Source organism: Peromyscus californicus, unplaced genomic scaffold (genome assembly GCF_007827085.1).
Source record: "Peromyscus californicus insignis strain IS unplaced genomic scaffold, ASM782708v3 Scaffold_4__1_contigs__length_199733344, whole genome shotgun sequence".
NCBI classification, from domain to species: domain Eukaryota; kingdom Metazoa; phylum Chordata; class Mammalia; order Rodentia; family Cricetidae; genus Peromyscus; species Peromyscus californicus.
In genome coordinates, this window is record NW_026294562.1 from 42,365,970 (window position 1) to 42,438,058 (window position 72,089).

General features: G+C 36.4%; 1 pseudogene; it reads right to left on the reverse strand.

Moving 5' to 3' along the window:
• Nucleotides 1-10,635: 10,635 nt before the first annotated feature.
• On the reverse strand, nucleotides 10,636-53,164 carry LOC128094705 (60S ribosomal protein L28-like; annotated as a pseudogene).
• Nucleotides 53,165-72,089: the final 18,925 nt, after the last annotated feature.

Below are 72,089 nucleotides of genomic sequence, written 5' to 3' on the forward strand. Positions count from 1 at the left end.
ATCATAAAAGAAAGCTAGCAGATCAATCCATGAGGAGCAAACCAGTAAGAAGCATTCCTTCATGGGTTCTGTTTCATTTCTTCACTCCAGGTTCCTGCCTTGGGTTTCTGCCCCAAAGGATTATAAATTGTAAGTTGAAATAAATTCTTTTCTCCCCAAGTTGCTTTGATTATGATGTTTAATCATAGTAATAGAAAGCTGACCAGCATAGATTATATTTAAAGTACTGTAGAAAGTAATTGACAAAGACACCCAATGCTGCTCTCTGTTAATGCAAACAGATACATGCCTACTCCCCCACACACATGTGTATACATACATGGATATGTATACTTACACACACACACACACACACACGGTGGGGGGATCCCTTTCCCTGTGTCTTAATTGAAAGTGTAGAAAATCCACTCTAAAACTTAAAGTTTCAAACATCTTTAGCCAATACAAAGTTGGTCCTAAAAATGTACATTCCAGGGACTATGTATTCTATGCTTGCTCAGTATCACTTATTTATAATTTACAATATTGTGGTCAATAATCTCCATTACTTTTAATAAGCAGTACTCTTAGTATCCTTTAATTGTTCATAACATGTAATTTTGAGAACTTAATACCCTCAAGCTACTGAAAATTATGAGTAAACAATATCCAACTGTTAATCTGAAAAGGGGTAGTAGGCATGCACTTTCTCCTATTCTTTTATTCTGTCATTTTAAATTCCTTAAATGAATGATTAAGGAAATATATATATTAACGATTTTATGTATAGGTATATAAACCATATGTGTATGTTTATTATTATATATACATTCATAATGTGGATCTGGTATTCTATGTTTCTATTGCTCAAAAATGCCATGCTTTAAAATGTTCATTTTTAGTTACATAGTGTTCTGTAAACACATATGAACTTATCACAATTGGATCAAACACATAAATTAAATATTCAGCTGTGCAGGGTATGAATAAAGTGAGTGAACTGGTATAATTTTATATCACCTAACCATACATTTTTAGTATAGAATGGATGTTCTTTTATCAGAATGGTTTCTGTTCTCACATCTTCCTCATCCTGATATGGTTGGTCCAGACATGCTTATTAAAACCAGTTCCCTATGGAACAGCAAGATGTGACTTACTGACTCAAGCCAGTGACTCCAACACCCTATGTAGGATGTCGGGATGTCCATATACACTGTAGTCATAATCTCCTGGTTATAACATGACTCTACATTTGCAAAGACCCTAACAATTAGAAGTCTTTCTGGAAGATTTATTTGGGAAATACCTTGGGTCTGAGTGGCAGCACTGGTACACAGACCATTCAGTGCACATTTCAAGCACAGATATCCCTTTCCCATCAGCCCAACCATACTGATTATGGCCATAGTGATTATGATGTAGATGCTGCCAGGCCTTCGCTCACTCTTACTTTAACATTGGTAATGAATAGTCCCCATGTTGGGCTTGACTTGACTTTTAAGTGTTAATTTCAAAGATAGTCATTACCAGTATTTAGTATCTCAGAACTGATAACACAAATGAAACTAGAATTATTGTTTTTGTTCTTTGCATCTCACTTAGTAACACAGAGTTAATCAATATTACAATAATTCCAATCCAAACTATTGATTTAAAACAGATTTAATCACAAACCGTATATAAACACATAAAATTGTATTAGATACAGAACTCAGATTGCGGGCGCCCATATGTGTGTGTTCAGACAGTCTGCATCTGTATCTATATCAAGATGGCAGCATGTTCATTTAGGTTTAAGTTTCTTTTCTATCCTGCATGGAATACTTAACATTTGTTGTCCTGGGACAATCTTCTCAGATGCCAGGTCCCAAGGGAAGTAAATGCATATTCAAATTCTATCATATGAGTTTGAATATGGAACAAAGACAACAGAACACTTTAAAAATATCCATCTATGTATGGTATAAGTGAAGCAATACTCTAGATTGAATATTCTACATCTCTGAAGAAATCAACCTATTTAAATAGTGAATGAGGAATTTCCCTTTTATGTGCTCAGTTAAGGCCAGACCAGGTTCTGGTTACTTTTCAATTCTTCATTAGGCTTGCCATTTTTTGTTTACATCTATCCTAACTCATTCACAGACATCATTGCATAATTTCTAAATGTGTTATCTTCCAAATTTATGATCATTTTATTGGGTAATATATAATATTCATTTAGATATTTTCAGAAATATATATAGAAGTCCATGTAACTCATAAATTCTGCAAAAATATAATACAGATAAGCTACCTCTGGACTCTGTTGAAAGGCAAATTTGTATTAGAATAAGTCCTCATAATGTTCCTTTCCAGTCAAGATGATTTTATCTTTCCCTGTACTACAGAATCCACTTATATCATGGATTATTTCATCTCCTGTCTACTAGTCACACACTTAAAATGGCATTTTTTTTTACACAGGAGTCAGATATTGTATTAAACAGGTTCTAGCTCATTATTCAAAAGTAGAGAACTTGTATATTAAATTTAGAACATATGAGGAAATCCACCACATTTTTCTTTAGAAGCTAGCATGACATTAGTACCAAAACTAGATAAGAACAATACAAACAAAATCAGATGAACGTCTGTATGGTGTAACATCATAAACATCTAGGACAGAAAGCCTCACTATTGTATGAGAAATGACCACCATAATGCACAATAATACGTATAATAAATGAATCAACAATTAAATTCTCAAGAATACAATGGGACCTCTATATAAGTACACATATTAATAAGTACAATTAATAATTTGACTCACCTGAATCACAAATTAAGAAGAGTATAAGTGTGTAAGTGTAGGATATGTAGAGAAAGATTGAAAAGCAAGAATTTTTTTTTAATTTTATTTTACAATACAATTCAGTTCTATATATCAGCCACGGATTCCCTTGTTCTCCCCCCTCCCGCCCCCCTTACCTTCCCCCCAGCCCACCCCCCATTCCCACCTCCTCCAGGGCAAAGCCTCCCCCGAGGATTGAGATCAACCTGGTAGACTCAGTCCAGGCAGGCCCAGTCCCCTCCTCCCAGGCCGAGCCAAGCGCCCCTGTATAAGCCCCAGGTTTCAAACAGCCAACTCATGCAATGAGCACAGGACCCGGTCCCACTGCCTGGATGCCTCCCAAACAGATCAAGCCAATCAACCGTCTCACCCATTCAGAGGGCCTGATCCAGTTGGGGGCCCCTCAGCCATTGGTTCATAGTTCATGTGTTTCCATTCATTTGGCTATTTGTCCCTGTGCTTTATCCAACCTTGGTCTCAACAATTCTTGCTCATATAAACCCTCCTCTTTCTCGCTAATAGGACTCCGAGAGCTCCACCCGGGGCCTAGCCATGGATCTCTGCATCCAGATCCCTCAGTCATTGGGGTTTCTAGCACGACAATTAGGGTGTTTGGCCATCCCATCACCAGAGTAGGTCAGTTCGGGCTGTCTCTCGACCATTGCCAGCAATCTATTTAATTTTGTAATAGAAGTAGGATGAAACTCCTTTATAAGGGCAAAATCCTTGTGGCATGAAAAGAAAATCCTATACAATGTTAACAATTAAGACTTTATAACCAATCACACACAAAGTGGCTGCCAAAAAGTAATTATTTGGTATTTAGCATGACATTAAAAGTCCTAACAAGGGCAATCTTATATCAAACAAGTACATAGGTATGATAATTGGAAAAGAACAGAGGTTGGGTGTTGTCCATTGAGAAAAATTTCATACACATATCAAAGTCACATATACAAAACTGCATGTACATATGAAACTCAGAGAGATTATGTGGGTACACATGTATGCATGTCAAACTTTATATCTGCACTTGTATTTCTATTTCTATATCCAAATCTAGATACACTGTCCCCCATATATATATGGAAAAATCTAAATTTGAAAATACATTTGGGTCAAAAGTAACAAGAATGGTTAGAAGAAATTTTACGAAGCCAAAATTCTATAGACAAATATTTAAAAGACATATTTAAAAACCTCACTATAAACAGAAATGAAACTATAATGATCCATTTTATATAGAGCTACATCACTTAGTCAATTTCAATAAGTATCCAAAAATATTTTTCATTAGTGTTTACAAAACTTTTATATGAGTGAAAGTTTTAATAAGCAGTAAAATAAAAAAAATTAACTACAAAACATTTTGGATTTAATGTGAGGAAAATTTTGTTGCATTTATTTTAAGTAAAAAATGATTATGAACTGTTGGTAAGAAACAAGTAGTATCAATAGAAGGATGTTAGAAGTGCTTGGAAAGCCTAGACATATACACAAAGAACATTTTCAGATTAAGCTTATTAAAATGTCTGTCAGAGCTGGGCGGTGGTGGCGCATGCCTTTAATCCCAGCACTCGGGAGGCAGAGCCAGGCGGATCTCTGTGAGTTCGAGGCCAGCCTGGGCTACCAAGTGAGTCCCAGGAAAGGCGCAAAGCTTCACAGAGAAACCCTGTCTCGAAAAACCAAAAAAAAAAAAAAAATGTCTTTCATAATAATCACCCAAAAATGATGAAACATTCAATGGTTAATCCAAGCACAGCTAATGTTTATAATTTTTCTACATCAGATTCCACAAATGGAAGCAAATTCTAGGTAAAAGAAATCATAATAACGAATATCACAATTTTCAAATTCATAGAAGAAAATTTAATAAAAGATATGCATACATGTAAATGGATTATTTCAGAATTAACTCTGAGTGAAAATAAAAATATTTAGAATTATGACCTTAGTGTCATGTCATTCTTGCCAGAGTTTGAAACTTGGAAAGTATTACAATATGCTACATATTAAAAGATACAGACTTTTTAGAATTTCACACAGATATACTGCATTGACATCATTTTCAACCTTTTTCTTCGACTTGTAATACCTCTAGTATCTTATCTCTTACATTTCCATCTCAAATTTATGACTTTTTCTTCTATAATTATACACACACACACACACACACACACACACACACACACTTTTGAGTACATTTGGTGCTGCACACAAGCACATATGTTAAGGACTGACCACTGAGGACTGATAATCTATCAGGAACCTTATCACTTCAAAGAGAGAAAATTGATACTCTCTCTCTTTGAAGTCATTGATTCCTTGTAACTCTTCATCTAGAGATTGGACCTTATAAAACTCCCCTTTTATGTTGGCATATCAGTTGATATCCTCATTATTCGGGTCTTCTTTAGGCTATCATATTTTTGAGATTTCATTAGTGCAATTTCCAAGTTATATACAGTGAATACACTTTGGTCCTCTGGCCTCTACAATGTTTTCCCCCTGATTCCTGTGTTCCCTGAGTCTTAGATGTAGGGGTTGTGTTGTACATGTACTAATCAGAACAAAACAACCCACAGTCACTTACTCTCTGCTTTCTGGCTAGTTGTAGATCTCTGTAATAGTTTCTGTTTATTTAAAAGAGAAGTTTCTTTGATGAGAGTTGAGTGCTACACTTATCTATAGGTGTAAGGATAATTATTTAAAATACTGTTAGAAGTTATATTGCTCAATATTGATTTCTCTATGTCCCGCAACCAAAGTGGATGGTGTCCTTAGTTATATGGTCTTACCATCTATTATGATGTATAATAAAGAGCATTGACAAAACCATGTATTCATTGTTTTGGGTACCTCTGGGGGAAAAAAGAAATAACATTGATTTAGGCAAATGGTAGAAGTAGATGCTCCTTTAGGATCTAAAATCTTTCCAGTAACATACAGTTGGCCAGGTTTACAGTACTAGGCACAAATTTCCTCCTACTGAGTAAACCTGATGTCCAAATAGACAGTTGTTGGTTACCCCGCAAATAAGTGCCATTATTGCAAATTGGGATAATTTTGCTAATCCAGTCATTATTGTGATCTGTAGGATTTATAGTTGGATGGGACTGCTGGTTGCATTTCTCCCTTGACTAGAATAGAGTCTTTTAAAGCCATGGGAGCTAGTCTTCAGAGTGGAGGCTCTAACTCAATTCTATCTTGATTCTTGAATCGTGTCTGAATATGTGATAACTTCAGGAATAGAATCCTTCCTACAAGTTCTGAGAGGCAACCAACGGCAAGAGCAAAGGCAAGGGCAATAGTCTGTATTGTTTGGGGCAATAGTCTGCATTGCTTGGGGTGTCTTTTCGGATCCCTGACCAACAACTTAAAGAGAGATTTTTAATGCCTGGGACTAGGGTTTTACTTTCTTAGATAATATATGCCTTATGCCTCTTGCAAGGAGCATTATTATCCTGTGTAGTATAACATCATACACATATACATATATATGCATATATGTGTGTGTGTGCATGTATGTATAGATGTGTGTATGCAAGTGTATACATATATATATATATAATTTTAAAAATAAGCTTATAAAATGATATTATTTCTTGTGGCTTTATCAGACAACTGTGATGTTATTTATCTCTATTTTTCTTTCCTTCTTTTTGTTTTGGTTTTTTGAGACAGGGTTTCTCTGTGTAGCTTTGCGCCTTTCCTGGAACTCACTTGGTAGCCCAGGCTGGCCTCGAACTCACAGAGATCCGCCTGGCTCTGCCTCCCGAGTGCTGGGATTAAAGGCGTGCGCCACCACCGCCCGGCTCTTTCCTTCTTTTATTATCTCTCTTCCCATCTCCTGGTTAACATTCGCTCCCAGTTTGTTTTGTTCCCCCTTTTATAAAACTATTGTTATACTATCCTTTGTCTGGAACTCTTCTAGTATGGTTGGTCCATTAGACTTTACTGACTTCTCAGGGTTTTTTTTTTTGGGGGGGGGGGTTATACTCAAATCTAAAAACTGGAGGTAAGATCCACAGATAAGAAAGAACATGTGGCATTTGTCTTTTTGGATCTGGGTTACCAGTATATTTTCTAGTTCCATCACTTTTTACGCAAGTTTCACTACTTCATCTTTCACTAGAGATCCATAAAATTTCATTGTATATACAGACACATTTTCATTATCCATTAGTCAGTTGAGGAAATCTAGATTGTTTTCATTTCCTAGGTATTGTGACTAGAGTGGAAATAAAAATGGCTGACAGGTGTCTATGGAGGTTGTCAAGCCCATAGGATATGCCAAGAAGTAGAATAGTTGGGTCACATGATAGATCAATTTTTACCTTTTTGAAATTCTTCAGATGTATTGCCATAGTGACTGCAACAATTTACAACCCAAACAGTGAATTTTCCTGATGTCTTTGCCAGTATATTTTGCCAGTTGTTTTTGTTATTGTAGTTACTCTGATAGAGGTAAGATGAAATCTGAAAGTAGTTTTTTGTATATGGTACCTGTTGGTGCCTCTGTCTTGTTCTATAATTCAGATACTATCAGGTTACAGATTTTACTGAACACATCTAGCCTAAGTAGAAGAATTTAGCATGAATTTAAGCTTCTGATTAGGTCTGATTAATACTATTTAACATAATCAGAAATAGCCTTAATTTCATGCATGGAGAAATAAAAGAAAAAAATGAAAGAAAACAACTTAATCACCCTGAAATTTTGAGCACAGGTCTGTCATCAGCCACCATAATAGCCAGGGAGACCCAGGCAGATTAGGGCCTGGAACTGAGAAATAGTTACAAATTCAAAATGGGACATAGCCACAGCTTAATTGTAAAAATTTGTTAAAATGAACAACATATACTTAGATGCATTTATTTCCCACATGTGAAATGTATACAACAGAGTCCTATCAATACCACAATTCAGCTAAAACTATTAATTTTGGAGAATATTTTAATAAGTTAGTGGAAAATTCAGATTGCAAAATCATACTATATCTATAGTATAAAAGCATATAATGCTATACTGAAAAGAATGATTCTTTGAGTGGTGAGCTAAAATTATTTCTATTTTTTCTTTCATCATTATTTGAATAGTTGAATCTTTCTGTAGTAATAAACTCTATAGTATCAATAATTGCAAATTTGTTGATATTCAGAAAATTTGTTAACTGTTGGTTATTTCCTCATAGATGATCTGAGAAGTAAATGTGTGTGTGTTTTTATATAGATTGTTTATTCTTTTCTTCACCATCCTATCCACTAGTCCTTTCTTCTCCATTCACAGATTTAAACTCTTAGAAAACTGGTCAGAAAATTAATGGTAGTAATTATACATGAAGTAAGATACTCATTAAAATAAAGCAAATATCCTGTGAAGGCAAAAAGAAAGAAAAATGCTCTTATATATTTAAAGTCAGATGTATACATGCTGCTGAGACTCTTTTCATAAACCATTAGCTCAGAATGTTGAATTAGTTAATATAGATGCCACCAAAGCCCATTTATTAGAACATGCTTGCATTGGGTAGCTGTTCCAGCTTTGACCTGGAAGTACTACCTACCCCCAGTGAGGCTTCTAGTAACTGTCACGCCTACCTATGGCCTGCCCCTGAGGCAAGCCAAGACGGGAGCCCTTAAGACCCGAGATCCAGATGTGCCGAATCTCTTGGTTCCTGGTGATCCTGGATGCTAGATGGCAGACTGAGCAAAGTTCTCCAGAGAACCCAGCTGGACTGCACCTCACCTCTTCCTGATCCTGTAACCTACTCCTTTCCTAGCTGTAAGTTACTCCCCAAAATAAACCTCCTTTTAGCTACGTGAAGTTGCCTTAATAAATCTACCAATACATGTTACATGCTTTATCTTGATCTAACAAATAGATTTGAATCTGAAACTAGATTTGAGAATTGCCAATCCATAAGAGAGAAGTATACAGTAGATTTAGCCAAGGTCAATCCACATTTAATTTTTTTATCATCTTTAAAATTTTACATAATTTATTATTTTCTTTTTGGGGGATTATAATATAATTATATTTCTCCTTTCCTTTCTTTCCTCTTATTCCTCCCATAAAACCCTCCTCACTCTTCATCAAGTTTGTGCCCTCTTTTTTCATTGTTATTGTATGCCTATATCTATATCTATATCTATATCTATATCTATCTATCTATCTATCTATCTATCTATATATGTATGTATTTCTAAATATAGCATGTTCTGTTGTAGAATATTATTTTAAGGTGTGTTACTTTTGTTTATTCTCTGGAACATTTGTTTAATGATGCAAAGATATGTTTAATTAAATATAATTCACCTGCAGTCAGGAGGCTGAGTAAGCAACTAGCTGACAGGAAGTGGTAGGGAGAAGCCAGGTGAAGAAGTGTTTTTAAGAAGGGGTGAGAAGAAGCAGGAGAGTTTTTTGGAGGATGTGAGCAAGGAGAGGAGGTGAGCTACTTGCTATTTAGCCTCTCTGAAGAGCAGAATTCCACCTTAACCTTTGACTCTTGAGTTCTTTGGACAGAGATTTAGTTCATTCCCTCTGGCTGTGGCCCTTGCGGCCTAACAGCTGCTGGTAGTGGCGGAGTTGCAGTTGCTGATCCGAACAGCTGTGGCTAAAAAGGCAGCAACAGTTTTAAAAAAGGACAACACTGTTCAGTATTTATAATATTGTGATATATTTGTTTTCAATTGGCACTGGACAACAAATTAGTATTCTTCTTCCTGAAGAACAATTCTGCTTCCAGCTTTCCTTAGTTGCCTATAGTTCTTTGTGAGGGTGGTGGGCCTCATGGCCTTTTTTTGTCCACTTTGTCATGTCCACTGGCATCATCCTTGTTCAGGTCGCATTTGGGCAGTCATATTGATGGGACTTTATAGGTGTAACTTCTGTTATTACCATGAGACAATCTCACAGCATAGTCCCTAATCTCCTGTCTCATACAGTCTTCCCCTGCTCCTCTCCCACAACAGTCCCTGACCTTAGGTACAGGAATATTCTATAGATGTATCCTTTGGGACTAGACTCCAGAACTCTGAATTTTGATTGGTTGTGGTTTTCTGTCATAATTTCCATCTGTTGCAAAGAGAACTTTCTTTTCATTTTTATCTATAATCTATCTATCTATCTATCTATCTATCTACCTATCTATCTACCATCTATCTATAATCTATTATCTATCTATCTATCTATCTATCTATCTATCTATCTATCTATCTATAATTTATTATCTATCTACCTATCTATCTATAATCTATTATCTATCTATCTATCATCTATCATCTATCATCTATCATCTATCAATCTATCATCTATCTATCTACCATCTATCTATCTATCTATCTATCTATCTATCTATCTATCATCTATTTATTTTAGTGGTGGTGGTTAAAATACTCAGTGGATTCTGTATTGCTTCTGGGCCTAGAGCTCAAGAGCTGCTGGTGGGGCATTCCATTTCCTCTTTACCACTACAGGCTTCTGGCCTTTTACAAATGCACTGACTATGATGATGGCCGCCATGATGAGATTTGCTGAGGATGGCCCTGGCACTCTTTTTTTTTTTTTTTAAAGATTTTTATTTATTATTTATACAATGTTCTGCCTGCATGTATGCCTGCAAGCCAGAAGAGGGCACCAGATCTCATTACAGATGGTTGTGAGTCACCATGTGGTTGCTGGGAATTGAACTCAGGACCTCTGGAAGAGCAACCAGTGCTCTTAACCTCTGAGCCATCTCTCCAGCCCTTTTTTTTTTTTAAAAAAAAAAAAAAAGATTTATTTATTATGCATACAGTATGTTTGCCTGCAGGTCAGAAGAGGGCACCAGATCTCATTACAGATGGTTGTGAGCCACCATGTGGTTGCTGGGAATTGAACTCAAGATCTCTGGAAGAGCAGTCAGTGCTCTTAACCGCTGAGCCATCTCTCCAGCCCGGCCCTAGCACTCTTGTGGATGGTTATCCTCACAAAAAGTGGCATGTTTTCAGTGACTGGATCCCAATTTCATGACCACCAAAATGATTTCACCACTGGCCACAGCTTTCACTCCCATAGTCTTGAGATGAATCAGTTACAGCAAAATGAGTAACAAGCCTTCAGATTATTGGACTCTGTGTATTATGTTTGCTTATTCCTCTTGATCAGGAAATTGGAACAGTTCAGCAGGTAGAGATGCATAGACATGACAGTGACTCCTCTCATTATGACAACTAGCAACAGAAAGAGGAGTAGTTTCCTTGACAAGAGAGACTATACTTATATGTAGGTATAAGGATTTGTTGTTATGGATTATGCTGCTTTGGTAAATTAGTGTTTGTAAGTTTTCTTCCAATAACCATATTGCATAACTATTATATGATAATATATAGAGAGATAGATTGAAATAGATGGAAGGATTGATTGATAGATAGATAGATAGATAGATAGATAGATAGATAGATAGATACCAGCATAGCTGAATATGTCCAGAAAGACAATGCTTTCTTGATACTGTAACAAATTTTTATAAGCAGACTATTTGGAAAACCACAAAAAAAAAATGTATTTGAGAGAGCTAAAAGTCAGAGGTCCAGAGCATCTCGAAGTAGTATTGAAGTATCATCTATGTTGTATTTATATAGAGAGACTCAAGGGGAGTGTGCTGGATAATTTAATCTCAAATTGACACAAGCTAAAGACATCTGAGAAGAGGGAACCTTAATGAAGAAAATGTCTCCATAAGATCTGGCTGTATGCAAGTCTGGAACATTTTTTTAATTAGTGATTGATGGGAGAAGGCCGAGCCCATTGTGGGTGGTTCCATCCCTTGGCTGGTGGCCCTGGGTTCTATTAGAAAGCAGACTGAGCAAGCCATAAGAAACAAGCCAGTAATCAAGACTCCTCCTCTTGCTTCCAAATTCCTGCCCCATTTGAGTTTCTGTTGCAACTTCCTTTGACAATGAACAGTGATATGGAAGTGTAAGCCAAATAAATCCTTTCCTCCCCAGTTTGCTTTTTGTTCATTGTGTTTCATCACAACAATAGAAACACTAACTAGGGGAGGGGAAAATCCATTTTATTTTTTCTCACATCTAAAACATGCCTACAGTCAATGGGTAGTGACCACATTCTGTCTCTAACTTTACAGTCAGTAAAGGAATATCTCTTTCTTCATCACATATAAATTTATTTCATCTGGGAAAGATTTTATCATTTTAAGGATTCATGTAATCATCTTGGAGCTAACTGGAAAATCAAGAATAATCTGACATTCTCAACATACCCAATGAGAACTATGAAGCCCCTTTGGCTATGCAAAGCAGATTACTTAGGGAGCTAGGAAAGAGAAAGAGGTCATTATTCTTCCAATAACTATTTGGAAACTCATTTTCATTTGAAAGAAAAAAATTGTCCTGAGTACTATGGAATGACAATAAAGCAAAACTGAAGTAGAGGAGAAATTCACAAAGATCACTAAATGCAGACAAAAATCATAGAGAAAGTAACAGTGATGTCATGGCAACACACCCAGGAAAAGCAAACAAAATTATGAGTTAAGTGCAGTACATTATACCTGGATAAAAGAGTTACACATAAACAAGATATCACCAATAAACAGCAGTATGTCACATGTAGTTTGTGAAAATCTCTTTTTCCTGCTATGGCTTTATGGGATGAGAACTGAAAGGTAAATATGTCCTAGACAATTGTATCTCAAAGAAAAAGACAACTGTATTAACATAAACATATTTTAATTCTATTCTATCTCACTAAATACTTGAACAATTGTTCACAAAATTTTCTTGTACTATGAAATATTTTAATGAAAAAGACTTCCCCAGTCATATTTTAATGCTATTGACAGTAAAATTCAATGATGATGAAATATAAATCAAAGCATCTATTTTATAATTTTCAAAAGGCATCATTGTTAACTTTATCATATTATCTATCAAATGGAAAATCATAAAAAAGGAAAACCAGTTAGTAACTCACACAGGGAAAAGAGCCCAAATGAATAGTGTCCTATTCAGAAGTCCTTACCTGTATCTATAGCTTGTATTTCCCATCTTCCTTTCGAAGTTTCAACATGGCAGGTTTTATATTGATATGTTTTATCCACTTTGGAGTTGACTTTGTACAGAACGTGTGATGAAGGATGACAAGTTGACTACATCTGGAATTTATTAAATCCAAACAGCTGGGCACCCTGTGAGAGATTTTGTTTTCTTAATGAAATCATTTGAAGTGGGAAGAACAATGTCCAATTTGAATATTTGAGATGCTTCTCCAATCCAAGATTTTTTTGGTGGGAAGATCCACCTTTATCTAGGCCATATCTTCTACTGGTAGCCTATGATAAAGTACATGGAAGAAGGAAGCTTGCTCTCTCTTTGCCTGCTTGCTCTCACTCTTGCTAGTAAAACCACTCCTTCACTGGTATTAGAGTATATTTCTCTGGGATTCCTGTATATAATGAAGACCAACTGAGACATCCAGCCTTGTGGACTGAAAAACTACTGGATTCTTAGACCTTCCATTGGTAGACAGCCATTGTTGAACAAACTGGACCACAGCCTGTAAACCACTCTAATAAATGCAAAATCTATATTCATGTAATATATATAGTATATATTATATATATTATACATGTAATATATATGTATATATATATATATTTATACTTTATGTTCTGTTCCTCTAGAGTAGCAGTTTCATCCTGTGGGTTGAGACTACTTCTGAGGTCAAACTACCCTTTCAGAGGGGTCGCATATCAGATATTTACATTATGATTCATAACAGTAGCAAAGTTACAGTTATGAAGTAGCAAAGGAATAATTTTATGGTTGTTGGTCACTACAACATCAGGAACTATATTAAAACTTCTCAGCATTAGGAAGGTTGAGAACCACTGCTCTAGACAATGCTAATTAATAAATGAGTGATAAGGTATATGTTCATTCTTCCCCATGTAGATATTTGGTTTCCCCAGCAACAATAGTTGAGGATGTTTTCTTTTTTCCAATGTGTGTTTTTGACAACCTTGCCAATATTGAGTGGCTGAAGTTGCAAGACTAGTATCTGGATTCTCTGCTGTATTTCATTGATTTACCTTTATATTTCTGTGACAGTAGTATGCTAATTTTGTTACTATGGATTTGCAGTGTAGTTTTAAATCAGTAATCGCAATACCTTCAAGCATACTCTTTTTGCTTTAAATTGCTTTTAATATCTAGGCTCTTTATACTCTGTATGACTTTAGATATTTAATTTCTAGTTGAACAAAATACTGTGCTAGGATTTTGATTGGGCATGCATTGAATCAATAGATTGCTTTTTATAGGATGTATGACCATTTTCAGAATATTAATTCTACAAACCCATGAGATTGAAAAGTTTGCCATTGTCTAATATCTTCTTTAATTTCTTTTAAAAAGTTTTTATTAATTTATATTTTTCTTGAAAATTTCATACATGAATTCAATAAATCTTTACCATACCCATCCCTACTTTCTCTTTAAATCTTTCTAGGAGTAACTGGGATATCTCCTTTCTTCCCAATTTCATGGCCTCTTTTTGTGAATTTTTCTTATTTACATATTTTTAATCCATTGACTCCAGTTTATGAAGCTCATATTCATATGGTTGTTGATCTTTAAGGTCTCTTGTATGTAGAGTAATGTTATGTACTAATGTGGATTTTTTGGTTTCTTCTTTCCCTATTTCCATCCTTTTATTTCCTTCTCTTTTCTTAGTGTCATAGCTAAGGCTTAACAAACTATACTGAATAGGAGTTTGTTCAGTGTACACCCTTGTACCCAATTTTTGAGGGAATAATTCAAATTTTTCTCCTTTAGCACACTGATAGTCACAGGTGTGTTTATATAGCCTTCATTATTCTGGTGTTATGCTTTCTACAGCCTTAGCCTCTTGGAGATTTTTATCATGAGATGATGTGGAACACTAATCACTTCAACAAATTGGCTTTTAATTGTCTATCACTTTGTCTTTGTAATGTCTTAGAGTCTCTCTTAATTTCTGAGACACCTTGGTAGAAACATGGTTATGTAATTTTAGTAGAAAGATGCTGTTTCTCTAAATCTACAGAATTCATTTCTATCTGCTTTTCCATTTTTAAAACCTATTTTGTCAGAAGACTTTATATATTAATTTATTCACATCTTGAAATTTATAAGTTTTTTTCTTGTAAGATGAGTAATGTGTAACATGTTTCCTAGGTTTGACTGAGATGGCATATGTTATTAAATGTATATCATATACCGAGCCTTGCTGTGGGATGTTCTGTATGTCAAATGTGTTGCTGATTAGTCAATAATTAAAACACTGATTGGCCATTGGCTAGGCAGGAAGTGTAGGCGGGACAAGGAGGAGAATAAAGCTGGGAAGTGGAAGGCTGAGTCAGAGAGACACTGCAAGCTGCCACGATGACAAACAGCATGTGAAGATACCGGTAAGCCACGAGCCACGTGGCAAGGTATAGATTAATAGAAATGGGTTAATTTAAGCTGTAAGAACAGTTAGCAAGAAGCCTGCCACGGCCATACAGTTTGTAAGCAAAATAAGCCTCTGTGTTTACTTGGTTGGGTTTGAAAGGCTGTGGGACTGGCAGGTGAGAGAGATTTGTCCTGACTGTGGGCCAGGCAGGAAAACTCTAACTACAAATGGCGCCCAACGTGGTGGCAAGAGTTTCCACCTAAAACCTGAGAAAAGATTCTAAAACGGAGCTAAAAACAGCTTCCTAATCGTCTCTCTCAAATGAGCGGCAGCTGCCAGTTTGAGCTACTGGTGGGTTCCTAGCATGTGCGCTCGACCTGCAGTATGGCGGGAATGAGTCCTCTGCAAGTGGCACATTAAGCTGCGTGGTGGATTTAGCCTTTGCAGGTACAAAACAAAGAGGTTTCTGGGCTACAAGCTGCTTGGATAAAAGCATAGAGACCCACGATAGCTCCCAGAGCTGGTGGAAAATGCCACGTTGGGAAGCTGAGGTGGGTGGAGCCAGCAGCCACAGCTGCTGCAGTTTAAGGCAATAGATTCACAATAAGACAGATTCAGATGTAATAGTTTACAATGTGTATAAAAGATACGTAGGCTTGAAAGAAACAAAAAAGATGATATAAAGAGTTATAGAAACAAATATATAGTTTTAAAAAATAAAGTCTTTAAAGAGACAGTAAAGGTAGTATAAAAAATAAGCCACGTAAAAATGGATATTACACAGAGAATCTGCATTGTGTTGTCTTTGGGACTTTTAACTGCAGAAAAACATTTGATTGTAAAAGCTGTTGAGTTATGCCAAAATGTATATTTTAAAGGTACCTTGACTTCAAAATTTGAATATAAGGATATGTTGCTTTGGAAAGGAGACTCTGCTTTTGTTCCCACAGAAAGCCAGAGGCTATGGATTTGTTCCAGATTAAGATACATCAGGTTTGACCAGCCAAGACCCCCTGAAAGGCCCAGATGACACCATGGCCCAGATGATCCAACATCCAGAATGTTTTCAAGGCAACTGGCTCAGACGATACAGCCTCATGGACTATTCCATAATCCTAAAATTTTCTTTGTTTCCCCATAAGATACAGCGCCCCCCTCCAGCAGGAAGTAGTAAGGGAAGCTATGCCCAAATTCCCAAATTATATGTAATTTTACTTTGTTAAGGTTAAAACCTTCCTTTTTGAAAAAAAAAAAAGGGGGAAGTGCTGTGGGATGTTCTGTATGTCAAATGTGTTGCTGATTAGTCAATAATTAAAACACTGATTGGCCATTGGCTAGGCAGGAAGTGTAGGCGGGACAAGGAGGAGAATAAAGCTGGGAAGTGGAAGGCTGAGTCAGAGAGACACTGCCAGCTGCCATGATGAGAAACAGCATGTGAAGATACCGGTAAGCCACGAGCCACGTGGCAAGGTATAGATTAATAGAAATGGGTTAATTTAAGCTGTAAGAACAGTTAGCAAGAAGCCTGCCACGGCCATACAGTTTGTAAGCAAAATAAGCCTCTGTGTTTACTTGGTTGGGTTTGAAAGGCTGTGGGACTGGCAGGTGAGAGAGATTTGTCCTGACTGTGGGCCAGGCAGGAAAACTCTAACTACAGAGCCTTGTTTTGTTGTTGTTTTGTTTCGTTTTTAATCTAAAACAAAGAACTGGTATAAAAATTAAAATGTCTATATGATGACATTAAATAGTGTAAATATTCTTGGAATAGATTGGGACACAAATAAAACAGTGCATTACCATTGAATTTATCTTCTCTTGAGTTATGAAAGGATTTATCATAGATTTCACATAGCAATTTTCTTCCCTTTTCTTTTTGGACAATAATAAAATTACATGTTTAATTTGTATAATTTAATTTTGTAACTCGTTCATTTGGAGGTTTCAAACATTAGAAGTGTTAAGCATTGGGAAGGTACCTAATTTTGGAGTCACCATTTCACCTGTCTGTCAAATAATAGAACATTAGCAAGAAAGGTATAACTTCTGATTCCATTAGAAAAGTCTTTGTAGAGACAGCATTTTATAGAGAAGCTTGAAAATTACTTGAACTAGTAGGGATTTTGGAAGAAATAGATGATTCAAAGAAATATAATGGTGAAGATATCCTGTGGCCAGGAAGCAATGATAAAAGGGTCTCCTTTGACCCTGTGACAATGGTTATTGATTATCTTGTGATAAAAATGGATAGCTGTAATTCTTTGGCACTTAAATACATGTTTCCATGTTATATCTGGCTTTAAATTAGATCTGTGTCCATTCCAATTTTATTAAGTGTATCACAGTAATTAATGTCTTCCAAGTCTTTTAATGTTGTTTTGTAGTTTGGTAATGAATATGTTAATACCTCAGTCACAGTGGCAATGATACTTTAAAACCAACTGACCTTTTATTTGGGTTATATCCAGTGCATTCAATGGTTCTCAGTATGATCATGATTTCTAAGAGCAGTCTTAGGTTCTATCCATTTTTTAATCAAGGACACCAACACTTGCCCTAACTACACTCATAATTGTTTGATAATGCCCAACAATTCGAGAAATAGATTGTAGACAACTGACCCTTAAATCTTTTAGCTAGATGACCCTCCATCTTAGATTAATGGGATGATCAATGATGCTGGGACAAGCCTTATAGACATCAGACATGAATCACTATTTTGATGGGATGATTTCAAACCAAATGACAGGCCAAGTGTTACTTTAGACACTTTGATGAAATGTTTCAGAAAAATCAATAAACCTTGAATTTATGACCCATAGTTGTCTGTTGAAAAAATGATTATCTATTATAAGGATAAAAAAGAGGTCATTTTTCTATGTCTCTAAATCAAAAGTTACCATGAATATAATCCTACAGTCTGTGATGAAGTTTCTTTTTACAACAAACAATCTATGATGAGTATATGCAATGATTTGCAAGTGAATAAATATAGAAATTAAGTGTGTAGAATATTCTTGATTTATTCTCAAATGGTCACATTTCAGTTTATTCATGCTCTCCTTCAAGAACATATATAATTGTGAAGTACCTATTTATACATGTAAGTAAAGGAATATGATTATATTTGCACACATATACCACATTAAAGAACCTAAGTATCTAAATGTCCTGTAGGAAAGACATTTACACATTATTCCATAGAGCTATGTGAATTTGGAGTCTGGTACCAAACGCTTTATAAGTATTTGTAAATCAATCAAATGTAGTGCCAATCCTCTATCATTTATGTTCTAGATCTACATGAAGATAATTAAAAAATAAATAAACATAAAATCTTCGTGTGTGGTATATTTTGAAGTTGGTAATCTGAGAGTCAATGGCCAAAGGAAACTAGTTACAGAAAGAGGCAAAGAAAGCTTCATAAGCAGTGTGGTCTGCAGTTTGACAAAAACTAGTCCGATTAGGAGATGAGAGGACAGGCATTAAAGGCAGGAGGAAAAACATGTGTTCAGAGAAAACCGAAGCAGGAAAGAATTTAACAACATTGAAAATTATCAAAGCACAGCACAGCTGGGGAAGAGAGAGGGGGAAAAAAGACCTAAACTGAGATCGGTGCTGTCTAGTGCCCAGGTCATACAGTTCCTTACAAAGTATAGTTAACAGTGTGGATTTTGTTCTTAATGCAAGGTGCAGCCATTGCCAGCTTTTAAGTATCAGAGTGCTGGCTTAAATAATCGACTCCGGATATCATGTAATGAGAGTCTAAAGCTGAGATAGAGCAAATGTGGAAATAGCAGATGGGAAATGTTGGCATCAGTCCATGAAGACATTACAATGACTTCACTGTGACAACAGAAATTGAAGTAGAAACTGACTGAATCAAATGATATGTAGTGGGGAAAAAGTCAGAATTTAATGAATGTTAGGAAGTTATAACAAAAATTGTTGTTAAGTAAGCAAAATAATGGCTGTCTATTCTTTAAAACATCTCCCCCAAACATATAAAAATCATGATGTATATGTCTAGAATGAATTTTGTGAATAGGTAGAGAAACCATATTTTATGTGTCTCAGGGTCTAACAACATAGAAGCCTCTATTTGGTAGTTAAAAAGTACCAGATTTGTTATTTTTCTTTTATTTTTCATATGTCCAAAATGCTTCAGAAGACATACTTTCAATTAATGAAACAAGTTCAAACTTTTTGCTTATAGTATTTAAGACTTGAAATGATATTTAGCTTTTGATGATTGAGATTTTTTTAGTATATAATTTATAATAATAAATTAAGATGTCTTTTTTATTTTTAATTTTTAGCATGGTTTTAATTGAAATAGAATTACATCACTTTCCCTGGCCTCCCTTTTGTCCCTCTAGGCTCTCCCAGCTGCCCTTTTTCCAACCTCTTCCACATCCCCCTCTTAAGTAGATAGTCTCCTTGCTTTGAGTATTATTGTTACATGCATTTATATGTGTATGTGTGTATTTATATGCACAAATATACATAAATATAACCTACTGAGTCAGGTTTTATTGCTAGTGTTCAATATACCTTCAGGGCTAGTCTCTCTGCTTTGGAAAGTCAACAGGAGGGCTCATCCCTGGGAGAGGTTAATTCTCCTTATTCTGGAAATTTGTAGTTGCCTATAGTTTTTTTTTTGTCTAGTGGTGGGACTCTGAGCAATTTTTCCTTTCTAATATTTACATATCTAGTGATAATTGCCATGGTTCCATTCTTGTTTATGCAGCCATTTTAAGAGACTGTTTCACAGGAGATACCCTGATATCCTGGTATTCTGGCTCTTACAAACTTCCCACCCTTTCTTCTTTGATGTTAGCCATGGATCCAGAATCTATGATGTAAATGTATCCTCTGAGGCTGGACTCATCCTCATGACCTGTTGATCTCTGCATTTTTTTTTCAGTTGTGGTTTTCCATGATGATTTCTATTTGCTGTAAAGAGAGTCTGCTTTTTGAGGCTCCTTCTTTGTGGGTATAAGGATAATATTTAGCATGTAGTTAGGAATTGCACTGGTCTAGCAGCAAAGTGGTTGCTAGATTTACCTTTAATCCTCATAGTAGGAACTTTTATAAAATGACATCTGTATGAAAAGGTTTGATAATCTATGTTTTGTATTAGTCAGCCTTATGATAGTATAACAAATATCTGTTATAATGATATTATAAAGAGAAAACATTTATTTTGCCTCACAAATTTAGAGGTCTCATTCTTGATTTAACCCTCTTACTTTAGACCTAAAACAGCATATCATGAAAGGAGCATGGTGACATAAAATCAACCCCCATGACTTCAATATGAGCAAAAGAGAAAGTACAAGGGACATATATTTCTCTCAAATATGTTCCCAGTGATGTAAAGACTTCTCCCATGGTTCCACATACCTCATGAAAATTCCATCACTTCCCAGTGATATCATGTGTTACACATACAGGTATATGGAACTTCAGGGGAATTTGAAATGGAAAGTGTAGCACCTTTTGAATTTTGTACCTTCTATAGGACACATTTTTTGAGATTAATCTATGTTACAAGATATCTCAGTAACATTTTTTTCTCTGCTTAGAACTCCTTTATGCAAATGTTCTACAATGTGTTTATCTCTTCACTAACTGAGGGATATTTTTCTTTTCAGGTACATCTTTTTGTAGTGATAGATTCATCTGTCTCTACAAAATGTCACATATATCTCTTCAATAAATATTGAATAACTATAAAAACTTTGTTCATAATATTGCTAAGAATGATTTTTTTTTTTTTTACTTTTTCAAGACAGGAATTCTCTGTGTAGTTTTTGTGCCTGTCCTGGATCTCACTCCATAGACCAGGCTGGCCTTGAACTCACAGAGATCTGCCTCCCAAGTGCTGGGATCAAAGGCATGCACCACCACTGCCCAGCTATTTTTAACATCATAGAAATTTGTCCACTGTTTTCCAAAATGACAGAAGTACTTGTATACCCAACTATTGACATCTGAGAGTTCTAGAATTTCCATAATCTCACAAGCATTTTATAATATCAAATTTCTATAAAATGGTGCTTGGTAATATTTGTTTGTTTGAAAGGATTTTATGAGGTAAGAATTTGGAGTCCTTCTGTTTCTGAAAGACACACTCTGCCTTTAATAACAGTGTGATGGTTGACTTTCATTCTCAACTTGAAACAACACAGAATCACTTTGGAAGTCATATGGGCATGTCCATGGAGGACTGCCTTGATTGTCTTAATGGGTATGGGAAGACCTACACTAAATGTTGGGAGTACATTCTGGTAGTAGCCCCAGTAAATTGATGTAGAAGAATGGAGACTTTTTACATTGATGCTCTCTTAGCCATCACTCTTGCTAGCAAATCTACCTATGTCACTGATGCTGCTGCTTATTCCTTCAATGGTATCTTATTCAAGCTTCTAATGTGAACTTGAGAACAGTGGATCTCCAGGCATCCTCCAGACCTCTGCCAACAGATTCAGAATATTGCTATATCCAGCCTTGTGGAATGAACAACTATCAGGTTCTGGACCTCTCTGTTGTCATATCTATTGTTGCACCACTCCACCCATATCATGGAAACCCATCTAATAGATTTCTTTCTAACATGTGTAGCTAGAGTTTTTCTCTCCAGGTTCCGCCAAACCCCGGCAGTCCCATAGCCCAATTATAAAATAAACATACAGACGCTTATATTATTTAAACTGCTCAGCCATTAGCTCAAGCCTACCATTGTCTAGCTCTTACTCTTACACTCAGCCCATTTTAGTTAATCTATATGTCGCCACATGTTCTGTGGCTTTACCTGCTGCCTTTACATGATGCTCCCTGGATGGTAGGCTGGCATCTCTTCCTATCCGCCTTCCTGTTCTCTCAATTCTCCTCTCTGCTAGTCCCACCTGTACTTCCTGCCTGGTTACTGGCCAATCAGTGTTTTATTTATCAATCAATCATCCACAGCAAACATGTATCTATTTCATCAGTTCTATTGCACTATGAAAACCTTACTAATACAGGTAGTGTTATACAACCCCATAGAATTTCCTATAAAGTCACAATATTTTTGTGACTACCAAGAATTAAGTGAAGTCACAATAATATGGATGCAATTATCTTACACACTGGGAAACATTTGGTGAAGAATCAGAGGCCATCAGAAAATCAAACCTGATTTATGATAACACTCTGTTCCTTACTTGCTGGGAAGTTCATTCTATTATAAATTCAACTCCCTAATCAATAAAATGAGGATGAAAATAATATCTACCTTACAGGCCTACTATGGGGATCAAAGATTTAATGTAAGACAGGGCTTTTAAAAATATAAAACATCAATTTCTGTTATTACAGATAAGCTGGTTTATGCTAATAAGATTATGTTGTTTCTAATATCTCCATTGAGATATATGAGTCAATTTGTCTTAAAGAATAAAATGTAAATATAATCATTTCTGTAAAAACTTTTATCTACTGTGTCAGTGATTTTATTAATTAAAATACTTACTGAGTAGCTACACTATGTAGCAAACATGAGAACACATCATTAAATAAAATAGACTCGAACCTTCTTTTTAAACTTTCCAGAAACTGACTGATAATATTAAAAATCAAATGTTAATGTAGTGCTAGAATATAATATGTGCTATTGAGTAAAGGAAAGCAGAGAGAAACTTTATGGGCATTAAGGAAGGAGACTTACTATAATTTTAAGAAGTGTTTTGAGAGAACACTTTTAAAAAACATGCTAAAACTACAAATAGTTGTAGATAAGAACTATGTAGGCTATGGCAGCAATATCAATTTAGAAAGAGGTGTATACAGAATTAGAACATGTCTGACATATGCTCTAACGTGTCATCGAACATAAAAAGAAAAAGTGGACTGCATAAAAGATTTCTTACATTATACTTCCTGGGCAAACACGAACCAAGGTCTATTCGCCACAGACAGTGAGTGAATGGCAGGCCAAAGGAGGGAATGCATCCTAGTGGAGCTCGGTGACAAAGGAGATCTCACTGGAATTATTTAGAGGAATATGCCATTAAGGTTATTTATAGAAGCATGGATGGATGGCCTCAAACATCTGGATCACAACAAAGTCCCATGGGCTCATGAATGACCACATTTCCTTCCTGGAGTCTCACTTTCAGCTAATCTTCCATTTCATAAACACTTCAAGATCTTCCAAGATCACCTGCCACTGGGATGGGAGAAGGCAAGCAGAAGGACTGGAGACCCTGGTGAGGTTATTGCATCCTCCTACCCCTTTCCTTCTGTTAGGGGTTGTCAACATTCCCAGCAACATTCCCATAAACTTATTTACCACTTTGTTGTCTACTTATTTCATTGCCCTGGCAACCTAACAAAAGTTACCTTTACTCCAAGGTGGTGACAGGATGATCATGTTAAGCATGCAGGAAAAAGTCATAGCACAGGAGAGTTGTGAAGGAATAAAACATGCAAGAGGAATAATGTTCACACAAGACGTGAAAGCGAATATAACAAGGCTTTCAAGTTTACTCTAAGGTAGCTAGAAAACCATTGAGCAAAATAATGCCTGCCTCTCACAACATCCATGTATTTGTTAGCTTTCTTATTGGTACTATAATAAATTTCCACAAAATTAGTTGTTGAATGTTACACAAATATACTTACTTAAAGGTCTACAGGTAAGAAATATGAAAGGAAAACATGCAAGTTAATTTTGCCTTAAGGATGAAATGTAAACATTCCTGTAAAAAAGTTTTAATCTACTGTGAAAGTTATATTATTAATTAAAATATTTACTGAGTATATACTATGCACTACTATATACTGATTAAAAATCAAGGTTATATCAGAACATGTGGGAGAGAATCTGTGTCCTTGGCCTGTCAAGCTTTTAGGGACCATTTGGTTCTTGGACTCACAGCTCCATCATCCATTTTTAAAGGAAGCAATACTGCATCTTTAAATGTATCTCAGACCCTTCTCCCATCTTTTATGAACCCTTTGATTTCACTGATCTACCCACCTTATCCAAGGTTATATCCATAAATAAATTCTGTGACTCACTCACACTTAAACAATGTCCCTCTAGTCATATTAAGTAACATATTTAAAGGTCTTAGGATTCATACTTAGACATCTGTCTCTCATAGTCTGTCACAGGATAATAGTGCTTTTGATGTTTATTAAAGGGCATCAGGAAATGGGAACATTGGACTGAAGGAGGAAGCAGTATTTATTCATTGTCTAACACTATGCAGGATAAAAATAAGCTGAAGCTGAGTGGGATATGGCACATTCCCTTTTGTATTATGTGACTTGCCTCCAATGCAGAGGATGAAGTGAGTAGTGTGATTAGAAGCCCTTGTTTAGCAGAAACAAAAATTAAGATTTTATTCATGTGTGTGTATGAATATCATATTTATGAAAGTGTCCTTAGAGACCAGAAGAGAGAGTTGTAAGTCTTCTATCTGGAGTTACAAGAGATCATAAGCTGCCCAACATGGAATTAAATTTGGGTCCTCTGCAAGAGCAGTACATGCTCTTAATTCCTGAGCCGTCTCTACAGCTTTTTTAAAGTACCAAGTATGTGGTGATATATTGTGTGTACTTCAATATATTATATACCCTAATAAACTTGCTTGAGGATCAGAGAACAGAACAGCCACTAGATTAAACATAGAGGCCAGTCAGTGGTGGCACACACCTTTAATCCCTGCACTTGAGGATCTCATGTTTTTGCTTGGGAAGGACACACACCTTTAATCCCAGGAGGTGATGTCAGGAAGCATAAAGGTATATAAGGCATGAGGAGCAGGAAGTAAAGGCTTTTAGCTGCAGTTCTACTGAAGCCCTCAGGGATGAGGACTCAGAGGTTTTCAATCTGAGGATTCGTGGAAACAGGATTGGCTAAGAATTTGGCAAGGTGAGGTTGGCTGTGGCTTGTTCTGTTTCTCTGATCTTTCAGCATTTACCCCAATATCTGCCACTGGGTTTTTCTATTAATAAGACCTTTTGAGATTTGTGTTATACAAGTATAATATTTTCTAGATTTGTCCACTAACTGCAGATTTCATAATTTCATTTTCTTTATTGGTGAATAGAACTTAATTGCATCCATGCACCATACTTTCATTATTGATTTATCAGCTGATGGAATCTAAGCTTATTTCTTTTGTGTTGCAATAACCTAGTCCCAGAGAGAAAAAAAAAAAAAACACATGGCTTGTACTGTTTGTGGATACTAGCTTCCCTATTTTAGATTTGAGACATAACAGAACAGAAGAAGCCAGGAAAGCAGAAAGGGATAATGGGCAGAGGGGTACAGAAACAGCTGTAGCAAAGAGGATAGTAGGACAAAGGTGCAATAAAGAAGAAAGATGGGAGGACTAAAGACAGGAGGAGAAAGGAGGGTAATACTAAAGACAGGAGGAGAAAAGGGAGGAAATAGAGGCAAATAACATTAAGGGTGTCTGAAAAATCTATAATGAAACATTATTTCATAAGTTTTCTTAAAATGCATATATAAGTGTGTATGTGCGTGTATTATATATATATATATATATATATATATATATATATGTATGTATGTATGTATTATACACACATGCACATGTATAGTAGAATTATGCCATACAGGGTAGGTGATAATGCTCCCCTCAGTAGCTATAGGCTAACTAATAAATATCTTAGTAGCAGGCAAGGAAAATTTCCCTCTGGGCTCTCAGTCAAGAGTCAGTGTGCAAGCCAAGAGGCTCCTAAGACATTATAGGTTATTGCCAGTGCCCTGTCATTTGCCTCAATAACTTGAATGGATGACTATACTGCATATATAGACCAGGAAGAATGTTTGGGCCAATTGTAGTCTTGCTTCTTAGTGCCATTAAGGCTTATATTTGGAAACAATATTTGGCCCCATAGCATCAGCCCCAGTCATATCTCCATAAGGGAATATAGTCACCATCAGACTAAGATACAAAGGGTTCACTGGAACTTGTAACAGAAAATCTGGCATGAACTGTTCCAAACAGGCCCAGATGCCTCAGCAACCAGGACAACCATCAGCTATCTTGCACACTGGTCTCAAAGCAACTGTGGAGTTGTCTAAAAGGCTAATGCAAGCACAGAGACAGGCCTTTGGCTACTAGTCTAATAATCCTTTATCTCAGGACAAGGGAGAGTCTATTAGGTATTAATTATATATCCAAATTACCTAATTGATATGTCTTTATTTATTTTTAGGAAACGAATGTAAAATGAAATGCCTTCAATACAAAATTATATTACTAATCATTAACACTCAGTGATTTTAAAAGATTTTAAAAGTGACTGAACAGTGATTACACATGATTGCTTTCTATGAACAGAGAGGTCCCTCCTCATGTGTCTTACCAGCACGTGGAAGTAAGAGTGGATAATATAATTTACATTAAGAACCATATTAACCATTGACACAGAAAAAGCATCCTGATCATTCTTATTGCTATTGAGACTAACTGTAAATAAGTTTAAAGTGCTCTATTTTCCATTTATTCCAAAATAAAATTAAAAAAAAACTTAGTAGCTGTATAGTTTTCTTTTTCTTTCAAAAAATATTCTAAAGGGGTGCTAGGTTGTCCTTTGGTTATTACCACCAGAAAATACTTGATGTCAACATCATGAAAAGGGGTACAAGAGTTACAGATTTCTTCTGAAATATCATTTCTGAAAGAGGAAGTGGTGGTAAAAGCTCACACTATTTTCTTTTCTTGCTTTTGGTGATTCTTAGATAAGTTGAGATTCTTTTTTTTTTCTTGTTTTTTTGAGACAGATTTTCTCCATGCAGTTTTGGTGCCTGTCCTAGATCTCTCTCTGTATACCAGACTGGTCTCGAACTCACAGAGATCCGCCTGGCTCTGCCTCCCAATTCCTGGGATTAAAGGCATGTGCTTTTTCAGTTTTATTTATTTATTTACGTCCCAGCAGCACTTTCCACTCCCTCTTCCCCTTCCATTCCCTCTTCCCCACCTCCTCTTTGTCCCCCACCCCCCTCCTAATCCACTCCTCCTCCACTTCTATTCAGCAAAGAACAGGTCTCCCATGAGTATCAACAAAACATGGAATATCAAGTTGTGCTCCTCATGTATTAAGGCTGGGCAAGGTGACCCAGTATGAGTAGTATGGTCCCAAAAGCTAGTAAAAGAACCAGAGACAGCCCCTGCTTCCACTGTTAGGAGTCTCACAAGAGGACCAATTTATACAACTTTAACATATATGCAGAGGTCCTCAGTCAGTCCCAAGCAGGCTCCCTAGTTGTCAGTTCAGTCTCTGTGAGCCCCTATGAGCCCAGGTTAGTTGACACTATGAAACATGGTGCAAGAGAATCTCTCAGGACAAAGATGACTCCAGCTAAGACTCCAAGCAATAGCAGATATTTAGTCTAAACTAGCCATCTCCAGTCACTAGGCAAGACTTTAAGTGGAAGGAGTGGGAAACCAACCCAGCCATATAACCTTTGACCTACAATATGTCCTGCCTATGGGATGTGTTGGAGTCATGGTGCTCTAGAAATTGAGGGTGTGGCCAACCAATGACTGGTCTATCCTAAAATCCTTGCTAAGAAAATAAACCTACCCCTGACATAGCCTGGAGCACCAGGACCTGCAGGCTGGATGACCCAGAGACCTGGGATAGAACCTAAGAAACAATGTCAATGTAATGATGCACAACGATATCCTGCTATACTCACAGATTGGTGCCTAGTCCAATTGTCATTAGAGAGACTTCATCCAGCAACTGATGGAAACAAATGCAGACAGACAGCCAAAAATTAGGTGGAGCTCTGAAGTCCTGCAGAAAAGGGGGAGAAAGGATTGTAGGAGCCAGAGGGGAGTCAAGGTTATCTTATTTCTTAAACGCCATTTTACACAGTGCACAAAGGATTTGCTGGTCATAGAAACAAGCAAGCCAAACCTAATATCATTCTTGAAGTTATGATACTGAAATCAAAGCTCAATATATCTCTACCATTTCAGAGACAAAGACATGAATAAAGTTAGACACACTGTCACTATAGGTGAAGAAATTCATGACAGCACAGGACAAGCATATTTAATTGGTTATGCGTTGATAGCTTGCAAAGCAATAAAAATCCCAAAGGAACTTTAATTTACAACTTCAAATCCATACCCGTTGTGAGTCATCTTGTGACCTTACATATTAGAGATGTAGTTATGGGTAAGTGACGGATTTTATTATATGGTGTGATTATTCAATTTGTCATGAAACATAGACCATATTATATAAAGCTTTCTTTTAACCATGTTTCAAATAGGACATCTAATATGTACCTTGTCAAATGATAAAGGCAGCATGACATGCAATAATAACATTGTACACCATTGACCTTTCCTAAGTATCATGTGGTTTTGTTGTCTTTCTAATAAGATATTGACATTTGAAGTGATCATTATGCTTTTTAACATTATTTTCTCTATCATGAAAATCAAAAAAGGTTGCAGTAGTCATTTCAATCACCTACCTTGGTACTCATTTGCAGGTATGAGAAGTAAAAACATATGTTTAATACAATATATTCTGGATGTATTTTTGCAGCACTAATTTTGCATTTGCTTTGAAAGTGAACTACTGGTTTATCTGGTTTCATATGATTGTCCTTACTGATTTTTAAAGTGCTTGGCATACCTCCTTCTTTTGAATGTATACATATTTCATCAATTAAAATTTAGCTGCTTACTTACGTTATCAAAATTTTGTGATATGTTTGCTTAATATGTTCATTCAAATTTTACAGGTTGAATTTGAATATAAGTGGAAATTCATAAATATAAAATTCAGACATGCATATTTGTATAATCATATCATTTTATTTTTGAAGTTATGATTTGTGGTTTTTATTAAAATGCACAGAGCAAATGAAGCAAAAGGGAGGAAAAATTGTAGAAGGTGGTAATAAAAATGTGAGGAAATCAGTTAGGTCATAATTATTTTCTGTGATACTATAAAAATAAGTCCACTCCAAATCTGATTTGGGGTTTCAAGGAAGGCAAAGACCAAATGAAAGTGAAGAGTTGCAAGATTCACAACTGACCTAAAAGAAAAGGAGACAAGCTCTACAAGGGAACAGAACAGCTTTATTTTTGGTTGAGGTCATTGTCTACTTTAGCTTATTAGTGACTCCAAAGAGAATGATTGTGGTGGTTAATATTCACTGTCAACTTGAATACATTCAGAATCACATAGAAGATAAATCTGCAGGCATCCATGAGGTATTTCAAAAGACATTCAATTAAAGAGGTCAAGCCTACTTTGAATTTGTGTCCTAAATTGGATTAAAACAGAGGACTGAACAACTAGAGAAAAGGAAATGGGTAAGGATACCCTGATCTCTGATCTCAAGTCTTCCCAAATATGAACAATTTCAGCTTCATGTTGTGGCATACTTCATTAGCATCAGCAAGCCCCTCCATAAGAATTTCCAGCAGCACTGAAAAAGACACAAAACAAACTGTATTAGTCTGGGTTCTTTAGAGGAGCAGAACTGAAAAAAATTATGTTTATAAAGGGGATTATTATAGTGGCATACAGGCTGTGGTCCAGCTAGTTCAATGACTGTTTACCAAGAGAAAGTCCTAGAATACAGTAGTTCTTCAGTCCATGAGGCTGGTTGTCTCAGCTGGTCATCAGTATTTGCCAGGATTTTAAAGTAGACACTAATGCCAGTGATAGAATGACTTTCCAGGGAGCGAGAGGGCAAGCAAAGAACAAAAGCTTCCTTCTTCCATGTCCTTTATATAGGCCTCCACCAGAAGGTGTGGCCCAGATTAAAAGTGGATCGTCACACCTCACAAGATGCAGATGAAAGGTGACTCTCACCACTTCAAATGATTTAATTAGGAAAAATCACTCAAAGGTACCCAGCCACTTGGGCCTTAGTTAATTCCAGATGTAGTCAAGTTGATAAACAAGGATAGTCATCACACAAGCCAAAAACAAACACACAACAAACAAAAATAATTTGAGACTAGCAATTAGTCTAAATAGATATTAAAAAAGAAGTAGGAGAGTACAGTATGCCTAAAAGTTGCCAGAAAAAAAGTTCAACATAATTAACCCTGGGGAGATGAAAATGAAATTCATTGTAAGTTATCAATTCATTCCAAGAAAAATGACTACTAAGTCTTTGTATGATCTTTAGAGGAACAGTTTGTTTTCCAGTTTACTCCTGGACAGCACAAGTTCCTGTCATAAAACAGGGCCCCATAGATGTGGTTTTGAAGCCTCTCAGTGGCTTGACAGTACTCCTTGTGGTGTTTGCTTGTACCTTTCCCCATCAGGGTATCATTGTTCAGCATGTTATGACATCCTTTTATTATATATGACATAAATCACTGATATTTAAGTTCATAGAATTTTTTAAAGACTAAATGCAGCTATGTTTCATTGTTATCTCACAAAGACAAAAATATCATTGGAAGTTGTGATTTTAATTTAATGTGCTTACATAGATCCTGTAATATAGAATAATTTATTTTCTAAGCTTTTAGAAAATTAAAACATGTAACAAAACTTCAAATAAGTAAGGGCCCTATGTAGAGATTTGTTTCTTTTCAATTGCCTGTGTGGTGGTTTGAATAGAAAAAGCTCATAGATTTAAATGCTTGGTAACCATAGAGTGGCACTATTAGGAAGTGTGGCCTTGTTAGAGTAAGTGTAGCCTTATTGGAGTAGGTATAGCCTTGTTCGAGGAAGTCTGTCACTGAGTGCGGGCTTTGAGGTTTCAAATGCTCAAGCCAGGCTCAGTGTCTCTCTTTTCTTACTGCCTGCCGATCCTGACATAGAACTCTCAACTACCTCTCCTGAGCCATGTCTGCCTGCATGACATCATGCTTCCTGCCATAATGATAATGGACTAAATCTCTGAACTTTAAGCATGCTTCAGTTAAATTTTTTCTTTTATAAAAGTTGCTGTGGTCATGATGTCTCTTTACAGCAATAGAATATCATTGAATAAGACACCCTGTTTATATGCTGGTGGTCAACAGAGCAAAGGCAATTAACATGGAAGCCTCAGGTCTGTAGAGAAAAATAAAGATAACCAAACTCACAGAATACATGGAAAACTAAATAAGTTTTTGTAGAAAGCTTTGTTGTCAGCCACTATCTCTCAATAATGACATGAAGACTTATTATTAATTATGAAAGCTCATCCTTAGTTTAGGCTTGTCCCATTAGCTCTTATAACTTAAATTAATCCATTTATTTTAATCTACATTTTGTCATGTGGCTCGTTACTTCATTTTCTGTACTGCTCATGCTGCTTCCTCTGCATCTTGCTGACAATCTTCCCTTCTTCTTCCCAGAGTTCTTTCTGTCTCCTTAATTCCTGCCTAACCTCTTCCTGTCTAGCTGTTGGCCATTCAGCTCTTTAGTAAACTAACCAAAACAACACATTCTCACACAGTGTACAAATATCCCACAATAAGTTTTATAATTTTATTTATTTATTAAACAGAGCTGAGAAATATGTGGAGAGTATAACTTGTTAGAAGAGTCATCTGGTGCTGGGCGGTGGTGGCGCACACCTTTAATCCCAGCACTGGGGAGGCAGAGCCAGGCAGATCTCTGTGAGTTTGAGGCCAGCCTGGGCTACCAAGTGAGTTCCAGGAAGGGCCCAAAGCTACACAGAGAAATCCTGCCTCGAAAAAACAAACAAACAAACAAACAAACAAAAAGAGTCATCTGATTTGGAGTACATCTGATTCACATTGCCATAAGAGAACAGACATCATCTTTGCTATAAAGTCCTATTTAGCGATGTAATGGTGCAGAAGTTGGGGATTTCTCAACCTAACTGTTTAAAACATGGAATAAAAACATCTGAAAATTTTTGCTTGTTACTTTTGCCAAGCACCATCAAATTTAAGCTGAAAAAAAAATGTAACAAAACAGCGTGCTGGCCTAAGTGACTGTGCTGCTTGGCGGCTCTCCACAAGGAAGGGACCCGTGGTCTCCTGCTGCTGCTGTTCCACATCTGTTGTGTTCACGCCTTCCTTCACCATGCCGGGTGTCTACAAAAATGTGTCCCAACTTCACTTTGTTTTTCATTTCTAATTTTATTTTAAAAGTTCATACATGGATACCATGTATCTTAATTCTATCCACCTCTCTCTTTTTCTCTCTACCCCACCAACCAGAACCCGCATCTTATCTCCTTCCCAACTTCAAGTTTTCTTCTTCCTCCCTTTGTTTCTTCTTCCCTCCCTCCCTCTCTCCCTTTCTCCCTCTCTCCCTCCCTTCTTCCTTCCTTCTTTCCTTCCTTCCTTCCTTCCTTCCTTCCTTCCTTCCTTCCTTCCTTCCTTCCTCTTTCACTTAGTGAGTCCAATATGTGCTAATCATATAAGAATAGATGTAGGATCATCCACTGGGACATGGGAACCTACCAACGGTCACACTCCCAACAAAAAGTTACTTTATCTGCCCTAGAAGCCATCAAATGACAATAGGTTCTTAGTTCCTTGCCACTCCATACTGAAACATTTAGCTAGGTTGAGGTGAACATGTTATGAAAGTTGTACAATTGAGTTCTCTTATATAGCACTTCTGTGAGTAACCACAGCTGCGGTGAATTCAAGTCATCCAGTAGACAGCATTTCATAGCACTCCTCTCCATCCCACAGCTCTTCCATTCTTCTTGCCCTGTCTTCCGAGATGTTCCCTGAGTTTGTGCTGGGGGATAAAATAGATGTCCTACTTGGAGCTTAACACAGTTGCTTATCCTCAGCACTTTAAGTATTAATTTATCTCTGCACTAATCACTATATACTGTAATAAGCAGCTTCCATGAACAAGTTTGGAAACATTATAGACCTAATGATATAAACTTAAATAGTTAGAAAGTAGTTTGACAGCATGAGCATTTAGAAAAGCAACATTAATAGGTTCTCCTCTAAGGCTTATGACTTCCTTAGTAATGCGTTTTGTACATCTTTACAATACCAGATGTAAAATCTTACCAGTAGAGTTAGGACATTGTCTTCATTACATAGTAACCCCATCGAAATTCCTTTCATATATGTACAGAACTTAGGAAGCTTCCATGGTAATAGGTTCCCACATATTTTCTTGAACGGCCTTTAGTGTTAGGTGTAACAACCTATATTTTCTCTTTTATCCATTTTTTTCCATTTCTCTTTTCTTAAATTATTATAATTTTGTCTTTATTTAATTAATTTAAGATCTGATTTGTAATTGATTTTTACTGTCTAGTCATTTGGGCTTAGTTTTCCTCTAGCTGTTCCAAGGTCTTAATATGTATAATTCAGCTATTAACTTGAGATCTCTTAATTCCTTTGGATGTAGGCATTTAGCACTAAACTTTCATTTTAGGACTCTCTTGTGTCTCATTAATTTTATTATGTTTCGTTTTTATTTTTTAAGAGAATGTTAAAAAAATATTTCCTTTTCAAAAAGTATCTTGTGTTTTGATTCTATTTTTAACTTTTCACAATCAGGAAAGAAATAAAGGAGGTAAGAAAGAAGGGATCCCTCCCTCCACATTTGGGGAATAAAGCTAGAAAGAAATTGCTAGATTCCAAACAAAATTATATTTTCCTTTATACAGACTCAAAAGTGAAGAGAAAAATAGCATAGAGGAATAGATGAAGCCATGTGGCTAGAGATAGGTGTCCCAAAACTATTTAGGTAGAGATATAGAAAGAATAGACCACTCTGAAGACAAAGTTGAGCCCTGATTTCCTGCTATGATGGTGATGTTCACAGGCAATTTCAACTCAGCTTAGATTATGTCTCTCATCAGAATCAGCACTAAGTTCTCACATATGACAATAATTTGAGGATGATTTACTAGGTAATATATATCCCATAAATACAATAAAAATCTCAATAGGGAAACTTAAAAGGCCAAAGTTTATTGTCTAAAGGTTAAGGCTGACAAAAGCTAACAGAAGAATTAAAATATAAATGTCAAAATGATAAAGAGGCTATTGCAGCAGATTCTGAATATTTTGTATTTGTATACATTTCTTTTATTTCACAAAATTCAATAAAGTTGGAATAACACCAACTACTTTATTCCTACTTCAAGTGTTATTTGTGACTTACACAGTAACTTTTATATAATATCTAGGTATTTTATTGGTGCCATAGTAGAAATAAAACTAAAACCCTTTTTACATGGTAGTCAGAAAGCTTCCAATAGTCACACCTTTGGCCAGCCACATGCTTGCTCTACTGCAGGTAGGATACTGTATTGTAGAAACTGATTTCCCTGTCAGTTAATTGATTTTAAGGATATTCCTAAAGGACTAGTAATACCTAGAACAGGTGTCAAGATGCCAAAGCCCACCTGTCTTCTTGAGTCTTATATGTGTATCTAAAAGTGGTTGGTTCTACTGGGAAAGCAAATCTCCATCCAATCTTTATACCATATGCCATACTGGTCTTAATTTAACAATTGTACCCACAACAAAGCCACGTTAGTGCCCCAAGCTCACTCACTGAAAGGACTAGAAAGGATTTCTTCTTTCTATTTCCTTGCATTTACGTGCATTTCCTTGTCATCACTTATTTTACCAGCATTTATTAGTTCAATTTACAGAACAGAGAACTTTGTTAGGGAACCCATAACATCTGTGAAACTGAAGATTCACTTACATCTTGTTTCTCAACCCGGTTTTCATTAAACCTAATATAGTCTATTTCATTTCAAATGATCCAACAATACTGATTCTTCAATAATACTGATGTTAAATAATATTGATTTTTAAATACTTTATCTTTCTTAAACATGATCCCACATAGTTAATTAGACTTCACTTATTGTGAATCATAAATTATTGTAAATTAATTTCAAAATAATGTATTAAAATCCACATAATAAATTGACTGGTTTTGTTTTTAATAATATTGAATACATACACATAAGCAGGAATAATGCAAACAATATAGAAGTAACAATGTATTTTAAGCAAAGTATATTGAATATTTAGCCTCAGCAACCCAATAGAGAGGTATTCCCATTACATCTTGTTATGAATGAGGGAGCAGAAGTGTAGGGAGATAAGCCAAAGTTACTATGATCTTCAACAATGATGTTATACTGCTTCCAGGGTCAAATCACCTCTACATAAGAGAAGCATAAAGACTGATGACGTCCTGCCTTCTACCTTTTCCCAAGCACCTGGACCTTTGCTTACAGACTTTTATCACTAGTCTGTCCATCAGAAAAATTATAAATCATTTATGGTTTCACATTCTTCCAAACACTATAAGCAACTTAACACATTTAGCTTCAAGGCACCCTGCTGTGGAATAATCCTCTTGTACACTGTAAAGATTTGTCACTTGAACTGGTTTAATTAAATGCTGATTGGCCAGTCACCAAGCAAAGTATAGACAGGGAGGCCAAATTAAGAATTATGAGAAGAGGAAGGACAGAGTCAGGAGTCACCAGCCAGGTACAGAAAAGTCAAATGAGAATGTCATACTGAGAAAAGGTACCAAGCCACATGACTAAACATAGATAAGAATTATGGGTTAATTTAAGTATAAGAGCTAGTTAGTAATAAGCCTGAGCCTCTGTGTGGTAATTTAGAAATGGCTGTGGAACAGGGCAGGACAGAAAAAAACCTCCATTCACATATGGGGCCAACATGGGGCAAGAATTTCCATATAAAACCTGAGAAAGCTTAAATAAAGGAGTCTAAACACACAAAACAACAGAGTCAAGCATGACTTCTTGGTAGTAGCATTTTCTTGGGTGGGCTCTGTTTGTTGGCAGTAAGCAGAGGCATGACTTCTTTAAGACGTGGCTTTCTGGTTCATTCTAGTAACTTAGACAGCTCTTTTAAGAGGTCCTACTACCAAACACTTATGTGTTGTTTATGAGCAGCCGGCATTATGCTACTCAGTGGCGGCATAGACCTAGAAACTTCCCAGAGTTGGGACGATATACATGACTCCCAAAGCTGGTGATAAACATGCCTCTGCCATGAGACTAGACTCTCAAGGAACAAAGGGGGAGGAGCCAGTGCCAGCACACCATGATTTAAGTTACACAACAGTTTTGTTTGTTTGTTTGTTGTTTTGCTCATACAGACAGAAAAGATCACAAATGCACAATAAGGACAGATTCAAACAAAAAGACCCTCTAGCCAGGTGGTGGTGGTACATGTAATTAATCCCAGCACTTGAAGGCAGAGGCAGGCAGATCTCTGTAAGTTCAAGGCCAGCTTAGGCTACAGAGTGAGTTCCAAGAAAGGCACAAAGCTATACAGAGAAACCCTGTGTAGAAAAACCAAACCAAAACAAGACAACAAAAAGACTCTTTAAATGGGGTTATAGTGTGTTTAAAAATATATAGGCTTAGGAGAGAAAAGAAAAAGCGTGGAAAAAGTGCTAAAAAGGGGAGTAGAGTAATAAATAAATATAACAAGCCATGTAAAGATGGAAATTATACAATAGTCTAGATAGTGTAGGTTATTGTGTTATCTTTAAATCTTTTGGTGGCTAATGAATATATGATAACTGCTGAGAGACATTTGATTATGAAAGCTGCTAGAGTAAACCAACCTATATATTTTAAAAATATCTTGACTTAAAAATTTAAGTGAAAAGATATGTTACTTTGGGAAAGAGGTTATGCTTTTGTTTTCATGGGAAATGAGAGGCTCTGGATTCATTCTGGGTTAAGAAAAATCAGGTTTCATTGAGGAAGACCACCTGAAAAATCTTCCATGGGAATGAATGGCCCAGATGTAGTATCATTTCAGAGTGACTCTGTTGCAGTTTCCTCTGAGTTCTGCATCCAGAACAGTTTCAAGACAGCTGTCTTAGGTGATCCAGCCTCATAGAATACTCCAATTAGGACTTGACCATAATCCTAAATTTTCTCAGGGTCCTCCAAAGATTACCAGCATCCTCAATCAGAAAGACTTAGTCTAGAGAACTATGTCCACATTCTCAAAAATAAAATACGAATCTTTGTCATTGTTTAGGGGTGTTGGTTCCAAGTTGTTATGGATAGTGGTCAGGGAAAAAGCTAAACAAAGGAGATTAGATTCAGATAATTTATTCTGAAAAGAAAAAAGAGATATGGAAATGATAGGATAAAAGGGTAGATAATTGAATCTACTTTAATCCAAAAAAACAACTACTAATCTTACATATTTTACATTACTAGAGATTTTGGTTTATTGATATGTATTTAAAGTTATTTTTGTTATACTGTATGTACATTCTTACTTTTGTTTAAGGTATTATGTTTATGCCACTCATTTAAAAATGTATAATTAAGAAATATAGATTAATAGTCATCTATAATAGCCAAATTTATACTCATGTGAGGTATGTTTTCAAGGTCATACACACAGATATATTTAGATGAATGTTTTCAAATACTTCAAAGACCTATAGATTATGACATTTGATAGGTTTAATAACCTATGGCTTTTCATGACAGTGAGACAGGTCTGCTCCTGGCAGCACCAATCTACTTCAGAAAAGATGATAGAAATTAAAAAAAAAAAATCTCCATATGGAGTTTTTTTTTTCTTTATGGCAAAAGCTGACCATGTGGGTAAAGAAACTGCCCTTGCCTCAATTGCTGACAGTTACTGTCCAAACTGGACCAGCAGGACACAAGAAAAGCAACTGTGGAGCTTTTCCAAGACAGGGTAGAACAGTTCTTCAAATTTTCCTGCTTCTGAAAAAGGTATGTCAGATATTCTAGGCCTGTAGGCCAAAGATGGATGCCCAACTTCACAGAGGAACTTTGGGTAACTGTCCAGGCAGCTTGAGGTCTCTGTCATTAGGTAACATTTCACCCTTCCTGGATCTTTGATGGAGTTGAAGACTAAATAATTGTAATTATAGTTTTCCTTGTTATAATAGAAAGTAAATTAGATACAAAGCTTCAGACTCATCAAGATAAGATAGACAATAAAGTATTTTCTCTAATTTTGTCAAATGCAAATGAATTAGTGTTACTGTAATTCTTACTTGATGACTGTTTTTTGTTGTATATAATCTTACTATGTTAAAGTTAAAACCTTCCTTTTTAATTAGACAAAAAGGGGGGAATGCTGTGGAATAATGCTCTTGTACACTGTAAGGATTTGTCACTCAAATTTGTTTAATAAAATGCTTAGCCAGTAGCCAGTCAGGAATTATAGGCAGGGTGACAAAACTAAGAACTCTGGGAAGAGGAAGGACAGAATCAAGCGTCACCAGCCAGATGTAGAGGAATCAAGATGAGAATGTCATACTGAGAAAAGGTATCAAGCCACATGGCTAAACATAAATAAGAATTAAGGGTTAATTTAAATATAAGAGTTAGTTAATAATAAGCCTGAGCTGCTGGCTGGGCATTTATAATTAATATAAGACCCTGAGTGGTAATTTGAATGTGGCTGTGGGACAAGGTGGGACAAGGAAATGCCTCCATTTACAGCACCCTATAAAATAACACATAAATAATGAATGCATTAATAAATACAGTAAACTTGAAATTACAGGTGACTTTCACTAGTTTATGTTGTACAAATCAAGAGATATGCATACATAGTGTCATGTTTACCAAGAAGACAGTTAGTAGTCTATGCTTTAAGATGTCATTGAAGGGATTTCATTGGTTGAATATTTTCTTTCTCTTCCAAAGGACCCAAGTGGTTGTTTTTTTCTCTACACCCACCCTGGGCATCTCATACCTGGATGTAACACCAGATCCAGGAGTTCTGAAACCCTCTTCTGGTCTCTGTAAACACTGACACATATGTGGCATACACTCACACAGACACATGCACATATTTTTTTAAATGATATTTAATTTAAAAGATTTTAAAATATTTTTAAGATGTACTGGTTACATTTGAAAGGAGAGATGACAGCAAGAGGAATGGAATATGTTGGTAGCATCTGGAATCTATTTGATTTCTTGATAATGGTACTGTTTTCACAGATGTGGTAATTATAAATCTCATTAAGCTGAAAAGTAAAAATGGTTGGACTTTTAAATGACTGAGTTAGTTCATTTAAAACTTTAACATGAGTATGAGCAAACACATATACAGAACATAAATTTCTGTTTGAAAATGCTGTGTGGCCTTTGGTTTTGTTGTGATCACTTGGACAAAGGAAGATACCAAACCCAAGACAAGTTCAACAATCTCTTTAAACCAATCATTGAGTAGCAAGTGCTAGAGCCCAGATAGCTTGTACCCACTGTTCCTGGCCACAGACCTTTAAGAGGTTGGTTCTAATCACACCTGAAAACTGAAGCAGCACACTATAAGGTTTTTTGAAATATATTTAGATGCTTCATTAATTAATAAAAATGTAAAGTCTTTTTGTTTTCTTCTTGTTATTGTAAAAGCTTTTACTTTTGGAATTTCTCGATCTAACATGATCAGAAGTTCATTTTTATGTGTGTTTTTGCAAAAAGAGAATGAGTCCTCATAGTAGAAAAAGCCAAAAATCACTGTCTTAGAACATAAACATGAAAAAAATCAATTAAATCAATTTTTCATGAAGAGCCTTCAGAACTCATCTTCTACAGCCCCTGAACAGCCTGTTTATTACACTGAGGACTAGAGTCTCGTCTGTAGATGATTGAAGTGCTGACTGATGTTACGAGTACTAATTAATACCTCACCCTGTGAGGTAGATCTCCAGTTAAATCATCATTCTGGAGCTCATTTTGCAGAAATGTTTGGCCCACCTCAACAGATGTTGCACCGGCGTTGATGTGAACGCTAGTGTTTTATGCTGTGAAGGGTTGCTCATGACATATGAGCCTTCGCATAACTCAATTAGTGGTCTTTACCAATTTGATGTCCTTTACTATGTATTTCTCTAGTGCCTACATGAAGCTTGTAATTTTAAATTCATTTACGGTATCAAATTCCATAGAATTGCTAAGCAGATAAGGAACATCTATTTTCTCTTATTCCCAGGGCATTCCCAATATTTGGCATGATAGAGAAAGGATAATATACTTTGAATGAATGAATAAATGTTTAAGGCATCAATCCTAAACCGCAATTATGACACATTATGACTTTGCCCTTTGCCAAACTGTTCTTTATTGTTTTTCTTGTTTTGTGGCTGTGTTTATTTGACTTGAAACAAGTCTGGCATTTTAAACTGGCCACAACTCCTAAGTAACCGAGCACAACAACCTTGAACTTCAGTTCCTTCTTCCTCCACCTCTTGAGTGTTGGAGTTGTATAATGCACCACTGGACTTGGTTCACGGGCTCCTAGAACTCAAACCTGTGGCCCATGCATGGTAAGCAACACTTTTATGCAGTGAACTACATCCTTAACCCCATAAAAGATAATTGTTATATTTCTATTTTTACTGAAAATAATTTTTAGACAACATATTCTGATCATAATTTTCCCTACCTCATCTCCCAGAGCCTCCCCACTTCCTCACTCTTCCAAATTAATTCCTTCTTTATCTCTGTCTTTAGAAAACAAACTAGCAAAGACATACAGTAAACAAACAAGAATAAAATAAAACAAAAAACAAAGAAAACAAACAAGAAACACATCCAGAAACATACACACACAATATAAATCCCATAAAAACACACAATTGGAAACTATAATTTACAAGACCAGTAAGGTTAAAAATAAATAAATAAAAAACAATATGATACAAAAATTCTCCAAAAGTTCCACTGAGTTCATTTTGGGTTGGTCATCCACCGACGGGCATGGGGCCTGCTCTTAAATGTGGTTTGTATACCCAGTGAGACTCCACTGGAAAAACTATTTTTACTTACTTGGCAAGCACAAATGCTCACCATGTAATCCAGACTAGACTGGAACAAACTTTGTAGGACATATTGCCCTTGAACTTGCAATAATCCTCCAGCTTCTACTTCTTAGATTCAGGAATAAAAATATGCACAACTATGTCAGTAAACATCATCTTCTTCCTCAGGTATACAACATTGGCTACTGTCCACTAGGGAGGAGGGAGCAGAAACCAGTAAGGAGTAAGCTAGGAGGAGAAGCCAGTAAGCAGAGTGCAGATGGCTTGCAAGTACTTCAGAAACAGCTTTCCTGAAGATAATTTCAGGGTTACAGCTCAACTTTACTCCGGAGTGAGGGGAATGGATAGGATGGATAGAGTGACTGGGGCATCATCTAGTTTACATTTTGCAGGAAGGTTCTACCATACAGCTGAAGCAAAAAAACCTAATTATCATGTGGGTAACAGGAGAGCATCTTCAGGGATCTGTGTCAAAGGTCACTCTTGAAATGAGTCAAGCATCCAGGCTTAGGGAAAGCTTCCAGATAAGGTCTGGCCTCAGGGCCTAGAGACACTATCTGGATAGGAAGGAAGCCTGGCTGTAAAAGGAGTCCCCTATTTGGCACTGAGCTCTAAGAGCTGTTTGGACATGGTAGACTGCAACCTTAAGTGCAAGGTACTCCAACACAAAGGACTGTAACTAATATTTGTATGTACAAAAGGGACAAGCAGACAAAAATCTAAGTTTCCATCTTCCCTGTCCTTTTATGTGGCCTGGCACCAGAAGGTAATGACTGCTTTTAGCTTAGGTCTTCCACTTCAAATAAGTTGATTTAGAAAATTCATCACAGGAGCTCCCAGTAGCTTTTTGATTTTATTTTTGTTAATTCTACGTACAGCCAAATTGACAACCAACGTTAGTCTTCACACATATTATGCCTGGCTATCAAGTTCTCTGCATCTTAGCTTTCTAATTTGTGAAATAATCATTTCATTTGTTCTATGTTAAATGCCACATGTATCAGTGCATATAAAACTTGAAGCGAACAATTGATAAGTAATAAAAATTTTAGAATTTTTTCACAGTTTTGATCTTTGACAGGACACTAAGGTATATAGAGAAGATAATAACAGACACTGATGATATTTAGGGTCTCACTAAGTGTCCTGTTGAGAGAATGAATGAAGGACTAAGGCTAATTACTTACCACCAAGAATAATGCAACTTATGTTGATAGTATGAATTAAATTAAAACTTAAAATAAAAAGTCTTTACAAAGAATATCTTGTAAACTGGAAACAGAAATACTACATGGTGCTGTTGGTATTTCAAATCTTTCACCTAAGAATGAGAGCGGGGAGAACACAAAATCTCAGAAAACTTCATTGAAGCAGGATAATTTGTTTCATTTAAATAAAGCTGCTCATCAACAGGAAGTGCCCCTCCTAGAATTCATGCCCATTTCGGCCATGCGTTTTTGACTGGGTTTACAGTGTCAGATGTGGGTTCTTTCCTTTGGAATGAGCCTTGAATCTAATCAAAGACCACCAACTGGTTACCCCATTAGAGGCAGGCCACTATTTCACTAGTGGGTACATCTATTATGAAAGGTTGGCATTGAGTTTGTAAAGTTCAAAGTTCATCTGATTAAGACCACATATATCTTTTATGTATACATATTCCAGAATAGGAAAGCTAGCCAGGCAGAAGCAAGTTTCTAGATACCTGTCAGCTTGATTTTTTGTTTGTTTGTTTTGTTTTGTTTTTCAAGACAGGGTTTCTCTGTGTAGCTTTGTGCCTTTCCTGGAACTCACTCTGTAGACCAGGCTGGCCTTGAACTCACAGAGATCCGGCTGCCTCTGCCTCCCGAGTGCTGGGATTAAAGGCGTGTGCCACCACGGCCTGGCTTGATTTTTCTTCTTTCTATATCTTCTAAAAAATGTGTGTAATGTCTTCAATAATAGGGTATTATAAATTACTTTTGGTGAGTAACTAAAAGGAATGGTAAGATCCTCTCTGTTAATGTGTGGTCGTGTGGCTCTGTGGCTTCTAGTAAGAATTCCTAAGGCCTTATCCCACTCCTGGCACTAGTCTTTAGTTTTTGTGAACAGCATTGTCTTAGAGTTTCTATTGCTGTGATGAAACACCATGAAGAAAAATCAAGTTGGGGAGTAAAGGGTTTATTTGACTTATAGCTCTACACTGTAGTCTGTCATCAAAGAAAGCCAGGACAAGAACTCAAATGGGGCAGGAACCTGGTGGCAGGAGCTGATGCAGAAGTCATGGAGGGATACTGCTTACTGGCTTACTCCTCATGGCTTGCTCAGTCTGATTTTTTATAGAACCTAGGACTGCCAGACCAGAGGTAACCCCCCCCCCAAAGTGGGCTGAACCTTCTCTCATCAATCACTAATTAAGAAAATGCCTTTCAAGCTTGCCTAAAATCTGATCGTATAGAAGAATTTTCTTAACTGAGGTTCATTCCTCTCAAATGACTTTAGCTTTTGTCAAGTTGAAATAAAATTATCCAGCACAAGTATTATCTAGTCACAAAGGACCTTTTTCTTCTAATTCTTTTTCTATTTTTTATTTTACTTCTTTTAGTTTTGAGATTAAAATATAATTACAGTCCATCTCCAGGCTGCTTTCTGTAGAGGGAAGATTCTCTGTGTCTCATCCTGCTCCAAGGTTGACACCCACTCGCAAGCCCACTGTTGCTTATATAATCATCACTCAGAGGCTTATATTAATTACAAACTATATGGCCTATGTCTTTAGCTTCTTACTAGCTAGTTCTTTCATCTGAAAATAACCCATTTCTCTAAATCTATATGTTGCCTCGTGGCCGTGGCATTACCGGTCTGCTGACATCTTGTTACTCATTCAGTGGCTGGCTCCTGTCTCTCTCAACTCCAACCTTCTCTGTTTCTTCTTCAGTTTGAATGTACTACCTAACCTTATCCTGCCCTGCCATAGGGCAATGCAACTTTATTTATTATCCAATGGGAGCCACACATATTCACAGCATACAGAAAGCTATCCCACAGCACCTTTCCCTTCCTCCCTCTAAACTATGCTATATAGCCCTTTTCCCTCTATTTGAATTTATGGCTTCTTTTCCACTAATTGTTATTGTATGCATATATGAATATGTGTTTATGCCCTAAATACAACCTTCTCAGTTCACATAATGCTACTTGTACGAATGTTTTTTCAGGGTTAACCACTTGGCATTGGACAACCAATTGGTGTGCTCTTCCTAGAGAAGATGACCTCTCCTGCTTCCAGCTTTACTCAGTTGTCTATAGTACTTTGTACAGTGTTGAGGCTTTCTGGACTTTAATAAATATGCAATATTGATTTCACACAGCTTTGTTTTGTTAATCATACCTCTCACTCTTTATCTCTCCCATAACTCCACTCCATTCTTAAGCATCACCACTCCCAGAATTCTCCCTCCCTACTTTCCTATCCATTATGTTCTAGTATCCTCCTCTCTGTTCATGCAATCCCACCTTGGCACTTTTCTATTTTTCTAACTTCTATAGGTACTCCAAGTTAAACATACAAATCTAAAGGTTTACTTTGGAGTACACAAGTGGGAGAGAACATGTGGAATTTGTCTCTCTGGACCTAAGTAACCACATTAAGTATAATTTTCAAATTCTATTCATTACTATCAAATTTCATTTTTCACTACAGTTTTAGAAAAGTCTACTGTGTACATGTACCACAATTTTGTTATGTATTTATCAGTTGTAATATATCTACACTGATTTCATTTACTAGTTATTGCAAATAGAGCATCAGTGAATATGAATGAGCAAGTATCTCTGTAGTAGGATATAGAGTCCTTTGGGTATATGAAAAGGAGTGCTATAGCTGGGACATATGGGAGTTCTATTTCTAAATTTTAGAGAACTTCCTCATTGATTTTCATAGTGATTGCCCCAGTTTACACTCACATCAAGGAGAATATATTTTCTCTTTCTGCACACTGTCACCAGTAGCTGATGTCATTTTATTTCTTAATTATAGCCATTCAGACTGGGGTGATATGGAATTTCATAGTATTTTTATTTTGTATTTCATTGGAATTCACTGGTGGATAATGATATTAAACATATGTTTAAATGTTTATTCACCATTTATATTTCTTCTTCTGAGAACTATTTATTCATACACATCGCCTATTTCTGTTGCATTGTTTATTTTTTATATTCTTTCTTGGTGTTTTGTGTCTTCTAGATATTATTTTTTTGATATTGTACACTTGACAAAGTTACCTACTGTGTACAGAATTCTTCAATTGACTTTTTTTCACTGTACAGAGCCGTTTAGTTTCAGGAAGTCCCGTTTATCAGTTGTTAACCTTATTTTCTAAAGGAGTGGAGTCCTGTTTAAAATTTTCTAACCTAAGTTAAGAACGTGTTCTGCTCTTGAAGAGGATCAGGGTTCTGTTATCAGTATCCACATGACATCTCACAGCCATCATATCTCCAGTTCCAGTATATCCTGTTCCCTCTTCTCAAAGGTTGGTACTATGCAGTAAAGCTCGGTGTGTGTCTATAGCTTATCAATCCATGTATATATATGTATGTATCAATGTACTCTCCCTTCTTCAATTATCTATGAGATTATTCATCTATCTTTCTAGTTACCTCTCTTTAAATCAATTTAAATTCTTTATTCATAAATTTGATATTTATTAAGTCATTATTCTTCTAAGGTGCATTCTTTATTTATTATAGTCCTAGCCTTAAATACCAAATTTGTATTGAAAAACATTAAGACTGGTTTAAGTTAACAATTGAAAGACTTTTAAGTTCATGTTGGGAATAATATCCATTATTGAAATACAATAGAAAAAAATCCTTAGAGTATAGTTTCTATACAGATGGCTGAGAAAATCATGTAAATCCAAAATGTAAAATACCACTTAGTAACTCAGTTACAGTACTAACTGATTGGTGCTATCATTTCTCCTTAGTTTTGCATTTTGTTTTAATAGTCATAAACCCCGTACACACAAAAATATAAAATATATGAACATACATTCCAATACACAAGGAAAATACAATATATGTACTATATATATTACAGTAAATTATAAAGCCAATCTATTTGAAAGTTAAATCAACCAGCATGTATTTTCTAAGATCAAAGTCATTTTTCCCATATTATATGTGGTAAATGACATTACCACACATAAAAGTTTCAATATTAATAGTATGTTGAATATTAATATCTAGCATAGAGCTTGTGATAAATATATAAAATTATTTGAAGAAGAGAAAATTTGTAATTGAGATATTTTGATGTAGGGTGCAAGTCAAAAATCATTCAGTAAATCTCTGGTTCCTGGATGGCTTCTGTTTGTTTGTTTGTTATTGTTATTTTGCTCCATTTTGCTGGTCTACTTTTAATGACAGTGGCATAGTTTAAAATCCCTACCACATCTCTTATGTAATACCACACATTTGAATTTGCTCATTTTCTCATGACTAGATCTAAGGTAAACATTTTTCTAAGGCTAATAATGTTACATGTTGAAAATTTTTAAATAAATTCACATTTGTGTTAGGATCTAGAGTTTTCATTTTTATTAATGAATCTAAGTAGAAATAGATTAGCATATTAAAACCAAATATCTGTGAATAATTTTAAATTTTAGAAGATGAGCTTTCCCAAGTTTGAGGAAACACAGACTACCATCATCATCAAAAATTCAAGTACCAGCATCTATCCAGGAAAAAATAAATGAAAGAAATAGGTTTGATCTTACAGTCCTAAGAGCAGAAGGATTCTAAAACAACCAACTTCACTTAATTAAAGATGTAGATGGTTAATTTAAGCATAGCAGGTGGAACCATGAGAAAAAAATCTATAAACCTCAATTTACACATGGATGTAAAGACGTACAGGAAAGTCATAGAAATTTGGACCCTGAGGCTTTTCCGAACTAACTGCCTCTTCTTTATTACAAAAAGTCTTCTACTAGTAAGAATCTGCTGAGAGCACAGGACCTGGTCCCACTGCCTGGATGCCTCCCAAACAGATCAAGTCAATCAACTGTCACCCATTCAGAGGGCCTGATCCAGTTGGGGACCCCTCAGCCATTGGTTCATAGTTCATGTGTTTCCATTCGTTTGGCTATTTGTCCCTGTGCTTTATCCAACCTTGATCTCAACAATTCTTGCTCATATAAACCCTCCTCATTCTCCCTAATTGGACTCCCAGAGATCCCCCGGGCCTAGCCATGGATCTCTGCATCCAGATCCCTCAGTCGTTGGATGGGGTTTCTAGCACAACAATTAGGGTGTTTGGCCATCCCATCACCAGAGTAGGTCAGTTTGGGCTGTATCTCGACCATTGCCAGCAGTCTGTTATGGGGGTATCTTTGTGGATTTCTGTGGGCCTCTCTAGCACTTTGCTTCTTCCTATTCTCATGTGGTCTTCATTTATCATGGTCTCCTATTCCTTGTTCTCCCTCTCTGTTGTTGATCCAGCTGGGATCTCCCGCTCCCCCAAGCTCTCTTTCCCTCGACCCTTGCCCTTCATTACCCCCACTCATGTCCAGGCTGTTCATGTAGATCTCTTCCATTTCTCCGTCACTGGGCGATCCCCGTGTCTTTCTTGGGGTCCTGTTTTCCAGGTAGCCTCCCTGGTGATGTGAGTAGCAGTCCAGTCATCCTTGTTCCACATCTAGTATCCTCCTATGAGTGAGTACATACCATGTTTGTCTTTCTGAGTCTGGGTTACCTCACTCAGGATAAATTTTTCTAGATCCATCCATTTGTCTGCAAACCAAATGTCATGATGTCATTGTTTTTCTCTGCTGAGTAGTATCCCATTGTGTATATGTACCACATTTTGTTTATCCATTCTTCAGTTGAAGGGCATCTAGGTTGTTTCCATGCTCTGGCTATTACAAACAATGCTGATATGAACATAGCTGACCTGGGGCCTATGCAGGATCACTTGGCTCGGCCTGGGAGGAGGGGACTGGACCTGCCTGGACTGAGTCTACCAGGTTGATCTCAGTCCTCGGGGGAGACTTTGCCCTGGAGGAGGTGGGACTGGGGGGTGGGCTGGGGGGAAGGTGAGGGGGGCCGGAGGGGGGAAAACAAGGGAATCCGTGGCTGATATGTAGAACTGAATTGTATTGCAAAATAAAAATAAATAAATAAATAAATAAATAAAGTAAAAAAAAGAAATCCTGAATAAGTATAAAAAAATTAAAAAAAATCTGCTGAGAATTGAGCCTGTTTCTTGAGGAAGGAAAAACAACTTATAGACAGATAAAGATCCATTACAGTGGTTAAACTGAATATACTGAAGCACTTTTTATGATGTTTTTTTCTTATTGTCATTTGCTTAAATTTAACTGACTTTTTTCAAAACAAAAATAATGAAAGATTGAGTTTATATGTTTAGATTATGAGCTACTTGAAAGATACTCTAGAACAAACTAGTCTATAGAATTTTAGTAATGTAAGATTATTTGTGAATTGAGAAACTCAGTTATGAAGTAGTAAGAATTTGAAATTTGAAGGACAATTTGAGGGAGAAAGAAGGCTTAGTGGAATCTGTGTATTAGTTGTGAAGAAGTACAAAATTGACTCTACTAACTAGAGTAATTCTTCAAAATGTTAGCCTTATGGGAGTAGATTAAAAATGAAAACATAGGTGACAAGGTGCCAAAATATGTAATTAAAGGGACTATAAGACATCTTATAAAGTTGAAAAAAGTGAAAGTAGAAAAGAGAAAGGATAGCAGCGAATGAAGTGCAGAGTGTTAGGTCTGCATGGCTTATTTCTACAAAATAAAACACAGAAGGATTAAATACTGTGGTGATATCTTATTTGTGTACCACACCCATGTGAGTCCCAGGAAAGGCACAAAGCTACACAGAGAAACCCTGTCTCGAAAAACCAAAAAAAAAAAAAGCTTATCTGAGGACCAGAGGAAAAATCCAGCCACTATATTAAACATAGAGGTCAGAGAGTCTTGAAACCTGCTTGGACTTCTATTGTTCTATGCAGAGGATCAGCCTCACATCTGAATTGTCATTGTTGGCAAATTTGGTGAGGCAATTAAGATATCTTGAAGGGAGAAATTAGCTAAAAGAGAATTTTTTCCACCTTAAGAATGGGAAACATTTTTACAATGGAGGGAATGTAGTTTCTATTTGATAGCATATTAGGCAGTCTGAAAATGGACCAGTTAAATGAGAGGATAATTAATGTTGATGGGATTTACATAACATCAATTATGAATATTATTTGTTTGGTCATTTTTGTTTTAGCATTAAAAAGGTTGGTTAATTTGAGTGCCAAGAGAAAAGCTTTGGAAAAACTTGTTAAAACAAATCATAGAAAAATTCAGACCCAGATATAAGAATTTAAAGGTGAATCTATTCAGCATTGTATTACATGGTTACAGAGAAACAGCTTGAAGTTTTCAAACAGCAAACATTAATCTATCTGGTAACCTTACAGGAACTGCCAAATGCTCAAGGCTGTGTCTGAGCTAACTAAACTCCTGTAGAAATGCAAAATTTGAGGAGATTTAAAGAAGCTATAGTCTCATATGGTATGCATTCTCCATTTGTAAAGGAGATGTTAAACTTGTGGTCAGCTTGTAGTAGAATTATCCCTCAGGACTGAAAAGATTTGGTTACAGCTATCCTAGAGGCTGGTCCACAATTACAATGGAGAACCTGGTAGAAAGAAGAGGCTAAAACTATAGAACAATGATGTAGGTCTAAAGGTATGAAAATTTCTCAAGGTCAACTTCTTGGAAAAAGCAATTATGCTGATATACAGAGACAATCTTTATGTGATGACCACACCCTAATTCTATGTTGCATAGCAGCCATTAATGCTTGGGACAGAATTGAAGAAATAGGAAAGACAAGTGAGTCATTTACAAAAGTTATACAGGGCCCAGAAGAAACCTTCATGGATTTCTTACAAAGGCTATCTTTAGCAGTAAATAGAATAATACCAAATTCAGAAGCTAGACAGATAATAATTGAATCTTTGGCTTTTGAGAATGCTAATGCATCATGAAAAGGGGTAATTAGGCCATTAAAGGCAAGACCAGCATCCTTGGAGGAATGGATCCAAAATACAATTAATATTGAATCTCATGACCATGATGATAGTTGAATAGGAGAGGTGATTTCCAGAGGTTTGAAGAAAAATAATAATGTCATATGCCTTCACTGCAGTAAACAAGGTCACCTAAAAAGGGACTGTAAACAAGGATTCCTAGAAACAATGTTTTTTTCAAGGAACAATGACAACAGAATGCCCCTCCCTTCTGGATTATGCAGAAGATGTGGTAAAGGCGAACATTGGACTAACAAATGTAGATCAATAAGGGACAGACAAGGTAATCCTTTGCCTTTGCAGTCAGGAAACTCCCTGGGTGTCCTCTCCCAGGCCCCCACGGCAAATTCTGTTCATTCCTTTCCTACAATCACAGAAGGAACCCCTTCTCAGAGAAATTAAATAACCAATTGCCTATTACAAAAAAAAAAAAAAAAACAAATACACACCAAAAAAACACACTGCTTGGGGTGAAAGAACAGCTATAGAAGCACAAAAAATTCAGAAGAAACCATAAGGCAAATGTTTTGATAAATTTCTATAAATGAACAAAGACCAAAATTAAAAATATGAATAAATGATGTTCTCATTGAGGGTCTTGTAGACACAGGTTTGGACCTCATAGTAATTGCACCAGAATTTTGGCATCAAAATTGGCCTTGTTATAAAATGCAAAGACATATCACTAATAAAATATTTCCAGCAATTCTAACTAGCTTTCAGTGAAGAAGGTATAAAGAGGTCAAATATTTCCTATCAGATCTACTTTTTAGTATGAAAGAATGAAGTGGTGACATTTTATCAATGTCACACGTACTCCAACAGTATTTACTGACCTAAGAGATTTGTCTGTCTACTCTTCTAACTAAATATAATTCCTTTGTATCATAATGCAATATATATATATATATATATATATATATATATATATATATATATATATCCAAGTGCCCTTTACCTCATTGACCCGAGTACTGAAGGGCTGCCATAGCCAAAGATCTTATTTCACTGTTTGATTGGTGCTAACAGTGTAATCAGCTGAACACTAATGATGAAGTTAGCATGTCAATGACGAAATAGTGACAAGTTTCAGTCTTCTCTCCTTGTTGTAATAAATCACCAACTACTTATTCATCATTAATCTTGAGTCTAATTCTTTTTTTTTTTTTTTTTTTTTTTTTTTTGGTTTTTCGAGACAGGGTTTCTCTGTGTAGCTTTGCACCTTTTCCTGGAACTCATTTGGTAGCCCAGGCTGGCCTCGAACTCACAGAGATCCGCCTGGCTCTGCCTCCCGAGTGCTGGGATTAAAGGCGTGCGCCACCACCGCCCGGCTTGAGTCTAATTCTTAATCATGCAGCCTGAAGAGTAATGAGAAAATATCAGGCATTCTTGCTTCAAAGAAAATGATTCAACTGGAAAGAGTTTGGGTAAAGATCTTTTGTTGCTTAAACTATCTACAGAAGGGCTGTTTCTCAAAATGGTAGGTTAAATTCTAATTTAGACTATGAATTTAGTTAGTGATGAAAGAAATGTCCTAAAGACTTACCTATGAGCCAACTTGTAGATACATTTTCTTAGTTGAGATTCCCTCTTCGCATATGACTGTAACTTAAGTCAAGTTGACATAAAATTAACCACCAGTAGTAGGATTTGCTCTGTGTACATTCCTGGTCATGAGGTATTTCTAATGATAAATAAAACCATCCACAGAGTCACAGTCCACATTCACTTGACCAATTGTAGACAAGCAAAAAGTTCTAGATAAAAATACAGTTTTCTCTTGAAGACAAATTCAAATCACTGTTGTCATCTCAGAATATATTCTATATAAACATAAACTTCCCACATTCAATATAATCTGATGTAAAAAATACCACCCTGTGGTGATGTCAATGAAAATGTCCTGCATAGGCTCATATATTAGAATATTTGGTTCCTGTTTGGTGGAAATGTTTTAGGTAAGATTGTGAAGTGTGGCCTTCTTGGAGGATGTATGTCATTGGGGGTCAACTTTGAAGTTTCAAAATTCTACATCAATCCTAGTCTCCCTCTCTTTCTTTACTTCCAACTTGTTGATTATATGTAAACTCTCAACTACCATTCCAGCAAAACACCTTGAGCTAAATTCTTTCTTTTATAAGTTGCCTTGGTCATCGTGTCCCTTCACAGCAATAACTAAGTAAGACTATGACATACCCATTTGTCACCCACTGCCTCATGTGATTGACAACACTGAACATTTTACATCTAACAGTTTGCTTGTACTCTCTAAAGTGTTATTATTCCATCAGATTAGATTATGTTTTCTCTTAAATCTCCTGTTTTATCCAATTTCTTTGGAATTAGGAACCAAATATGATCCTTGTTAAAAATGTATTAATGTTATGAATAACTTTGTTAGTGGTTCCTCCTCTGTGCTAAAGTTATTTTAATTGAATCTTTCTGAAATTCCTTTTCAGAATAATTGAATTGAGATTAGATTTAAATTAGATATAGCAGACACTGAATTGCTTCTATTAGTAAATATAGATGAAGCTTTAACAAATATGAGCCAGCTACATATGAAAAGGTTTAACTGAGGCAAGGAAAACTTGCATAATTGTAAGTATTTTTTTTGTCTGTAAGGAAAAAATATGTATTTTTGGTTCCCATTAGCAATGGCAAGGAAAAAACTGACTTGGTTTACAGTCCAAAGTTTAACAGCTGAAAAGGTCTCCAAAGACAAAGGATGCATCCTTCCACATCTAGGCAATCTTCATCTAACGCAATCTAGAGAGACAGATATCAAAATCTCTCTAAAGTGTCACCTCAGAAAAGTGGACCCTGCCATCACTTACCTTCTATCTCAAGTGTTTCCTTGGTGGTATTCCCACAAGGCACTCTCCATGAAGCTAATTTCACTCCTCTTGCCAATTTTTTCTCTTAGACTTCTGTCTCAGCAGACTGTGTTTTCCAAGATCAGTACTGATTCAGCCTGTTACTTCTGCTTTGTGCTTCTGAGTACCCAGGGCTATGATTTTAGCACATGGTGCATTAGTGCTCTAAATAGCATTGAGAAGAAAACAAGGCCCCAAAGGGTGATGGCATTAATGAAAACAATGAGCCTCTTAGTAAGAAGCCCAACACACTGAAGTCCCAGATTGCAGAATGGTAAGTAACTTTGTCAATTGTCTTAATTGTTGCAAGGATTGATTAACTCTCCTAGGTTATAAGTATAGGTATCATTTCTCTTCAAACTACTTTACAAAGCAAAATATGGAAATGTTTTCTACTGATTTAAATGGTAAAAGAAGGCGAAAGACTGGAATCACTGCCATACTCAGCCTTAAAACAGAAGATCTTCTGTTTGGGCAACACTGCTGTGGGTATAGCCAAGAGACTGCTCTGGCACAGAACAGAATATATCAGCATCTACAGTGCCAGTTACATCCAACCGCCTTCAGTCTCCTGGCAGCCTATGGCCTGTGTTTGGGGAAGGGGCAAAGCAAGGCAGAGGCAGGATCTAGCAGTCATTTCTCTTCATCTCCACAATGTCCCCTTTTGTATCCAAATGACTACACATTTATATTTAATTATCACTTTTCATTTGTAACTAATGGGAATTCCAGTACTGCAATAAGCACTGTAGCATTGCTAAAGCCAGTGTTATTGTCTTTATTTATTGAAAACAGTATGGTGACTCCTAGAAAACATTGAAAATTTAATTACTGTGTGGGTATGTATTCAAACGAGATGAAATTTGTATGTTAAAGAGACATCTGTATTCCCATTTTTATTGCAGCACTATTAACATTCAAGGAATGAAGCCCAATCCCAAACTATTAAAGGGACAAAGAAAATGAATAGACTGGTAGACACAAATGAAAACAAAAAAGCCTCTCAACTATAACAACATGGGTGGGATTATAGAATTTTATGTTAAGTGAAATAAGCCAGGCTCAATAAACAAATACTGAAGGTCATATGCAGAATCTTAAAAGTTTGGTCTCATAGAAATTCAGAATAAAGGTAACATAGAACAGGGTGAGTATTGTAGAAGAGGGACAGAGGCTGGCCAATGGGAAAAATTTTATTAGATCAGACTAAAATAATATTTGATTTTATGAGAATTTGATGATTGGATTATAATTCATTCTAGAATTTCTACTTATGCATTGCTTTTCAGTAGCTTATACCATTAATTTATTATAGGTGGCTGGGGAAATGGCTCAGTATTTAAGAGCACTTGCTATTCTTCCAGAAGACACAGATTCTGTTCCTAGTACCCATGCTGAGAAGCTCACAACTGCCTGTAACTTTAACTCCAGAGAGTCAGATGTCCCCTTCTGGCCTCCATGGGTACTTACACACATTTGCATATATCAACACATACATATACATAGCAAAAAGTAAAATAAATAAAACTTCAGAAAAGAACAACTAGTGTGAATCTGTGAGTTAACTCATCACAATTGGGTATTTCTTTTCCATGTTTTAAAATTCTTTATTTTATTTATTTATTTTATGGGTATGGATGTTTCGTCTGCATGTGTCACCACATGGGTGCCTGGTGAACGCTGATCCCTTGGAACTGGAGTTACAGAGGGTTGTGAGCTGACATGTGGGTGCTAGGGACTGAACTCAAGTACTCTGAAAGAGCAGCCAGTGCTGTTCACTATTGAGTTATCTCTCAGGCCACTTCTTTTCAATTTTCTTTTAAGGCCAATGAGGAAAGATTTTATTCTCTGTCCACCTTCAAATTCAAGTATTTGTGGAGTGAATGTCTAGATATTTAAACAGTCATAATAAGGATGTTTCAATACAATGTCCATTTTGCCCAAAGTTCAATTTATATTCCAAAATTCACATTAAAAACATACATATTTTTATTTTCTCCTCCCTTTCCTCTCTCCATCACTTTCCACATATCCCTCCCTGTTGTCTTTCTCCTCTACTTTTTAATTGTTTATGTGTGTATGTGTTGCTAAATATATAAACAGTTTGCCCAGTCTGTATAGTATTACTTGTATGTATATATATATATATATATATATATATATATATGTGTGTGTGTGTGTGTGTGTGTGTGTGTGTGTGTGTGTGTGTGTGTGTGTGTGTGTTTTCAAGACTGACCACTTGGTAATAGATAAGGAATTTACACATTTTTCCCTGGAGAAATTTGTTTCCCCTGCTGCTCTCAGCATTCTTACTTACTTGTAGTTCTTTTCTAGAGTTGAGGCCAATGAAAATTCCCCCTTACATGTTGGTTTGTCTATTGGTATTATCTTTGTTCAGGTCAGCCATGTTGATGAGGGTTCATGGAAGTAGCTTCTCTCACATTTCTGGGTAACACAGTCTCACAAAAACTTCCCATCGCTTTGTATCTTACAGTCTTTCATTGCAGTTTTCTGTAATGTTCTCTATCTGTTGCAAGGCAATGTTTCTTTGATATAGAGTGAGACCTATGCTTACATGTGGATGTAGGAATAAATAATTATATACAGTTAGGAATTATGCTTTAGTGAAGGAACAGTTGTAAGTGTTTGATAATTGGCTAGGTTTTCAGTATCAGACTTGAGTTCCATCTTGATGAATAGGTCTTACATCCAAATAAAGAGATGGTGGTACCCCCATGGTGTGCATGTCACTGCTGCATCCACAGGGATTTTGCCCATGCTTGTTGTTATTTAGCTCATAAACATCACAGCTTGGTACGACTATTGGTTGCTTCCCTCTCTCAGAAGCTTGCTCAGCATGCACTGGTACCATGAAAGTCAGTACTCAGGGAGCAGTCTTTCAGGTCAGATTTAGCTCTGATCTTCCAGATCCTGTATCCAAAGTACATAGCCTCTTCAGCAATAGGGTCTTACTTTCATCATCTAGAAGGTAATCAAGGACAACAGCAGTAGCCTATATTATTTCAGGAGTCTCTTGGAGTTTCTCATGGCTGCTGTTGGAGTTTTTGTTAGTCTGAGGTCTTGGGTTGAGCATGGTCAACCTAGATGTGAAAATTTTATTTTAAATATAAATATATAAGTGACTGTCAGACTGTATCTTACATGCACTTTTAGGTAGACAGAAAATTGCTTGTTACATTATGACTTTTTCAGATATCCTCTTTTTATTTTACCCTCCTTCCTCCTTTTTCTATATTCTTCTCCCTCCCCTAATTAAAGCACCTCCTGCTTTTCCCATTTCCCTATTCAAATCTCCTGTAACCTGCTACTGTCTTCTCTATTTTTTTCTTTTATAATTAATTTAATTTTATATATCAGCCCCGGATTCCTGTCCTCCCTCCTCCCACCCCCCAGCCTTCCCCCCAAATCCTCCCCCCATTCCCACCTCCTCCAAGGCAATGTCTCCCCTGGGGATTCAGCTCAGCCTGGTAAATTCAGTTGAGGCAGGTCCAGTCCCCTCCTCCCTACACCAAGGCTGAGCAAAATGTCTCAGCATAGGCCCTAAGTTCCAAAATGCCAGCTCATGCACTAAGGACAGGTCCAGGTCCCACTGCCTGGGGGCCTACTAAACAGTTCAAGCTAATCAACCGTCTCACTTATCCAGAGGACCTGATCCAGTTCCATAGGGGCTCCTCAGCTATTGGTTCATAGTTCATGTGCTTTCACTAGTTTGGCTATTTGTCCCTGTTCTTTTTCCAATCATGGTCTCAATATCTCTTGCTCATATAATCCCTCCTCTCTCTCACCTATTGGACTCCTGGAGCTCCACCTGGGGCTTGACCATGGATCTCTGCATCTGCTTCCATCAGTCACTGGGTGGGAAACCAGAGATATATCACCCTTTACAATAGCCGCAAATGATATAAAATACCTTGGGGTAACTCTATCAAAGCAAGCAAAGGACCTGTATGACAAGAACTTTAAGTCCCTGAAAAAAGAAATTGAAGAAGATGTCAGAAAATGGAAAGATCTCCCACGCTCATAGATAGGTAGGATTAACATAGTAAAAATGGCAATCATACCAAAAGCAATCTACAGATTCAATGAAATACCCATCAAAATCCCAACACAATTTTTCAGAGACCTGGAAAGAACAATACTCAACTTCATATGGAAAAACAAAAAACCCAGGAGAGCCAAAAGAATCCTGTACAATAAAACAACCTCTGGAAGCATCGCGATCCCTGACTTCAAGCTCTACTATAGAGCTACAGTAATAAAAACAGCTTGGTACTGGCATAAAAACCGACATGTGGACCAATGGAACCGAACTGAAGACCCTGACATTAACCTACACACCTATGAACTTATAATTTTCAACACAGAAGTCAAAACTGTACAGTGGAATAAAGAAAGCATCTTCAACAAATGGTGCTGGCATAACTGGATGTCAACATGTAGAAGGCTGCAAATAGATACATATCTGTCACTGTGCACAAAACTTAAGTCCAAGTGGATCAAAGACCTCAACATAAATTCAGTTACTCTGAACCTGATAGAAGAGAAAGTAGCAAGTAGTCTTGAACGCATTGACACCGGAGATCTCTTCCTAAATATAACACCAGTAGTACAGACACTGAGAGAAACAATTAATAAATGGGGCCTCTTGAAACTGAGAAGCTTTTGCAGGGCGAAGGACACGGTCTTCTCTATTTTTTTCTTGTTTTCCACAGTCAACTTTTACTTTTCTGAATTTTACAGTTACTCCAAGTTACCTATATTTGGAATTTGGAGTTAGTAACCTCAGATATGATATAACACACAACCTTTGTTTTTCTAGGTCTGGATTATATCACTCATCACAATCTTTTATAGTTTCATCCATTTAGCTGAAAATTTAGCTGAGAAATTTTTTTTAACTCTTTAAATCTGTATAGTATTCCATAGGGTATATGTACCATGTTTTCATTATTCATTCATTGGTTGAAGGATATATAGGTTGTTTCCATCTTATAGCAATTGTGAATAGAATGGCAAGGAATATTGTTGAGCAAGTATCTCTGGAGTAGTATGTGAAGTCTTTTGGATACATTTCAAGAAGTAGTATATCTGGGTTATAGGTTAGATTTATTCTTAGCTCTCTCAGGGTTCTCCGCACTGATTTCCAGAGTAACTGGACAATCAACTGGACATTTCTTAATTTGAGTCTACCATTCTGATAAATGTGTATATATATAAATGTATATATAATTGAAATTAAAATATAATTGCATAAATTTCACCTATTTTTTCTTCCCTCCAACTTCTCCCATGTACCCTGCAGATATGTATTTTTAAGCTGTATAAGTATTTTTAAGCTTTGTGAGTTATAATTCCAAAATATCTTCTGTGTGACAGGAAGTTGATCCTGGGTGTTGTATAGGACTTCATCTAACACTGATTACTGGAGTACTGATAGGTGGCCTTTCCATATGGCCAGGGTTGCTTCTGGAAGGTGGCTGTGTTATGACAAGGAGTCCTCTTCACAAGAATATTCTGTGAGAGAGAGAGAGAGAGAGAGAGAGAGAGAGAGAGAGAGAGAGAGAGAGAGAGAGAGAGCTGCCCATCTCTGCCTATACTTGAGAACTAGAACAGCATCACTCATGATCAATTTGATAGCACAGAAGTTCCCAGGATCTTTACATACTCAAAATGCATTAAAAGGTCTTACTTAGCTCACAGTCCTGATGGGAAGATCATCAAGAAATCTTCAGTATATTTACTATGCTTTAATTATTATAATAAATGCAGAAGCTCACTTTAATTAAATGACCAAAACTGACATTATTATGATGTTAAATAAAACTCTCCATAGCTTAAGATTTGCAGATCTATAGAGACATATGATTATTAAGACACAGAATAATGTGTCTACTATCATAACATTATAATTTCACTCATGTACCTATATGCATTATTTGTGGGACTTCTTAGAATTTACAGAAACTTCAGCTGGGACCTTCTCTCATAGGCTCAGAATAAACAAGTAGTTGAAGAAATATATAGAAGAGGGAGAAGGGCTATCAAGGATAAAATTTAGGTCTTGTGAATGCTATCCTGTTTTCAAGTAATTGAAAGCAGAAATAAATTGATATTCACATCTACTTTTACAGTAACAGCTACATGGTCCTTTTATAATAGATTCTCAATTGACTTTTGAGTACTGTTCCCCTCATTCCAGCTCTGAGAACGCCTTACACACTAAGAACTAAGAACTGTCTCCCAAATGTACCTTCTAGGAAACCAAGATGACATATAGTTTCTTTCTTAAAGTATTTCATTTTAAGTGCATTTCTTTTACCTGTTTGTATAGAAGAGGTTCAGAATGCTTGTGTGTGTGTGTGTGTGTGTGTGTGTGTGTGTGTGTGTGTGTGTGTGTGTGTGTGTTCATATGTGTAAATTTTTATGTGTGAGGGTAGGCACATGTGGAAGGTCAAAGGACAACCTCCAATATGGATCCTTCAGTTTGCCTTCTTTGGGAAGATAGGGTGTCATGTGGTTCCCACTGCATATTCCAGCCTATCTGGCCAGTGACCTTTCAAGGGTTCCCCATCTCTCCTTCTCCCACCCTTGAAGTAAAAACACTGAGATTACAAATCCATGCTACCACACTAAGATATGCAGCTTTGTGTGGGTTTGGGAATTCCAACCCAGGTCCTTATGCTTGCAAAGACAAGTACTTTATCTACCAAATTGTTCCCACAGCCCCTTAAAATGTTTCTTAGGATAAACTCAAACTCTTAAATACTAATATTCTCAGGGTCAGTTATGCAGCATATATATGTCTATATTTACCAAACTATACCATAAGGAGGGACCTAATGGATTAAAGTATATTGATTGCTTATATTATGGTAATGAAGGAGAACACAACCATGTATGCATGCAAGCACATGGGCTCTACACACACACACCACACACACACACACACACACACACACACACACACACACACACACACACATTACTGAGGAATTAAAAGGTAAGAAATCCAATATATTAGAGAATTTAGGCAAAGTAATATGAAAACCCCTAAACCCAGTGATGAATAAACATGTTTTTTAGTTGTGAGTGTATACATTGGAGCATGAATACACATATGCTGACTATGAACTTTACAAAATATATTTGCCAGAAGTAACACTGCCCCACTATATGTTGATGCTATCTTTTCTTTGAAAATTAAAATTTATTGAAGCTGCTTAAAGCTGATTTATAATTCTTGAAATGTCAGAAAAAATCAAACAAATAAAAACCAACAAAGCTAACTTAATAATAGTAAGAAAAAAGTATAAGTCAATTAAATATTTTTCACAGTATTTGAAAAAGTGAAGCAAAGTATAAATCAACAATTTTATATAGTATTCTTTATAGTCTTTTCATAATCATACCAACTTAATGTTGCTTTCAAGGTGAGCCATTGCTGTATTCTGCCTTATTTTTCTTATTTTTCTCTTTGACACAGGGAAATAAAGCCCATCTGCCTAATGATGATCCTCTGCCTCATATCCTACACACATACACACACACACACACACACACAGAGAGAGAGAAAGAGAGAGAGAGAGAGAGAGAGAGAGAGAGAGAGAGAGAGGTTAAAGCACATAGACCATTTTAATTTAGGCTAGAAAATGTGGAATTCTAAATTATGTCTGTTCTGTCTAGTTTAACATAATAATAGACATTTTTATGCAAATACTATGGTCATGCTTTTATTTTTCTTTATGGCTGCAAAATTTCTATTGTATACATGTTCCAATTTTTTATCAGTCTGTTAATGAGTCCTACTTCCTGGCTCTTGTGAAGAGTGCAGCTACATGGATGTGAAAGTTTTTCTGTGGTGTATTGATTTAATGTCATATACATGCATATAAGTGGATATATACATGCATATAAGTGGATATATATCCTGGTATATATGGGTTGTATGATACTTTTATTTTCAGTTTTCAGGTCTGATTTCTACAATAGTTGCACAAGTTTATGTTCATAAAACAGCAGTGAATAAGAGTTCTTTCCCCACATACTTGCCAGAATTTGAAGAGATACTTGTTAATTCATGTTCATTGCTGCTCTGTTTATAATAGCTTGAAATTGGAAGCTGCCTAGATGCCCATCAACTGATGAATGGATAATGAATGTGTGGTAAATTTACACAATGGAATATTATTAATCTCTTAAGAAAAATGAAATTATGAAGTTTGCATATAAATGGATGGAGCTAGAACCCAAAGACAAATATTGAATGTTTTCTTCTATATGTGGGTGTTAGCTTTTCATTTTTTGATACATATACTATAATCTAAAAAAATACAGAGGTTAGGTTACTAAGGAACTAAAGGGGAGGATAGAATCTTCTAACTAAAAAGAAATAGACCATACTGTTATAAAGAGAAAACTAAAATATAGGGATTAAATGAGGAGGAGGAAGGGGTGGCAGAGTAAAAGAGGAAATACAGAGAGGGATAACTAACACTAAAGGCCTTTTGATAAGTCATATAGAAATATATATATATATATATATATATATATGCTTGTGTGTGTGTTTGAATTTAAGTAGAGTCACATTATAATAGTCAATACAACAAATAGATATCCTATGTAATCAGTAAAACTTCAAGTGCCAGAAATAAGTTACATCTTGTTGAGTTGTTGGTCAAAGCGTTCCCATGGGCATCCCCAAAGACAACAGACTTATTGCTAAGGCTATTGATTATTCTCCACAGCCTGATGGTTAGGCCATATTGCTGAAGACACCACTTACTTATGTCATAGATCATGGAAGATTCTAGTTGGTGCTCAACTAGACCCTTCATCCCAACTGATAAATTTCATGGTGCTGGAAGGTACTCATCCCATTAACCCAAGAGAAAAGTATTTATCCAGCTACAAACTTTGTGACCTACAACAGTGATGACCTGTAAGATATACTGGTGCAACATTGATACAAATGTTATGGGAGTAACCAACCCCTTTTATAAACAGGTTTAAGGCATATTCAAAGAGATCGAGTCCATAGCTAATACTATTAAACTGGAACCGGGACTAGATAGGTCATGAACACTAGGGGAAACCCTACTACTTTTATTCTGCTAAAAGAATAGCAATAAAATGACTTCTAATGATAATCAGAGTTTCATTCAACCCGCATCAAAGAAGCTTTGATAAAGCTTCTTACAGTAGCCAGTAATAAACACAGAGGCCCACAACTTAACAATGTGGAGAGTAAGAAACTTCAGCGCATTCAGCCCTAAATGGGATATCCTAATCAAACACCTTCCTTCAAAGTTCAGAGATCTATGTGGAAAAGGAAGTGGGAAGATTCCAAGAGACAGAGGTAATGAAACACCATCATCCAGACACCACAGGGCTAAAACACTTTTGAACTCGCAGACTAGGACAGCACACAACACACAAGACCTGCACAATTTTAAACCATACAAAATCCCATGAAGAAGAGCATGAGGAAGAGGTATTCACAAATTCCAATTCCTATCCAAGAAGTTACTTGCAATTGATACATTCTAGGAAAAGTAAAATCAGTTTTCTAGTGGAGTATCACTGGGTATATCAGCCATAAACCAGAGTGTAGCTAGAATTTTCCTGCCTGGCCCACAGTCAGGACAAATCTCTGTCACCTGCCAGTCCCACAGTCGTCAGACCCAGCCAAGTAAACACAGAGATTTATATTATTTAAACTGTTTGGCTGTGGCAGGCTTCTGGCTAACTGTTCTTATATCTTAAATTAATCCATTTCTATAAATCTATACCTTGCCACGTGGCTCGTGGCTTACCGGCATCTTCACATGCTACTTGTCATGGCGATGGCTGCCAGTGTCTCTCTCTCTCAGCCTTCCACTTCCCAGAATTCTCCTCTCTCTTTGTCCTGCCTATACTTCCTGCCTGGCCACTGGCCAATCAGTGTTTTATTTATACTGAACCATATCCACAGCACCAGAGTGAGCCCCATGCCCATGAGCAGTTGGCCAACACAAAACAGAATTCACAGTTGTGTTTTTGTTTTTAAAGTTTATGTTTTGTGGGGTTTTATTTTTTTCTTATTAAATTTTTGTTTGTTTGTTTTGATTTTTTGGTCTGGTTTTTTGTTGCTTTTTTGAAAGAGAGAGAGAAATAACACGAAGTTGGATGAGTAGGGAGGAGGGGAGGATCTGAAAGGACTGGAGGAGAGGAAAGAACATGTTCAAATACATAATACTTAAAATCTTTTAAAACAAAAACATTGATGTCATTTTTAAATCTTGATAGTTATCAATCCTGGACTGTGAAGGTATATGCATTTCTCTGATGACTAAGAATGCTGACCAGTTGCTCAAGTATTTTTGTTCATTTGTGCTTCATCTTTTGAAAATAGTCTCTTCAAGTCATTAACTCATTTGATTGAGTGGTTTTGTTTGTTTCAGCTTCATAGGTGTTATTTATACTAAACCCTATATGATGCAGTGTTAGCAATAGTTCCTTTTTATTCTGTGTGTTATTTCTATATTTCTGTAATTCTTCATTATATAAAAGCCTTTAATTTCATGTAATCTCATTCACAAATTCTGAAAATTGTTTTCTATGTTATTGCAGCCAGAAATTTTTGGCTTTTCCTATGTTTTAGACACTATTCTATTGTTATGAAGAGACACCATGACCATGGCAACTCTTATAAAAGAAAGCATTTAATTGGAGCTTGATTACAGTTTCAGATGCTTAGTCCATTATCATCATAGTGAGAAGCATGGCAGCATGCAGACATGGTGCTGAAGAGATATCTGAGAGTTCTACATACTGATTCACAGACAACAGAAAGAGAGACTTGGGGCTTGGAATAGGCTTTTGAAACCCCAAAATCCAACCACAGTCATTCAGTTCCTTCAACAAGGCCATACCCCTTAATCTTTTTAAGTAGTACCACTCCTTGGTGACCAGTTAAAGAACATTATGAAGAATGAAACTAATTAAAAATCTCACTCACAATAGCATAAAACAAAATTAAAATACATAAGAGTAAAATAACCTAGAAGGTGAAATACTTCTTCAATGAAAACTTTACAAGATTGAAGGAGTTGAAGAAGATAGTAGAAGATGGGAAGATGTCTATTATTCTTTGATAAGTTGAATTAGCATTGTAAAATGCTTACAGTGTTTTAAACTTAACTGTATAGCATAGTCATAAAAAGAGGGTGTTTACATTACTTAAACTTCTTTGCTGATCATCTCTCTACATCTCTTACTATGTTTTTTTTGTGTAACTCAAAGCTTTAGCATGTAATACATTATATTATAGGCTTTTCATTAAAATCTAGTCAATAGAACTTACATTTATATCCTCCCTTTCTCCTATTCAGCATAAGTTCAATGAAATTTAAGTGAACACATGAATGAATATACAGATGTTTACTTTCATAAGTTGTGTATGTCATAGTTAATAAATTGAAGTTCAAATGGGATTGATGAACAAAGAAAGATATCCAAAAACTGAGAGAGAGAGAGAGAGAGAGAGAGAGAGAGAGAGAGAGAGAGAGAGAGAGAAGGATTAATTGTTTAAGGCTAGGGAGCCAATGTGGTTTCCAGGCCAGGGCATTGTAATTAGGCATAGGATGAAATCATAGATAGTGCAGATGTCCAGAGAAGATCAAAGTTCCAATTTAAGCCTTCAAGCTTTAGGATGGAGAGTTTTGTTCTTTTGTCATAATCTGGCACTCAGCATACTGGACAGTGCCCTCTCATACAGAATAAGGAAAATCAGCTTTACTCATTTATCATTTCAAATACTTTAGTCTTTTAGAAACACTTTCACAAACGTACTTATGAGTAATTAATGCTCAACCAGATCAATAGGATCAAAGAGGTTCACACATAAAACACACATGTAATAACTGCAATATCTTAACTGTGATTGAAATTTGTAACCACATCAAAAATTGACAATAGAAATGAACATTTTTTTTCTTTATTTTGAGAAAAACCAATTAATATGGGCAAGTCACTACAGTCTTGCTGGTAGAATATTCTAAGTGTGAAATACAAAATGTTCTTTTTAATAGGTAATCATCAAATACATTTATAATTACTATTTTTCAATATCCCATGGTATATTTGGTAGTGCAAGAAATATGTCCACAGACAAAGGATACTTTACATAATGGTTTTTTTTCTACAGAATTTCAGGAAATCTAGTGTTTGACTCTGAGGTGACCTACTTCCAACTCTTCACACAATATTTGACTTTGAGTTGTGTTTTAGATCCAGCCATGATAACAAAAGGGTATGACACTACTACAAAAACAGATATGTAAACTCATGGTGTCTTGGTTTGCTTTCTATTGTAGTGATAAGTACTACTACCAAATGAAACTTGGGGAGGAAAGGGTTTATTTGGCTTACATGTCCTGATACACAGACCATCACTGAAAGAAGCTAAAGCAGAAATTTAAGTGTAGCAGGAACCTGGAGGTAAGGCCATGAATCAGAGACCATGAGGAAAGTGTCTTACTGGCCTGCTCTCCATGGCTTTCAGAGCTTGCTTTTTTATACAACCCAGGGCCACCAACATTTTCTCAAGTGAAGATCATTCTTTTCAAATGACTCTAGCTTATGTAAAGTGGGCAAAACAGCAACCAGAATAGATGTAATAAGGGGCCAATAAACCCACACTGCTAAAGCTACCTTGTTGAGTCGGGTAAGGCTGAAGCACTGGGCCACACCTTAAGCAAACAAAGAGTTGTGACATGCACAGAGAGCACTCTGGCCAGAGAAAACCTGACCCATAAGCTCCAAACCAAAAGATGATGACATGCAGCTCAGAGCCAACCAAGAAACGCCACAGCAGCTGGAAGCAAAAGTCTGCCAAAAATCCACATATAAACCTCAGCCCTTTGTTTAAGAAATGAGAGATTGCTTGCAAACCTCCCAGAGCTTGTGTCATTGGTTCTTCATCTGCTCACCCTCTGCCCCCGGGATCAGAGACAGTGGGACCCCAGCTACAGAACCAGCAACAACCTTATTTTTGACAAAGATGCCAAAATGTAAATTGCAGAAACTACAGTCTCTTCAACAAATGGTGTTAGGCTGACTGGATTTCCACATTTAGGAAAATTAAAGTTGATACCCGACTCTCATCCTCTACAAAAAATAAACTCATCTTGGTCACTTCAGTAAGTTAATTAAATAACTGTAGCTGGAGTTTTCCTGCCTGGCCCACAGTCAGGACAAATCTCTCTCACCTGCCAGTCCCACAGCCGTCAGACCCAACCAAGTAAACACAGAGACTTATATTGCTTACAAACTGTATGGCCGTGGCAGGCTTCTTGCTAACTGTTCTTACAGCTTAAATTAATCCATTTCCATTAATCTATACCTTGCCACGTGACTTGTGGCTTACCGGCATCTTCACATGCTGTTTGTCATTGTGGCGGCTAGCAGTGTCTCTCTGACTCAGCCTTCCACTTCCCAGCTTTATTCTCCTCCTTGTCCCGCCTACACTTCCTGCCTAGCCAATGGCCAATCAGTTTTTTTATTTATTGACCAATCAGCAACACATTTGCCATACAGAACATCCCACGGCACTCCCCCCCCCCCCCGCCCCTTTCTTTTTCAAAAAGGAAGGTTTTAACCTTAACAAAGTGAAATTACATATAATTTGGGAATTTGGGCATAGCTTCTCTTACTACTTCTGCTGGAGGGGGGCACTGTATCTTATGGGGACACAAAGAAAATTTTAGGATTATGGAGTAGTCTGTGAGGCTGTAATGTCTGAGCCAGTTGCCTTCAAACCATTCTGGATGTTGGATCATCTGGGCCTTGGTGTCATCTGAGACCTTTCAGGGGATCTTGGCTGGTCAAACCTGATGTATCTTAATCTGGAACAAATCCATAGCCTTTGGCTTTCTGTGGGAACAAAAGCAGAGTCTCCTTTCCAAAGCAACACATCCTTACATCCAAATTTTGAAGTCAAGGTACCTTTAAAATATACATTTTGGCGTAACTCAACAGCTTTTACAATCAAATGTTTTTCTGCAGTTAAAAATCCCAAAGACAACACAATCCAGATTCTCCGTGTAATATTCATCTTTACGTGGCTTATTTTTATATTAATTTTACTGTCTCTTTAAAGACTTTATTTTTTAAAACTATGTATTTGTTTCTATAACTGTATATATCACCTTTTTTTTCTCTTTCAAGCCTACGTATATTTTACACACATTGTAAACTATTACATCTGAATCTGTCTTATTGTAAATCTACTGCTTTAAACTGCAGCAGCTGTGGCTGCTGGCTCCACCCACCTCAGCTTTCCAACATGGCTACGTTTACCACCAGCTCTGGGAGCTATCGTGGGTCTATGCTTTTATCCAAGCAGCGTGTAGCCCAGAAACCTCTTTTTTTTTGTTGTTGTTGTTTTTTTCTTTTTTTTTTTTGTTTTGTACTAGCAAAGTCTAAATCCACCATACAACTTAATGTGCCACTTGCAGAGGCCTCATTCCCGCCATACTGTAGGTCAAGCATACGCGCCAGGAACCCACAAGTAGCTCAAACCAGCAGCTGTCACTCATTTGAGAGAGACAATTAGGAAGCTGTTTTTAGCTCCGTTTTAGAATCTTTTCTCAGATTTTAGGTGGGAACTCTTGTCTCACGTTGGACGCCATTTGTAGCTGGAGTTTTCCTGCCTGGCCCACAGTCAGGACAAATCTCTCTCACCTGCCAGTCCCACAGCTGTCAGACCCAACCAAGTAAACACAGAGACTTATATTGCTTACAAACTGTATGGCCGTGGCAGGCTTCTTGATAACTGTTCTTACAGCTTAAATTAATCCATTTCCATTAATCTATACCTTGCCACATGGCTCGTGGCTTACCGGCATCTTCACATGCTGTTTGTCATTGTGGCGGCTGGCAGTGTCTCTCTGACTCAGCCTTCCACTTCCCAGCTTTATTCTCCTTCTTGTCCCACCTACACTTCCTGCCTAGCCAATGGTCAGTCAGTTTTTTTTATTTATTGACCAATCAGCAACACATTTGCCATACAGAACATCCCACAGCAAATACCTCCATCAAAAAAAGTCTGAGTGACCAAACACATAAACACATTCCAGCTACACAGAAGATATGCTTTATACTAAATGACAGAGAGTTTATATAAGAAGGATTGGTAAATGTGCAATATCCAACTGGTTAAGGAGACAATTTATATTGATAAAATATTACACATGAAAAAATAAATCTTGAAAAGCCAGAGAGAATTGAATAGAGAAATGGGCAATAAGACATGGAGACTTCACTACCATCTTCTAGCAATTATTAAAATAGTTGAAGGTCAGCTAGAGAAGACTGGAAACTCATGTGAAGGAAGCCCTACCATTATTCACTCCAACATAATCCATGTTGCTCAGCATATTAATTGCTCTAAATATTTTTTATTTAGATTTTTTGTTAGCTGATAGATATATAAAACACAAAAATGGTAAAGGGGGTCTATGAGTTACCTTGCCAAGTAAAGGCATATGCCACCAAGCCTGACAAACAGCATTTCTTCTACAGAACCAATATGATGGGATGACATATAGCTTCAAGTTGCTCTCTGACTTTGTACTTCTGTATAAGCACCATGGTTTACACACACACACACACACACACACACACACACACACACACACACACACACGATAAATGAATACTAAATAAATAAATAAATGAATGAATGAATGCAGTCTTTTGATTCCATGCTTCTGCAATGATACACTAAGCCTCAGGTGGAGGAGCTGTGTTGTAGATTTAACAGTTGGGACTGGACTCCCCAAGTCTGCATTTTTATTGATTGTGGTTTTCTGTAACTGTCTGAATCTATTGCAGAAAATTTGGGCACATATGAGGGTTTGAATGGGGCAAATAGAAGTGGAAAAATGAAGTAATTGTAATATAATCTCACAGAGAAAATAAAAAATAAAATTTTAATTGTAAATATTTATGGAATATCATGTGAAATTAATCATATATTCATTTTTGTAATCTGGCTAAATACATTTATCCACTCATGTATAATTGCTATGTGATGGAATATTAAAATATTTCCTTGTTATTTTAGATATACTGCACATTGACATGTTTCTAATTCCCTATGGATGCATGCTGGAATTTCTTACTCCCGTGCAATTACGCTGTAGCACCATCCATCAATCTTCTTTTCTTCTCCTCTCTCCTGCTTTTTTAGCCTCTGGTCATCACCAGTTTACTCTCACCTTCTAGGAGAGTGTCCTAACATTTGAAACCTTGTCCCGATTAGCTTAAACACCTATTCAAGAATAATTAATGCATTTGTGCTATCTGCAAGATAAAATCGAGAATACTTACTTAGACTGCCATTTTGATATTCTCAACTCTTGACCCCAGGCTTATTTATTATCCACACCCAATTTTCAGGAAAAATTTAAATTGTTGTTCTTCCTTTGAGCTCCATGCTGTATAATTGTTGTATTTCTCCTACATTTAAAATTTTTTCTCTCGTATTTCATAAAAGTTTCTTCAGTTGCTTTCTCAAAGGCAACCTTCACCATGCATGCTTTATTATTTACCAAATCAAAATAACTTGAAATACCTGTGGGAAACCTGTGAACTTTTCTGAACAGTTGAAAACATATATTCACTTAATTCATCTGATATATTTGTGTTTATATTCTTATTTTAACTTCACTGAAATGAAGAGAAAAGGATTTATCCCTCAATCTGTACTATCATAAAATGAAAGACACTCATACTTAGCAAGAGAGCTTCAAGTCGTGTGTGTGTGCTAGTTTTCAGTATGTTGCTGTGGTAAAATACTGACTAAACCCAACTGGGAAAAGAAAAAGGTTCATTTGGATTGCAGTTTACAATCCACCATCTGAAGGACCCAAGGCAGGGACCTAAGCAGGAACTAAGATGCAGGAATTGAAGCAGAAACTTCTTTTCCATAGTTTGTTCAGCTTGATCTCTTATACATCCCAAGTATCTTATCAGGGGTGCTACTGCTCACAGTGGGCTGGGCCCTCCCATATTAATCATTAATCAAGAACATATCCCATAGACATGCCAACAGCCAGTATGATGGAAGCAACTCTTTAGCTGAGGCTCCCTCTGTACAGATTACTCCACTTTGTATCAAGTTGACAAAAAATAACCATAATATCATCTAAAGCATAAAAATTGAATTTCAATTAATTAATTCCAAAGTCTCAGCTCTTATGATAAAGGCAACAGTTAATGTTTCACAGTCTAACTCTTTTATATGTTTTAAAAACACTTCTCTCCTTTGAAGCTCTTCATTTGTTTTGACTCTGAGATGTATCTTCCCTCCCATATTAGACATACTTCTCTGTATTTTTAGCATGCATTTCCATCTTTTCAATCTCTAAGTGTTATAATGTCCCAACCTTGGACTCTATTCACTTTTCCAACATTCAATATGCTTTTAAATATTTTTAAATATAACTGACTTGTTTATGGCTTCATTGTTTATATATCCAATTCCCACTCTTCGCCTTCCACCCTCCCTTCCATTATGGGGTGTGTGTGTGTGTGTGTGTGTATGTGTGTATGTGTGTGTGTGTGTGCTCCTAGCCTGTAGATAAAAATATCCAGCCACCCTGCTCACTACCTCTCTTTGGATGCTAATTTAGAGTTAAATATCCAAGGGAGAATTTTCTGTATTCTTTCCCCTAGGAAAATACGTTCGTGCATCTCTTTGTTTTTTTCATTAATTACCACACCATTCTCCAGCACTCCAAAACAAAATCCACCAGCAACAGTTATTTCTGTCTTTTATGTGTAGAATTCACAGAAAGTGCTGGTAGTTGGTAGTAGCCATGAAAAAAATCCAAATATTATCAAAACCTATGTTCTCAGTAAACAATGTAAATATCCTGCCCTAAGACTTGTCAAATTTTCATAGTTTTTTTTTATTTAAATTCTGGCTGAAAAAATGAGTAGTCTGAGTCCTGACTACCTTTACTTATCAACTTGACATAGCTTTCTGAAAAGAAAGCCTCAGTTCAGGAATTCTATAAAGAGAAATTGTTCTGTAGGTATATATGTGAGATTGTCTTAATTGTTCATTGATGTAGTAATGTCCAGTCCTCCTTTGGTGACCCTTTGTTAGTTGGTACTGAACTATATAAATGCTCACACGTCTTAGCATTCAGCTAGTAACCAGCATATTCCATAGGTTCTACTGTGTGTAGTACTTTGGCTATAGAATCAATTCATTGGCTGAAAAAGATAACAATGTATAGAATAAGAAGCAAGCCTGCCTTCAAGCTGTACCTTATAATCATTCCTCGATTTCTTTTGATGACAAACTGTAAGTTGGGATTGTAAACTAATCAAATCTTTCCGTTCCTAAATTACCTTTGGTTAGAATACTTTATCACAGAAGCATAAATGTAATTAGAACTCTGTTGTGCCCTAAACTGCCAAGGTCAACCTCAACAGGCAACCTCACCAGATTCTGTAGACTCTGCTTTCAGTACCCAGGGAGCAGCAGTGGGAGGCATTAGCAAACCTTAGGATCCAGAGGCAAATGACATCAAGGAGAGAGATCATCAGTATCATCCCATTCATACACAGTGATTTCAAGTTGACCAGATTTTTCATGGTTGCTTTTAAGTTAGTCAGCTCTTCTCACAGCAGTGTCTATGCTTTGTTTACTGTTCCACTCCTCTGGTTGCTTGTGCACAAAAACACCAAGAAGCTCCGAATTATTCCCATCAGTTCACTGCAGAACAGTTTCCTGATTTGCTAGACCATTATGAAAAGTCTCTTCATTAAGCTTTCATCAAAATAGCCAATTTGAGTGTACCATTACATCCAATTGATACCCTGAAGTACATTATGTGTATAGTAACATAGATTATATTTTAAACAAGTAAATGAAGTCATGAATCATTTGATTTCAAAGCCCTCATGTGACTTTCCAGTAGCTTCAGGTGGAGATCCAAACCACTAGCCTAGTCTTTGAGTTCCTAGAGGGGTGACACTAATACTTCACTT